The following is a 72,089-nucleotide window of genomic DNA, read 5'->3' as shown; positions in this document are numbered from 1 at the left end:
AGGACATGCACTTTCCTTTACATTGGCAAGCTTATTCTTTTTTTTTTTTTTTTTTTTTAAGACAGGGTCTCACTCTGTGGCCCAGGCTGGAGTGCAAAGGCGTGATCATGGCTCACTGCAGCCTTGAGCTCTTGGGCTCAAAGGATCCTCCCAACTCCACCTCCTAAAGTGCTGGGATTACAGGTGTGAACCACCACACCTGGCAACAAGTGTCTTTACATAGTCGTTGTGTAAACGCAACCAAAAATTTCTGCTTTGATCTTAAATTGATGGCAAAAATGGGAAACAGAGTTTCCATATTATGATTATATAAATATTGTTCAACATAGAACCATATTCTAAGCTAGAATCATCTATTATTTCTGGGCTACTAGAACAATGTTCTTAGCACCAAAATCAATGGCTTCTCTCATCATACACTTCATAATTTCCTGAAAGCATGGACTCTATCTTTGTCTGTTTACAAGATCCAAAACAAAGAGAGGTAGTCTGAAGTCTGGAGTGGAGACATATGCTGGTACTGTAAACAGGAAGAACCAGTGCATTGATACAGGCAGCTCGGAAGCCCCTGGGCCAGAGCAGCGTGGTGTGAATGAAGATGGTGACGTTAACCCTAGTTCTCAGGGGAAATTTGAAATGCATATAAAATGTCCAGAGCGGAGTGTAGCTTCTGTGAGGACCCAGTTAATATTAATATTTCTAAAGTAGATAATTTCTCAGTTTTACCGATGAGAAACTTAACATTTAGAAAGCGTAGGAAATTGTTTCAGCTAGAAAGGGCCAGAAGTGAAATTTGAATCCGTCAAGACTGATTTCCCAGCTTCAAGTACATTTCTTGTTGCCTCCCACCAGCTCTCAGGTAAACATGAAAACTTCTGGCACAAATTTTACTGCTGGGAATTATTCTCATGAGAACATAAGGACTGGAAAAAGTTACTCTTTCTTTACGCTCTCTCTTTCTTTCTTCCTCCCTTCCTTCCCTCTTTCCTTTTAGTAAATAAATATTGATCTTTTCTAAATAAATATTTTTTAAATAAATATTGATCTTTAAAAAAAATCTTGTGGTGGAATAAATGTTATTGGCTTCATAGTCCAAAGCTGTTGGCCTAATATTTTTAGGAGTTTCAGGAATGGGTCTCAGTAATGCTGATCCATAGTCCCAATCTTTGATACAATTTGCACAGGAACATCAAATACCTGTTAGGAAATGCAAGTGGAAAATATACCTGTATTTTCTGAAGTGAGGCTTCACCATGTGGACATAAGCAAGAAACTGCAGTTAATGGAAAAAGATCCGCATTAGCCGAGCTGCCAGCCAGTAGCTCTGGTGGGTGTCCCAGTGCATCACTGCTGACCAGCGCTTCCCCTGACCAAGCTGCAGTCCTGACAAAATGGGATGATTTGGGTTGCGCTTTCCAAACTCAACACAGCAAGGGCAAGCGATTCTACAGAAAAGATTTATTTATTTATTTATTTTATACAGTCTCGCTTTGCCGCCAGGCTGAAGTGCAGTGATGCTATTTCGGCTCACTGAAACCTCTGCCTCCCGGGTTCAAGCGATTCTCCTGCCTCAACCTCTGAAGCAGCTAGGACTACAGGCGCCTGCCACTATGCCCGGCTAATTTTTGTATTTTTAGTAGAGACGGGGTTTCACCATGTTGGCCAGGATGGACTCGATCTCTTGACCTCATGATCCCCCCGCCTCAGCCTCCCAAAGTGCTGGGATTACAGGCGTGAGCCACCACACCTGGCTGAGAAATGATTTTAAATAAAGAAAAGAGAAGAGAAATAAGCAAACATGCAAAACTTATTATTTTAAAGCAGTTTTTTTAGGTGTGCTCCACAGTCTACACTTTCCTACAGTACAGTACAAATGAATGCTTGTGAGGATAGCTGTCATTCACTCTGGACAGCATAGCCAACACTTTCCCTGGACCTATCTTTAGCGATTTAACCAAGTTCACCACTTACAAGTTCTGTTTCCTACATAGTGGAAATTTCACCAATCTTTCTGTCATGAGGCATAACATGGGTTCCCTTTCCTTCAGTTTCCAATAATGCCCTCTTCACTGCCTTCAGAGCCCTCCCAGCAGAGTTCTTGAAGCCCAGATTTCTAACAGCAGTCTTTGCAAAGCAAAGATTCCTACCATCAGTCTTTGATTCAGTGAATGAAGGGATCTGGGAGTGTGAGGCTCTGGAGGAGGCTGGCATGGTGGGGACTGATGCTGGGGAACCCGAAGACACTGTAGAAATGGAGGAGGTTGTCTCAGTTACTGAAGATAGGCGACTTACAGAACGAAAAAGTCTCACAGAAGTGAAAGAACACAAATGAAGGAAGGGAGCATTTGTTAAAGAAACTTTATTCACTAGAGTAGCAAAAGATGATGGTGTAAGAGACTGAGAAGCCGTGTCAGCCTCTCATTTGCTCAGTGACTACTTTCTACTGCAGGTCTAGGAAACACCAACATACATCATCAGACAGAACCCATACCAAGTTTCTAGAGTAAGGTATGGAGAAAATGAAAATCAAAAACTTCTCTGGAGATGAGACAAACAAATGTAAACGCAACAGCAAAAACAAGCCATGAGACAAAAGAAATTGATAATGACACACTTCAAAATGAGTTAAATATCATTTAAAAATTAATTAGAGCTATAAAAAAGCATCTCAAATCAAAATTCAAAAAATTTAACATAGAAATGGACAAATAATAGAAACACTTAAGTAGGAACTGACCCAACTGAGGGAAACACAAGTGAAGAAAAGGCAAAATGGTTGTGGAAGTGAATAAATAGGAAGTGGGCAAAGGAGTACAGGTAAGAATCAAGAGACTGGGTACAGAGGATGGAAATGAAAATGAAACTGAAGAAGGGGGTCAAATGATAACAGGAGGAAGGGGAAGCTATGGAAGACTGGCAACTATGATCCACCATATTGCTAATTGGAAGCCCTACAGTAAAAACGAAACAATAAAATAGCACTAATCCTTAAAATTATAACTCAACAAAGTTTTTTAATAGGAGAAAAAGCAAAACATGACATCAAAAAGCGTCATTGTACTTGTGAAATTTGTCCAAGAAAAGCAAATTCAGAATTCTGTCAAAGTAAAAATCATACCAATAAAAAATAGAAAAAAAGGGGGAAGGAGAAAGAGATAGTATGATAAAAACATTGATTGCACATAAATGTTAAGCAGGAGACAGAGGGCATAATTTAGAGATGACAGTGGCAAAAGCCTGAGTAATAAAATAGGTGATGAGACATAAATAGAAAACTAATGTAAATATAACATCTGAAACAAAAATATAAATCATTTTATACACAGAAATAAATATTAAAACAGAACAAATGGAACTTCAAGACCAGCCTGGCCAACATGGTGAAATCTTGTCTCTACTAAAAATACAAAAATTAGCTGGGCATGGTGGTGTGCACCTGTAACCCCAGCTACTCGGGAGGCTGAGGCAGGAGAATTACTTGAACCCAGGAGGCAGAGGTTGCAGTGAGCCGAGATCACTCCACTGCACTCCAGCCTGGGTGACAGAGCAAGACTCCGTCTTAAAAACTAAAACAAACAAACAACAAAAAAAAAATGGAAAAAGGAAAGCGAAAAGACAACATAATAAAACACACAGTAAATATAGCATAATACATAATAAAAGATAAAAATAATATGTCCATATTAATATATCATTTGATTAATACATGTAAATGGATCTATCTCACATAATTCAGTAAACAACAAAAAACTTTTTCATATTATTTCACAAAGCAAAGCAAACTTCCATGTTGTATATAAAAGATGTGCTTAGAAGAAAGGAATTATAAGTTATAAAAATAAAAGGATAGGCCTAAAGGTATAGCAGGCAGAAGGCAGAGGCTATAACACAGATATATAAAACAATACAAAATTCGTATTTTATCATATTATATAATAATAAAAGCTATCAAAAATTTGAAGAGAAAAATATAGAAGTCAAATAATTAGATATTTTTTCACACTGTTGTTACTCTAAGACTAACCAAATGAATTAAAAAATATAAACCAGGCCGGGCGCGGTGGCTCACGCCTGTAATTCCAGCACTTTGGGAGGCCGAGGTGGGTGGATCACAAGGTCAGGAGATCGAGACCATCCTGGCTAACATGGTGAAACCCCGTATCTCCTAAAAATACAAGAAATTATCTGGGTGTGGTGGCACGCGCCTGTAGTCCCAGCTACTTGGGAGGCTGAGGCAGGAGAATTGCTTGAACCCGGGAGGCAGAGGTTGCAGTGAGCCGAGATCGTGCCACTGCACTCCAGCCTGGGCGACAGAACGAGACTCAGCCTCAAAAAAACACATACATATACATATATATATAATATTAATATATATAATATATATTAATATATATATTATATATACCTAAATATGTTTAAATAGGACACCAAACTACATGATTAATGTTGTAAATATTATGAATATAAACTTTCACTGAAAAAATAGCAAATACAAACATTCCTTTCAAATAAACATGGAGTATTCATAAAAACTAACCAAGGATATGAAGAAAATCTCTTAAAGTAGAAATAATGAAAAAAATTCTTATCACACTGCAATGACAAGTAAAAATGAATATTAAAAATTCTGTCTTGATAGTTTAAAATCTTATGTCAAAGAATTGGTTATAAAATATAAACACAGGAATCTATGGGATACCTTTAATATAGTGATAAGTAAAAAAAATGTAGCCTCAAATACTAACTAGAAAAAAAATTGGTGCATTGAACTTCTAACTAAAAAATGGGAAAAAAAGTAAACTAGAAGAAAGAAGGAACAGAAAATAATGAATTACATAACAGAAAAAGAGAATTGTGAAATCCATTTTTAAAAGAGACTTTTAAAGATCAACAAAATACTCATTTCTATATATCCCACAGTAGACAGAAAGAGAAAAGCAAAATACCAAAACTGAGATATAACTACAAGGAAATACACATTAAAACATAAGAAATTTAAAAAATTATGAGACTATTTTTGCTCAGTACTAGTCAATATGAAAAGGAATTTTATAGCTTTCTTTTCTAAAGGAATACTTTCCTAAAACTATTGTTTTCTAAAGCAATACTTTCCTAAAAATAAATTATCAAAATTGAATTTTTTTACATAATGATTTTAATTTGCTACTTTACATTTTCCTCTCATTTTTGTAGAAATATTAGAATTATCAAAGTTCAATTTTGAATAATTTCAATAATTGAACTTTGACAATAATTGAAATTTCAATAAATTGACAACACAATTTTGATGGACTGAATTTACCAAGATAGAGATTTTGCTATTTTTTTAAAGTCCTGCTGAGTCAAAAGGCGGTGCCTGGAAAGTTATAAATGTCCCAACATAAATTATAATTTATCAAAACTAAACCCAATTAGAAAGCTGGGTTTTTTTGTTTTGTGTTTTTTTTTTTTTTGTGAGACAGAGTTTCGCTCTTGTTGCCCAGGCTGGAGCGCAATGGTGCAATCTCAGCTTACTGCAACCTCTGCCTCCTGGGTTCAAGCAATTTTCCTGCCTCAGCCTCCCAAGTAGCTGGGATTACAGCATGCGCCACCACATCCGGCTAACTTTTGTATATTTAGTAGAGATGGGGTTTCATCATGTTGGCCAGGCTGGTCTCGAACTCCTGACCTCAGGCGATCTGCCCGCCTCGGCCTCCCAATGTACTGGGATTACAGGTGTGGGCCACTGCACCCAGCCCAGATAGGAAGTTTAATAGGCTAATTTTCATTGAGGAAACAGAGTAAGCATCCAAAAAGCTGCATGCTCCCCTGCACTGGGAAAGAAAAGGAAAAGGAAAAGGAAAACAAAAGGAAAAGAAAAGAAAAGAAAGGTTCCAAGTCAGGATGATGAATCAAAGGAATTCTATCGAATCTTTAACAATAAGATCTTAAGGTGTTTTAATTATTTGTGATCACAGAAAAGGAAAACTACATTGATCTATAACATGAATTCCAATCCTGTCAAATATTGAACCACAAGAAAAATACAGTCTAATCTCACTTATAATGCAAATGTAAACATTTTATATAAAATATTAACAAGAAAAATCCCACAGCACATTTTTAAAAGTATGCATTATGAAGAAGGAATTCTAGAAATATATAGAATTCCAGAATTTTAGGATGGTTCAATATGAGAAAATGTATTAATGCATTTCACCATATTAATAGATCTAAGAATAGAACTCATAATCAGATACTGCCATAGATATTAAAATGTTATTCTAAAATATTTGCTACTCAGTCACAATTTTAAAAAATGCTTAGTATTTTACCATGGTAATAGATCATATTCAGATACTTCTATAGATAGTAAAATGGTATTAGAAACAATTTGACACTTAGCCCTACTTTTTTAAAAAAGCTTAATAGGTCATCCAAAATTGGGCAGAATCCCTATGCAATCCTGAAACACAAAGTGGAACACATGGCAAGACGTCATATATTCTGGAGCAAATGATTCAGGAGCATACGCTTGTCAACTCTCCCTTAAGTTAATATAAAACTTTAATGTGATTCCAATAAAAATAACATTTTTTCCTCTGGCCCAGACTAATTGATTTTAACTTTTATGTAGAAAATTAAGCAATCAAGAATAGCAAGGACAACTGTGAAAAGGAATAATGATGAATAAGGTTAGTTCTACCAGATATTAAGACATATTATAAAGTGCTATAATTAAATCATATTAATAATGCATTAAAAGACACACAGGCCAGTAGAAATAAAGTCCAGAAATAATCCATAGCACATTTGGAATTTGGGGCTGACTAAATATGTGTATTATTTATCTATTCTGTATAACAAATTGTGACAAACTTAGCAGATTAAAACAACACTCAAACCTGCAGCCCTGTGGTTCAGAAGCCTAAGGCATGATTTAGCTGGGCTCTCTGCCTCGTCTCAGTAGGATAGAAGCCATGTGTCATCCGGGCCGTGGCCTTCTCAGGGAGTTAACTGGGGAAAAACCAACTAACTCCTGGCTCCTTCAGGTTGTTGACCAAATTCATTTCCTTGGGTCTGCAGGACTGCAGGTTTCAGTTCCTACCTGAAGGCTGCCCTCAGCTCTCGGATACCACCTGCAGTTCCTTCTCATGTGGGCCTCTCAAACATGGCAGCTTGTTTCTTCAAAGCCAGCAATGGAGAGACTGATTAGAGCATGAGATACTGCCAGCCATATGGACTCGTACAATGTAACAGAAGCACGAGAATGGCACCCCACCACCGCTGCCATATAATGTCATGTAATGCAATCACATGAATGACATCCTATCACTCTTGCCGTGTTCTATTGCTTAGAAGCAAAGTCCTGTCCACACTCCAGGGAGGGATATATGAATTTGTGAATACCAGAAAGTGAGGATCGCCTTTCGGCATCTCAAATCATCTCAAATCACAGAGAAGAATAAATAGTTAATAAAGGGTGTTGGAAAAAAATGGATAGCCCTGTGGAAAACAAAACCTGTGCATCTCTATTGAACATAGTGCACCAACATAACATCCAAATGGATTAGAAATACAAGTGCAGAATGAAATCATTCTAGTACTAGAAGAAAATACGGATGCGTGTCTCAGTAATTTGGGAACGGAAAAGCCTTTTAAATATAACTCAAAGATTGGTAATTTCACTATATTTTAAAATGTTGCAAAAAAAGAAACATAAGCAAAGTCAAAAGACAAATAAGATTAGAGAAAATATTTACAATTCATACCATAGACAAAAGGATTATTTTTCTTAAAGTATAAAGAACTCTTAAACTTTTGGTATTAAGACCAAAAAATTAATAACACAATCTGTGCGCAAAGCACAGAAACAGACACAAAACATGTAATCACACAAAAATACTTATGGTAATTTACTTGTACTCATAGTAAAAAGAAAGGCATGTTAAAACTATGCTGAGAGACCCATTCATCACCCACCAGGTTGGCACAAATCTAAAACTTAAGAACCCACTCTCTGCTGGCAAGGCTAAGGAGAATCATGCATTAAACAGGAGGGAATTTGGCAATATTCTACAAAATTGCACATGCATTTACCTCTTTACCCAGCTACTTCACTTTTGGGAATCTCACTTCAAGATTCACATCAACAAATACAAAACAACATATTTCCATAGTTATTCACTAGGGCATTAAGATAAAAATAACGCGAAGTGGCTGGGTGTGGTGGCTCACGCCTATAATCTCAGCACTTCAGGAGGCCAAGGAGGGTGGATTACGAAGTCAAGAGATCGAGACCAGCCTGGCCAACATGGTGAAACCCCGTCTCTACTAAAAATATGAAAATTAGCTGGGCGTGGTGGCGCGCATGTAGTCCCAGCTACTGGGGAGGCTGAGGCAGGAGAATCGCTTGAACCCAGGGGGTGGAGGTTGTGGTGAGCCAAGATTGCACCACTGCACTCTAGCCTGGCTACAGAGCAAGACTCTGTCTCAAATAAATAAATAATCCTAAGTCCAATAACAGAGTTAAATAAACTATGCTAACAAACTGGCTAAATAAACTTTAAAATAAATTTTTTAAAAAATTTCTGGCACAGATTTTAAGTAACCTTCAGATTATACTACGTACAAAAAGCAAGGGCAGAATAGTGTGCATATAATGTACTTCCTTTAGGGTTCAGAAAAAGGCCATTTTTGCAGAAATTACCCATTGTGTAATAGTTTTGGTTTATATTCAAGTAAGGCTCTGTGAAGCAGAGGTTTTCTTTTTTGTTGTTGTTGTTAGATATAATTTTTATTTGACATGTGAACTAGACAAAGTTACTTCCCCTTGACACATTATTTTGTTTTTTTTTTTTATTATTATACTTTAAGTTCTAGGGTACATGTGCACAACGTGCAGGTTTGTTACATATGTATACACGTGCCATGTTGGTGTGCTGCACCCATTAACTCATCATTTACATTAGCTATATCTCCTAATGCTATCCTTCCCCCCTCCCCCCACCCCATGACAGGCCCCGGTGTGTGATGTTCCCCTTCCTGTGTCCAAGTGTTCTCATTGTTCAATTCCCACCTATGAGTGAGAACATGTGGTGTTTGGTTTTTTGCCCTTGCGATAGTTTGCTGAGAATGACGGTTTCCAGATTCATCCATGTCCCTATGAAGGACATGAACTCATCCTTTTTTATGGCTGCATAGTATTCCATGGTGTATATGTGCCACATTTTCTTAATCCAGTCTATCACTGATGGACATTTGGGTTGGTTCCAAGTCTTTGCTATTGTGAATAGTGCTGCAATAAACATACGTGTGCATGTGTCTTTATAGCAGCATGATTTATAATCCTTTGGGTATATACCCAGTAATGGGATGGCTGGGTCAAATGGTATTTCTAGTTCTAGATCCTTGAGGAATCGCCACACTGTCTTCCACAATGGTTGAACTAGTTTACAGTCCCAACAACAGTGTAAAAGTGTTCCTATTTCTCCACATCCTCTCCAGCACCTGTTGTTTCCTGACTTTTTAATGATCGCCATTCTAACTGGTGTGAGATGGTATCTCATTGTGGTTTTGATTTGCATTTCTCGAAGCAGAGGTTTTCTTATTTGTTTTTGGTTGGTTTGGTTTTGTCCCCAGGGCCCAGGGTACACTGAATTGTTGAGGTAGACATAAACAAGCTGTTACCTATCTGTCTCTTTCTCCTCTTTCACAAGTTTTACACCGACTTTTTAGGGCTCATTCTCTGATTGTCTTTTATAACAGAATTGTACTCCATATCTGATGATTCGGGCTCCAAGTATCCCAACTTAGTTACTTCTGGGTCTGCAACTCCTGGACACTGGTTGAAGGACCTCCTGTTTTCCTTGGGTTGCTTGGTAACAACAGTGAATGATCAGTGTTTTTGAAGTGAATTATGTATTACTGCTCTAATCAACACCTAAAAGAATGCCTAAACCTTCCAGGCACTCTGGAGAAATAGTCAATACTTTCTACTTATCCTTTGGAAGGAATTCCTCCTCTTGTCCTTGAATATTTATAATGATGGTTAGTATTTTATTACATATTCTACATGTAATAGTGAATATATCACAGCATTCAGAGAAATGTTGTTTCAATTTACCTCCAGCCTTGAAGGGTTTTGCTTTGTTTTGTTATTTTATTTTAGTTTTTGAGATGGAGTCTCACTCTGTCGCCCAGGCTGGAGTACAATGGCATGATCTTGGCTCACTGCAACCTCTGCCTCCCATGTTCAAGAAATTCTCCTGCCTCAGCCTCCCAAGTAGCTGGGACTACAGGCATGTGCCACCACATCCAGCTAATTTTTGTATTTTTTAGTAGAGACAGGGTTTCACCAAGTTGGCCAGGCTGGTCTCGAACTCCTGACCTCAAGTGATCCACCTGCCTCGGCCTCCCAAAGTGCTGGAATTACAGGCGTGAGCCACCACGCTAGGCCTGAAGGTTTTTTTTTCTCTACTTTTGCAAGAGATTAGATACAATTCAAAAGTAATGCAGCAGAAATTCGATAACTCGTTTGGGCCAAAACATTGCTTTATTTGTGGGTCTGCACCTTTATGGAAATTGTTGTAATGTAAAAAAGTATTCAACCCACCCATCTGTTGCTACCAAGTCAATTTTCATAACTGTGTACTAAAGGGTATTTATTGTCTTTGTGTATTTAATTTTCTTTATTATATTTGTACTTATTTTTCTTTATTACATTTTCTTCTGAACTATATATTTCCTTTATCTATGATGATCTGTTTAGTTTTATAATTATAATTTTATAATTGCCTAGGTGATTTGTAAGCATGTTCAAGGATGCAGAGATCTTCTTTCCCTAAGGTCAACTGCAAAGAAAGGAAACCAGGCAATAATAATAACAACAGAGGAAGGTATGAGAAGAATCAGTGAAGTAATTAGAAAACAAATTTGCTTATTATTGCAAAAAAAGAATTATTGCTAAGATACATGAGATCAATAACAATGGTTACAAAAGGGATTGAGATGGAAGCAAGATTTCTTTTTCTTGTGGTTGTGAGGTTGACAACTTATTTTCAAATGAGTCAAAACAAACATTGAGATGGATAGGTAGATGAGAGGTGACTGGCAGATAGGCAATAGATTCATAGAGTATAGATAACAGATAGATGGAGATAGATGTTTACTAAACAAACAGAAGAGTGATAGATGGTGGCTATATAAAGCCAGTGTGGCAACATTCATAACAGTGAGGTAACACTTGACATGAGAAAAAGGCAAAACATCAGATGAAATAGACTATCTTAAACCTCGTATCATAAATTTCTAAACCATAAACGTTTCTTCAGAGAGACTTCAAGTTTATGTGGTGTGTATAAAGTATTTCTAACACACTCTTTTCTTAAAAAAAAACAACAACAACAAAAAAAACACTGTAAATAACAGAAAGAATAACAACCAGCATAGAAACCATGACTTCATGTTCAATGAGCGGAGACAAATATTAGGTGAGAAAGGCTAAATTCCTAAGAGGGTGAAGGAGGAAGTCTTCAAAGTAGTGGTCACACAGAGGCTGGGGTCTACAGCGACTGTGCAAATCCCCCAGCGGGTAAGGGAGGAGGAAGGTGGCTGGCTGGTGGTACAATGCAGGGATGCAGTGCGGATGTGAAAGGTATGGTGTGTTTGGGGCTACGATCAGACATGGAGGGCTGTAAGTCATGATGGGTTAAGGTTGTACATTTTCTGTCAGTGATGAAAAACTGCTGTGTATTAGATGGTAAGGGCATGACTGCACTTATCTCTGGAGAGAGCTCACTGGCTGCAGGAGAAAGCTGAGTTAGAAGATGTTGAAAGAGGCCATCCACATGGTGTCCATCCACACGGTGGTCAACATGCAGGGCTCTGGGGGCCCTGACTCAGTGATGGTTTGGCCTCAGAGTCAGGCCTTGAGGACAGAAGCGGCTTGTCTTGCCAGCCACCAAATTCCCCATGCCCAGCACTCTGCCCGGCATGAATTTCCAAAATCTCTTGTTTCGGTGACTGGAATGACCGGAGTGCCCTTTTCCAAAGCAGGAAATAGATGAGAAAGTGCCCTGAGGTAGAAAATACAGAAGTGAGATTGATTTAGGGGTGAAAAACAGAGTCAGGTCTCGGAGAAAAGGCTCGTCATGCTTGGTAACGCTGGTGAGAACCTGGAATTGTTTGTTAGTGTTGTTGTGTGTGTGTTTTGGTCACGTAAATGTCTATAATCAGAATGTCTACACTGATATTGTGTCTTTTAAGATAAATAGTTCATACCCCCAATGGTAATGGTACCCAAAAGTTAATGCCCAATGGGGGTATTAACTTTTAATTTTGTACTGAACCTAATTGCTGTGCTTCAGAAGATCAAGGAGGAAAAGAAGAATCACTAGATCAGTGGTTCTCCATGTGAGCTGCTCCTTTGAATTATCTGAGGCTCTTCACAAATAATAATGGTGCCCAGCACACACCTCCAGGCCCCGGTTATAGCAGAATGTCTGGGGTTGGGGGGATCCTGGAGTCAAGCTCCCCAGGTGATTACAATTGCAACCAAGAGAATGAGCCTTTGTACAACAGTAAAAACAGGGGCTATTCAAAAGTAGAAACATTTTTTTAACTTTCATTAATGTAATCATTTCATTAATTCTTCTAGTAAAATATAGAGCCTTAATTTGGAGGCATTCCTGATAATTTAAAAATTATTGTTCTTCATACATTTATGTTAACTCAAAAATTAAATGAAATCCATTGCTTGAGTTTGACTCCTACGAGCCACATTGGGAAATGACTGAGTTGGAGTAAAAGCAATGAACCTTGGTTGAACTGAAGGGAGTCCACCTGTCTCTAGTAATCAACTGTATATAATATGAATAGGTGCTGCTACTAAGTTCTCTAAATACTTAGTGTTTTTTACAAATTCTCTAAGTACTTTTTGCTAGACCTCAGATTCACTGTCTGAAAAATAAGGTAGCTGGACATTAAGATTTCTAGATGAAATCTAGAAATAGATTTTATTTTATTTCTTTGTCATCTCTTAATTTTAAAGAAAACGTGTAATATATTTTTCATTCATTCTATTCATATTTGAATTTCTGAGTAAAGCTGCCATATATATGTATAACAAAAATAGTCATATTGAAATATTCATTTCAAAAGCTATCCTTAATTTAAGGCCTAGTGCCATTTTGATACCATTTTATACATCATTCTTAGAAAATACATTTCTGTATGACCTACATATGTATCTATATTGATATATTCATTATATTTTACATATGCACACACATACACACACACATATATATGTGCTTATCCAAGCATTGGATGTGCTTATCTTTGACAAAATCAATAATTCCTATTTGTTTACATGTCAAGCTTGGGGAATTATGAAGCACTGGAGCTTATACTTGGAACTCAACTTGTGTAGAACTAAGTTCTGCATATTCAGCTTTCTAAAGCCCTCATTTGGCACCTCCACCTCCTTTCAGGTCTCCACCCCCTTTCTAATGTTGTAACTTGTGCATTGATCTCCATCTGTCTTCATCTGAGAGACCTGCAGATATACGAGGGCTAGAGGAAAGGAGTCATCAATATCAGCTGTGGGTCAACATCTCCATCATCAACTTAAAACTGATTGGATGAATACATCAGGATAAGGCAGCGAGTTCTAGACACACCACAGACAGAAAAAGGTTGACCCAAGTCTTCTTGTATGAAGGGTTCTGCTCCTAAGTGTAAACCATGCCCTGGAGGACGTCAGGGCCAGCTGGTACCATCCACCTCTCCCTCCCACCAGACACTGCCCCTCCATCCTGCTGTGGGAGTCTGCAGAGGGACTCCCAAAGTGACAGTGCTTCAGCAGCCTCAAGCAGCAGGACCCTGAATTACAGCTTAGAGAAGACAGCCTTAGGGAGAACACTTCGGGCCCCATCAACGACGCCCTTGGGGAATCTGTGGGTGATTCCTCCACAGGCCCTGACCCGAAGGCTTCTGTGCTGACTTCCTTTCCTATACACATACGTCAACTTTCAACCTATTCCACACCCACTGCTTTTAAGAATAGACAACTAATGGAAGGTGAATTCCCATTGCAATCCATACGTGTATTGAATTTTCATGATTCAAATACACACTTTATCTTTGCAATTTCTCTTATTTCTCTACAATAATGTCATTAGTCCTAAAAACTACTAATGATACAATGCCTATAAATGAACTTAAAATTCAGAGTATAATTATGACTAGAAAGCAAACAATATAGAACACGATTGCAAGAATATTTCCAGCCCAGTGTAAGAGTTATTTTGATGTGCTGTTTCATTTTATTACATTAGCTATTTCCCTACTATCGAGCCTTTGTCTTTTCCCAACAATTGATGCTGAACCTTAATCCCACTGAAGTAAATGGAATAGTGTCCCCGCAAGTTCATGTTTTCCCAGAACCTCAAAATGTGACTTTATTGGAATAGAGCCTTGCAGATGTAATTATTTAAGATGTATTTATCTCAAGATGAAATCATCTTGGATTTAGAGTACATTCTAAATCCTGTGGTGTCTTTGTAAAAGGATACGGAGGTTTGAGAGACACACAGAGAAGGCTGTGTGAACACAGTAACAGAGACAGAGGTAAGAATGCCACGTCGACAGCCAGGGGTGTCCAAGGACTGCCAGCAGCCAGCGGATGCCAGCAAAGAGGCATGGAACTGATTGTCCTGCAGAGCCTCCAGAAGGAGCCAACCCTGACACCACCTTGATTTTGGACTTACGACCTCCTGAACTGTGAGAGAATAAATATGTGTTGTTTGAAGCCATCCAGTTGGTTATAATGTGTACAGCAGCCACAGGAAATTATGCACTTACCTTTCGGAATCAGTGTCATCAGACAGGCAGGGTGCTGGCATGCGGGTCCTGTCTGCCTTGCTGCACTGACTGCTAGGTGCCCCTCCCGCCACCCTTTGAGTGGCACGCTGACACTCAAAAATTCCCAGAGATGCCCTTTGAGATCGTCAAAGTTCAGATACTGGAAAGAGACAGACAGTTCTACAAGTGGCTGTAAACTGTTCATTCTTGTCTAGGACTTCCACTCTCCATAACCATCCTTCCGCTCCTCTGCTTAGCTGTGGGTCATGCTGAACCTAGAGGAGCTAGCACCAGCCCCAGAGTTCTCAGATTCCCCAGAGCCTGACTGATGTTTTCATCTCTGCACAGGCCCACTGTGTCTGCACCTCCCTCCTCGTGTGACATCTCACACCACCGTCCCCGCCAGCTCGGCATTCCTCTCATAGCCTGGATCTGTTATACTCATGGGTCATAGCAAAGCTCTCTTCTCAGATCTCCAAATTTGGCTCTGGACACATGAAGGCCAGGATTTTGCCATTATGGCCTCTGAAAAGGGTGATTGAAACTAAAAATTGAGCAATGGATTTTTTGTTTCTATAGGTGGTATCTGCCCTCTCTTAGAAGTGATAAATGCTGTTGATATGGTGGGTGGGAGGCTGCAGGGTGACCTGCTTTACTGTAAATTGAAAATACACTAGCTAATCATTTTTCAAGACATTATCTAACTACACAGCCTTCCATCATTCACTGATTCTGTTTTCAAGTAACTACTGTGTACCAGACCCTAGAGGTGATGGGAGCATTCTTGACTTCAGGAACCTCATGGTAAACAAATGTCATGAGCATGGCAATAGTGATTACAATGCACGGTAACAAGGTCTTCACAGGTATATGCACTGGCTCTGCTACAAGCTTTTTGGGGAGCAAAAGTCCTCCAGCTTTCTGCAGCCCCGCTGCCAGCCTGTCCCCATCACTTTTATAGCGCGAGCTTTTATAACCAGGGGTAGTATATAACAATTTAACCAGGGACATGAGCACGAGTATCCACAAAGCGATGACCAGTCAGCGTGGAAACGGCCGTAAACAACCCATGCTCGCCCTGCCCCACCCTGGCTGTTTTCTCACTTGGACTATTTGGAGACCTCTTTAGCAGTCATTGCAGGGCGGGGGTGGGGGTGCTGGTCATTACTCCCTGAAACCCCTCTTTCTCCGTAGGAGGTGAAGGACAGCGATGCTCTGCCCAACACAAGGCCTGTTGCGCTTCGTGACCTCCAGGGGGAGCCCAAGGCTCTTCCCCAGAGAAGAACTGCACTTGAAGACAGCTCTGGTGTTCAGGAGGAGGGGGTCCTCCTGGCCTTCTTATGGGAAGTTGCGTGTTTCAGGGAAGACAAATAGAGGCTCTCTCTGTGCCCACCACGTTTGGCAGCCAAGGAGGCCCCTTCTCTTTGGACCATTTCCCTTCCTGCAGCAGTTGGTCTCTGAGGCCACTGCCCTTGCTGCCCGTGGTGGAACGCATGCTCTCAGGCAGCTTTTCTGGACCTCACTTCTGCTGCTCCTGGGAAGTGCCCTCTCATAGGGTTGCCAGATAAAATATGGGATGCCCAATTGAATCTGAATTCAAGATAAGTAGCAATAACGCTTTGGTATCAGTGGGTCCCAGATGTTGCATGGGCGATACCACCTCTGGGTGCCTACACAGTGGGGCTGGGCCCCCCCATTGACTTCGCCCAACACTTGGGATCCTGCCTGGCGCTGGGAGCCAGAGCTTGTCTAGATGCACTGTCTATCATGACCAAGTCAGTACTAGGATGTTTCTGGACCCCAGCTTGGTCCTGGTGAAGCTCCATGATGACAACCTGCCTTCTGCTAACCACTCTGCTCACTTTGCAATCTCTAATCCGTTTTGTGGATCCAGTCTCAAGCCACGCCACTGGGCCTGAGGGAAAGAGTGGAGTGGTGGTCTCAAGATGAACACACAACAGACCCGAGACTTAGTTCCATCTTGTGAAAGCCTGTTCTAGAGGGGTTGAGAAATAGAGTTGTCGTGGTTGTTTTTAATGCCTGGAATGCATCAGGTTTAATTTAAAGATCAAAAATACAGTTATATTTTACATTCTTAAATCCTGAAGAAAAATGTGCTCTACCCAATTGCTTTCAGCTATGACTGCAAGTGGTGACATTCTGCTGGTGGCATTCAGAGTTCTATCTTTGAATGCCATGGTAATCACTTGCTTCCCTTCAAGTCTGTCGTGTCTGGCATGAAATTTAAGAATTTAAAATACCAGATCAGCAGGCTCACACCCAACAGACATGGCACATCTAAATATGCAGTTAATGACTACCCAAGGGGGCTATTTCAATGTAAAAAGTGAGGCAAGTAGTGACTGACAGTAAGACAAAAACAAAAACAAATTAAAAATCTAAACTAGATAAACTAGAAATAAGTACTTTAACAGAATGGTACTAGTGTTCAAGGTTATAGATCAGAAATTTGATCACCATTGTTCTACTCTTTGCTTCTAGGATATCAACTTTAAGAATTTTTTTTTTTTTAGATTCTACATATAAGTGAGATCCTGCAGTATTTGTCTTTCTGTGACTGGGAAGGGGGATGGGGAGGACAGAGAGAGGTTGACAAATGGATACAAAGTTACAGTTAGGAGGAAGAAGTTCTGGTATCTTATTGCATAGTTGGATGAGAATGATTAACAGTAAGATACCATAGATTACAAAATAGCTGAAGAGAGACTTTTGAATGTTCCCACCACCAAGAAATGACAAATGCAGGCCGGGCGCCGTGGCTCACGCCTGTAATCCCAGCACTTTGGGAGGCCAAGGTGGGTGGATCACGAGGTCAGGAGATCGAGACCATCCTGGCTAACACGGTGAAACCTCGTCTCTACTAAAAACACAAAAATTAGCTGGGTGTGGTGGCACATGCCTGTAATCCCAGCTACTCAGCAGGCTGAGGCAGGAGAATCGTTTGAACCAGGGAGTCAGAGGTTTCAGTGAGCTGAGATCACGCCACAGCACTCCAGCCTGGTGACGGAGTGAGACTCTGTCTCAAAAAAAAAAAAAAAAAAAAAAAAAGGACAAATGCATGAAGCGATGGACATGCTAAATACTCTGATTTAATCCTTATACAACGTATATATGTATTGGAACATCAAATTAGAGCCCATAAATATGTACAATAACAATGTATCAATTAAACAATTAATCAATTAATTAAGAAACAAATTTGAGATTCCCCTACTTATGATGTGCACAGGTTGGATAAATTCAGCTCTCTCTGGCTTGCTCAGGGAAGATGCCCAACCAGATCAAGAATCTTCAGGCAGCCCTCAGCTCCAAGGATGTGAAGCATCGGGCAAGCTCTGGGAGAAGGAGTTCTGCTGCCTTGATTGTTTTGCACCATCCCCAGTATGCACATGGCACAGAGTAGATGCTCAATTAGTGTTTGTTGAATTAATCCATTGACTTAAATTTAAAAGTGGAAGGCTGGGCATGGTGGCTCACGCCTGTACTCCCAGCACTTTGTGAGGCCGAGATGGGCGGATCATGAGGTCAGGAGATCGAGACCATCCTGGCTAACATGGTGAAACCCCATCTCTACTAAAAATACCAAAAATTAGCCAGGCGTGGTGGTGGGCGCCTGTAGTCCCAGCTACTCAGGAGGCTGAGGCAGGAGAATGGCATGAACCCAGGAGGCGGAGCTTGCAGTGAGCCGAGATCATACCACTGCACTCCAGCCTGGGTGACAGAGTGAGACTCCATCTCAAAAAAAAAAAAAAAGTGGAAGATTATACACACAAACACACACACACACATATATATATGGAAAAATCTTCCCCCCAGTGTTGATTACAAAATCAACTCTAATAAATAGGTGAATTTGGCATCTCTCCTTTCTGCAACTTCCTTCTATCCATTGACTTCATGCATATTGAGTAAAATATAATAATATGCCTCTAATGTAGACATGGCCAGAAATCCGTTCTGGAAAATTGCTGGTACTTTCAACATTTTGCACAATCATTATGAGCTTGAGAATCAGGGTACACCTGCATTCTAACGATGTTCCAACCCTCACTCATAGCTAAATGTACAAATATTAAGTCATTCTCTAATTTGGAAAGAGCAAAGTCTCATATTTAGCAGGTCTATTTCTGATACTGCACACATAGAGTAGTTTCAGGTATAGCCAGTGATTAAATAGAATCTGGGAAGTAATTTAGCAATGCTGCAGGAAAGTGGCAGATGAAAAATAATGTGAGCAAGAGCAAAATAACACATCTAGAAAAAGAAAAAGAAGCTTAAGCTATTTTCGTAAGATTCTGAGCTTTATGAACTTTCAGCTAGGATCCAAGAAATGGACCTATCATTCACTATAAACCATTTACTGAAGACATTATTTAAATGTGTTGCTGCTGCTACCAGAAAGGTCAGCCAAAATGTTCTAATTCAATAGGAAGGACTGGAAACAATCCAGAAAGGATTACTTCCCTATGTGCAAAATCATGGCATGTCTTACACCCCAGTTGTGCCGTTGCCTGAAGTTCTAGTTGCTGGAGAACAAGAATGTTCTAGCAGGACCAGAATCAGCTCGAATAAAGGAAGCTGAAATAATTTTTATGATGGAGACACTTGTTAGAGGACAGAAACAATCTCTTTTACATTGTGTGATAAATAATAATAAGAGGTTGGCCAGGTGCAGCGGCTCATGCTTGCAATCTCAACATATTGGGAGGCTCGGGTGGGAGGATAGCTTGAGGCCAGGAGTTTGAGAATAGCCTGGGCAACATAGTGAGACTTCTTCTCTACAAAAAAAAAAAAAAAAAAAAAATTAGCCAGGCTGCTAGCCTGTGCCTGTGGTCTTAGCTACTCAGGAGGCTGAGGCAGAAAGACTGCTTGAGCCAAGGAATTGGAGGCTGCAGTGAGCTATGATCATGCCACTGAATTCCACCCTGGGCAACTGAGCGAGATGCTGTCTTTAAAAAAAAAAAAGAAAGAAAGAAAGGAAAAAAGAAGAAATAAAACTGAAATTTAGAAAAGTAAAAATTGGACCTCAACCATGCCTTTGGAGTTCCATGTACATGTTTAGGAGAGATGAATAATGATATTAATTTACAAAACAAAAGAAAAATTATCTTATTAACTTAAGTAGTGGTAAAGTTGGAAAATCTAAAGTTCTAAAAGACTTGAGAGAAATACACCTCTTATAATTTGAGTTTATTGAAAACAAATACTATTTGGAAAGATATTTTGAATGAAACAACATTCCTGCAAAATGCTTCACCCCGGAGGCAATAAGCAAACCCAGTGCCCAGACACTGGTTCCTTACACCATACTTCAATACACGGAATCAGGGTGCCATGAAGAAATGGCTGATTCTAGGGTTGGGGCAGGGAATATACAATATGAGCCTAGAGCATCTTATAGTATCAGAAAGCAAACAAGTGCTCAAAAATCAAACGATGGGCTTATGAAGGGGACACAAGAGCCAACTGAAAGAGCTCCCAATGGCCAAAGCTGGAACAATTTGAGAAATAAAATAAGTAACATTGTACTGGATTATAACCTGGAGCATAAAATAAATATCCATGAGTGCATACTGGTATAAATACATGATTGCATACACAAATAAGTAGGGGAGAATAGGCAATTCTCCATGTAAAAGAATTCCAAATAATTTTATGTAGCTATTATTTCCTCCAAGAGGTGAAGCATAGCTCCACAGCCTTAAGTGTGGGCTTCTTTCCAAAGTGATTTCCAAAATAATTTCCTTCCAAAGAGCACAGCATAGGAAGAGGGAAAACAAAGTAATTTTACAGTGGAGAAATCTGATGTCTACTGCTTCAGCCAGATGATCAAAGTGAGCATCCGCAGTGATGTTGATTGTATGCACCTCTGATATGATATAATTAATATGGCACTTTCCCTCCATGGTCTTCTTCCCAAGAACCCATAAACTCAATGGGAAAAATACCTGACAAACTCAAACTAAGGAAAATTCTACAAAATAGCCAATACATCTCAAAACTGTCAAGCCCATCAAAAGCAAGACACTGTAGCCAAGAGGAGCCTGAGAAAACGACTAAATGCAATGTAGGATCCTGGATGGAATCCTGGAACAGAAAAAGATGTTAAGGAGAAACTAAAGAAATCTGAATAATGTATGGACTCAAATTAATTACAAAATGATTTATAGTGCCATGATAAGACCCAGATTTCTGGAGTGGGCATTATTGCAATTACTTTTAAAATGGGAGAAAATATGGCTGGGGGCAGTGGCTCATGCCTTGTAATCCCAGCACTTTGGGAGGCTGATGCAGGTAGATCACCTGAGGTCAGGATTTCGAGACCAGCCTGGCCAATATGGCAAAACCCTTCGTCTACTAAAAATACAAAAATTATGGGGGCATGATGGCGGTTGCCTATAATCCCAGCACTACGGAGGCTGAGGCATGAGAACTGCTTGAACCCGGGAGGCAGAGGTTGCAGTGAGCCAAGAGTGCACCATTGCCGTCAAGCATGGGCAACAAGAGTGCAACTCCATCTCAAAAAATAAAATAAATAAAATAAAATAAAGTAAGAGAAAATATGAAAATAAATATATAAGAAGAGGCAGGCTGAGGCAGGGGGAGCCCATAATCAACTGATGCACTTGAAAATACAGATCCTCTGTGTCCTGAAATTCCTTTTGGAGGTAAAATTAGAGAAATTGTTTGCTCTCAACATAGCAAATGAATCAGCATTTTGGACACACAGTATCAAGCAACCAGGAATATTTTTTATTTTTTTAGCTAGTAATCACATTTCATAAGAAGGCGAAGCATAGACATGAGCCCAGGGTAAATGCTGTGTTTATAAGCATGGCCTTATGTTAAACTATGCTTCTCAATGGGTAACTTTGAAGCCAGGAGGCTGTGCCCTTCCCTGGCCATTAGAGAGCATGGTTTTGTGAAAGTGCCTGTAGACATGGTTCCCAGACCCCTCCCATTCACACTGCAGAGTTGAAGAGGATATTTTTTTGAATGGATAAAATAAGAGCTGCTTCCTTTATTTTAAGGAGCGATAGCTAGTCCCTCCAACACAATACTTTGTTCACTTATTACAGTCAGTCGACAGTGTGCACTGAGTATCATCTCTGTGCCTGGCACTGTGTTTATACTTGGGGACATAAAGATGCATAAAGTGGGGAAGGATTCTGGGAAGATGGTGGAGCAGGAAGAACTGACTCTGTCTCCCACTGAGACAACTGCACTGACAGAATGTGTCTTATGTAACTATTTTGGAACTCTGGAGTCTACTGAAGACTCGCACCTTCCACATAAATGTGTTTAATTTTGGCCAATTTCAGCTTTTAGTACGGTAGCTACCCAAGCCCCCTACCATCCCCGTGGCAGTTGGCTGTATTGTGTTCCTGGAACAATGGCACATAGTGGTGGGAGCCAGGGTGAGCAAAATGTACCCTGTCCTCTAAATATCAGTAAATCTACGCTCTGGTTGCTGATTGCTGCCTCTCATCACAGAGGTGCAAAGAGGTGTGTGGCTGCTATTGTTGCACCTCCTTCAATCCATGCAAGCCCCTCCTCTTTCACAGCCATTGTTGCAGTCCCCTCCTCCTATGGCCAAAGTGACTGCCAAGAGAATTAAAGGGATTGCATACTTCCCTCTCCCCTTTAAAGGGCCCGTACTAATCCCCACCCCAGCACCCCCACCCTGCCTTTTTAGGAGCCAGACATTAAATGCTAGGTAATTCAAAAGCAATTGCATATATGGGGAAAGTAAGAAAGTGGCCATACATGCCCAAAGAAAGGCACAGGCTCAAAAAAGATCTAAGAAGACCTTAAGTTTACACCTCAGGCTGTTCTTTGGCACAAAGACTACAATGATCAAAAACAGTTTGAGGCTGTTTATGAAAACACCTGACCAACATGGTGAAACCCTGACTCTACTAAATACTAAAAATTAGCTGGGTGGGTGGTGCATGCCTGTAATCCCAGTTCTTTGGGAGGCTGAGGCAGGCGGATCATGAGGTCAGGAGATCGAGACCATCCTGGCTAACACGGTGAAACCCTGTCTCTACTAAAAATACAAAAAAATTAGCAGGGCGTGGTGGTGGGCACCTGTAGTCCCAGCTATTTGGGAGGCTGAGGCAGAAGAATGGCCTGAACCTGGGAGGTGGAGCTTGTAGTGAGCCAAGATCGCGCCACTGCACTCCAGCCTGGGCGACAGAGCGAGACTCTGTCTCAAAAAAAAAAAAAAAAAAAATTATGTGGTGCCAGGCACAGTGGCTCATGCCTGTAATCCCAGCACTTCGGGAGTCTGAGGTGGGGGTATCACTTGAGGTCAGGAGTTTGAGACCAACCTGGCCAACATGGTGAAATCCCCTCTCTATTAAAGATATAAAAAATTAGCCAGGCATGGCTAATTTAATGTAATCCCAGCTACTCAGGAGGCTGAGGCAGAAGAATCGCTTGAATCCGGGGGGTGGAGGTTGCAGTGAGCGGAGATTGCATCAGTGCCCTCCAGCCTGGGCCTGGTCAACAGAGTGAGACCCCGTCTCCAAAAAAAAAAAAAAAAAAACCTAATGGCAGATGTACTAGATAAAGACTTTAAAACAACTTAAAGATCCTTAAAAAACTAAAGGAAGATGTGTAGGAAGTAAAGAAAATGATGTATGAACAAAATAGAAATATCTGTATGGAGACAGAAATTCTAAAAAGAAACCCAAAAGAAATGCTGGCACTGAAAAGTACAAGAAATGCAGTGAAAAATTTACTAAAAGAATTCAAAGCCAGATTTGAGTAGGCAAAAGAAGGAATTAGTGAATTTGAAGATAGGACATTGGAAATTATTGAGTCTGAGAAGCAGAACAAAAAAGATCGCAAAAAAGTAAACGAATCTTCAGGGAGCTGCAGGACACTATCAAGCAGACCAACATATACATTGTGGGAGTTCCTGAAGGAGAAGAAACAGAGAAAGACGAGAGGGAAACTTGAAGAAATAATGGAATAATAATTTTTCCAAATTTGATGAAAGACAAAAGTATAAATATCCAGGAAGCTCAATAAAAACCAAATAAGATGAACTCAAAGAGTCCCACATTGAGAGACATTATAATCAAAATTTCAAAAGCCAAAGTAACAGAAAAAATTTTGAGAGCAGCAAGAAAGAAGTGACTTATCATATGCTGGGGATCTTGAATAAAACTATCAGCAGATTTCTCACCAGAAACTTGGAGGCAGTGGGCTGATACATGAAGGGCTAAAAGGAAGAAAGAAAAAAAAAAAACCTGTCAACCAAGAATTCTATATCTAGCAAAACTATCATTTAAAAGTGAGGGAGAAATTAAGATGTTCTCAGATAAACAAAAGCTAACAAAGTTAATTACCACTAAACCCACCCCATAAGAAATGCTCAAGGGAGGCATGCAGGGTAAAATGAAAGAATACTAGATAGTAACTCAAATACATATGAAGAAATAAAGATTTAAATAAAAATACATAGGCTATTATAAAATCAAGTATTGTTACAACAATGGTTTGTAACTCTACGTTTTTGTGTTCTACAGGATTTAAGAGACTATTCTTTTTAAAAATATTAGTGTAAAAGCACATATTATTGTAATTGGTTCATAACTCAAGATTTTATGTTTTACATAATTTAAGAAACTAATGCATTTTTTAAATTATCAGTTTGTGATTTGGGGCACACAATGTATACAGATATAATTTTGAGACATCAACAATTGAAAAGGGTAGGGATAGAAATGTTAAGAAGCTATTAAAGAGATTTTATATGTTAATGAAGTTAAGCTGATAGAAATTCAAATTAGAGTGTTATAACTTTAGGATGTGAAATGTAATCCCCATGGTAACCACAAAGAAAATAGCTATAGATTATATACAAAGAGAAATGAGAGACTTAAATGTTCCACTACAAAAAAAAAAAAATCAACTGAACACAAAAGAAGATAGTAATACAAGAAATCAGGGGCAAAAAAGCTATTAGTCATAAAGAAAACAAATAGCAAAATGAAAAAAGTAAGTCCCTCCTTATCAGTAATTAATTTAAATGTAAGTGGATTAAATCCTCTAATTGAAAGACAGAGATTGGCAGAATGGATATTTTTAAATCCATATTTAAAAAATATGGATTTTTAAAATCCATATTTAAACTATATGCTATCTACAAAAGACACATTTTAGATCCAAAGACACAAATAGATTGAAATGGAAAGGATGCAAAAAGATATTCTATTCAAATAGTAACCAAGGAAGAGCAGAAGTGGCTATATTAATATCAGGCAAAATAGATTTTCAATTAAAAAGGATGACAAGAGAGATTATATATTAATAGAAAGGGACATTATATATTAATAAAAGTTTTAATACTATAAGACTATATAAATATTACAAACATTAACACACCTAATAAAAGGCTGTCAAAAATACGAAGCAAAAAACTGACAGAATTGAAGGGAGAAATCGTTCTACAATAATACTTGGAAAGGGCTGGGGGCTGTGGCTTATGCCTGTAATCCCAGCACTTTGGGAGACTGAGGTGGGGGGATCACAAGGTCAGGAGATTGAGACCATCCTGGCCAACATGGTGAAACCCCATCTCTACTAAAAATACAAAAATTAGCTGGGTGTGGTGGCACATGACTGTAATCCCAGATACTCAGGAGGCTGAGGCAAGAGAATTGCTTGAACCCAGGAGGTGGTGGCTGCAGTGAGCCGAGATCACGCCACTGCACTCCAGCCTGGCAACAGAGTGAGACTTTGTCTCAAAAAATAATAATAATAAATAATAATAATAGTTGGAGACTGCAATACCCCACTCTCAATAATGGCTGGAATAATCAGACAGACAATAAGCAAGGAAATAGAGGACCTAAACAACACAATCAACAAACTAGATCTAACAGACACGTAAAGAACACTCTACCCAGCAACAATAGCACACACAATTATTATTATTATTATTTGAGGTGGAGTCTCACTCTGTCACCCAGCTGGAGTGCGGCGGTGCAATCTTGGCTCACCGCAACCTCTGCCTCCCAGGTTCAAGTGATTCTCCTGCCTCAGCCTCCCAAGTAGCTAGGATTATAGGTGTGTGCCACCACATCTGGTTTTTTTTTTTTTTTGTACTTTTAGTAGAGATGGGGTTTCACCATGTTAGCCAGGATGGTCTCGATCTCCTGACCTTGTGATCCACCTGCCTCAGCCTCCCAAAGTGCTGGGATTAAAGGCATGAGCCACAGCACCTAGCCCGCACACAAATTTTTAATTGCACACAAGATATTTTCCAGGATAGGACATGTTTTAGGCCACAAATTAACTCTCAACAGATTTAAGAGGCTAGGTGTTATATAGAGTATCTTCTGTGACCACAATGGGATGAAGTTAGACCAACAGCAAAAGTAAAATGAGAAGATTCACAAATTTGTGGAAATTACACAACACACTCTTAAACAACCAATGAATCAAAGAAGAAATCACAAGGGAAATTTGAAAATAATTAGAGATGAATAAAAATAAAAACACGGTGGGGCACAGGGGCTCATCCCTGTAATCCCAGAACTTTGGGAGGCCGAGGCTCGTGGATCACGTCAAGAGATTGAGACCATCCCGGCCAACGTGGTGAAACCCTGTCTCTACTAAAAATACAAAAATTAGCTGGGTGTGGTGGCACACGCCTATAGTCCCAGCTACTCGGGAGGCTGAGGCTGAGGAGAATTGCTTGAACCCGGGAGGCAGAGGTTGCAGTGAGCCAAGATCACACCACTGCACTCCAGGCTGGCCAAAGAGCAAGACTCCATATCAAAAAAAAAAAAAAAAAAAAGAAGGAAGGAAAGAAAAAGAAAAACACAATGTACCAAAATTTCAGGGAAACAGTGAAAGCAGTACTAAGAGCAAAATCTACGGCCATGAACACTTACATTCAAAATAAGAAAGATCTCAAATCAACTACCTAACTTTACAACACAAGGAACTAGAAAAAGAACAAACTAAACCCACAGCTAGCAGATGGACGACAACAATAAAAATGAGAGCAAAATGAGGTAGATAAAAAAAAAAGAATAGAGAAACAATAGAGTTAAACAACAGTTGTTTCTTTGATAAGTTCAACAAAATTGACAAATCTTTAGCTAGATGGACTAAAACAAAAAAAAGAGAATACTCAAATTACTAAAGTCATGAATGAAAGTGAGGACATTACTACTGATTCTACAGAAATAAAAAAAAAGTTTGTAAGAGAATACTATGAACAGTTGTATGTCAAAAAATTGGGTAAGCTAGATAAAATGGGCAAATTCCGAGAAACAGAAAACCTACGAAGATTAAATCACAATTGAAGAGAAAATCTGAATAGACCTATAGCTGGTAAAAAGATTGCTTATTAATCAGAACTCTCCTGACAAAGAAAATCCTCGGACCTGACAGCTTCACTGATGAATTCTATCATTTTTTTTTTTTTTTTCTGAGACGGATTCTCGCTCTGTCTCCCAGGCCGGAGTGCAGTGGTGCGATCTCCGCTCACTGCAAGCTCTGCCTCCCAGGTTCACGCCATTCTCCTGCTTCAGCCTCCGGAGTAGCTGGGACTGCAGTCGCCTGCCACAGCCGGCTAATTATTTGCATTTTTAGTAGAGACGGGGTTTCACCGTGTTAGCCAGGATGGTCTCCATCTCCTGATCTCGGGATCTGCCTACCTCAGCTTCCCAAAGTGCTGGGATTATAGGCATGAGCCACCGCGCCCGGCCGAATTCTATCATAATTTAAAGAACAAACACCAATCCTTCTCAAATTTTTCTAAACAGATGAAAAAGAGGGAATACTTCCTAACTTATTCTATCAGGCCAGGTTACCGTGATAACAAAGCCAGACAAAGACACTGCAAAAGAAAACCACAGACCAATATCCCTTATGCAGAAAACCCATGACAAAATATGAGCAAACCAAATTCAACAGCACATTAAAAAGTCAATTTACCATTATCAAGTGGGATTTATTACTGGAATCCAAAGATAATTCAACATACCAAAATTGAACAAGAAAGAAAATACAACACATTAAAAGAAAGAAGAAAAAAAATCATTATCTCAATCAATGCGGAAAAACCGTTTGACAAAATTCAACATCATTTTATGAGAAAAACATTCAGCAAACTAGAAGTAGAACAAAACTACCTCAACATAATAAAAGCCACATGTGAAAAACCCATAGTGAACATCATACTCAATAGTGAAAGACTGAAACTTTTCCTCTAAGATTGAGAATAAGATAATCATGTCTGCCTTCATGATTTCTATTTAACATAGTACTAGAAGTTCTAGCTAGAGCAATTAGGTGGAATAAATAAATAAAATCCAGATTAGAAAAAAATAAGTTAAAGTGTCTTTGTTCACAGACGATATATTCTTACATGCAGAAAATCCTAAGGATTGAAAAAAAAAAACTGCTGGAACTAATGAATGAATTTGGCAAATTATCAGAATAGAAAGTCAAAATACAAAAATCAGTTGCATTTATATATATCTATAATAAACAACCCAAAAAGAATATTATGGAAACATTTCCATTTATAACAGCATTAAAAAGAAAATATACACTCAGGAATTAAATTAACCAAGGAAATCAAAGATTTGTTCAGCGAAAACTATGGAACATTATGGAAAAAAGTTAAGGAAGACATAGATAAATAGAAACATATTCCATGGTCATGGATGGGAAAACAATATTGTTAAGATGTCAATACTACCCAAAATGATCTACAGATGAAATACAATTTCTATTAAAATGCCAAAGACATTTTTTACAGAAAAATTTTAAAAACCATCTTAAAATTCATATGGAATTTCAAAGGACCCAAAATAGCCAAAACAATTTTGAAAAAGAACAAAGCTGGAGGACTCACACTTTCTGATTTCAAAACTTACTACAAAGCTACTTAAAATGGTGTGGAACTGGGATAAAAATAGACATATAGGTTAATGGAATAGAACACAAAGCCCAGAAGTAAACCCTCACATGTATGATCAAATGATATTTGACAAGTGCGTAGACTATTCAATGGAGAAAGCGCAGTCTTTGCAACAAATGATACTGGGAATACTGGATGTTCACCTGTAAAGGAATGAAGGTGGACCCCTACCTAACACTATGTACAAAAATAAACTTAAAATGGATCAAAGATCTAAATATGAAAACTAAAAGTAAAAACTTAGAAGAAAACATAGGGTGAAAACCACTACATTGAAGATGGCAGTGATTTCTTGGATAAGACATCAAGATAAAGAACAGACAACCAAAGAAAAAATAAACAAATGAGACTTCATGAATTTTTTTTAACTTGTGCATTAACGTATAACATCAAGAGAATAATCAGGCAACCCACAGAATGGGGGAAGATATTTGCAAAGCATATATCTAGTAAGAAATCAATATCCAGAATGTATACAGAACTCCTAAAATTCAACCACAAAAAACCAACCAACCAACCAACTCAATTTAAAAATTAACAAAGGAGGCTGGGTGTGGTGGCTCACGCCTGTAATCCCAGCGCTTTGGAAGGGTGAGGCGGGTGGATCACGAGGTCAGGAGATCGAGACCATCCTGGCTAACACGGTGAAACCCTGTCTCTATTAAAAATACAAAAAAATTAGCCAGGCGTGGTGGCGGGTGCCTGTAGTCCCAGCTACTCGGGAGGCTGAGGCAGGAGAATTGCGTGAACCCGGGAGGTGGAGCTTACAGTGAGCTGAGATCGTACCACTGTACTCCAGCCTGGGCAACAGAGCGAGACTCCGTCTCAAAAAAAAAAAAAAAAAAAATTGACAAAGGACTTGAATAGACATTTCTCCCAAGAAGAGATACAAATGGCCAATAAACACATGAGAAGATGTTCAACATCACTAATAATTAAAGATATGCAAATCAAAACTACAACTAGATACCACCACACACCACTTGGGATGGCTCCTATCAAGAAACAGAAAATAAATGATGATGAAGATGTGGAGAAATTGCAACCTTTGTGCACTGTTGGTGGGAATGTAAAATGATACAGCCACCATGGAAAACAGTATGTCAGTGCATCAAAAATTTGAAGAACTACTATATGATCCAGTAATTCCACTATCATATATATACACAAAAGAATTGAAAGCAGAATCTTAAAGACATTTGTATACCAATATTCATAGAAGTATTATTCATAGTAGCCATAACACGGAAGCAACCCAAGTGATTATGACAGATGAATGGATAGGCAATGTGGTATATATGTATAATGAAATATTATTCAGCCTTAATATGTAAAGAATTTCTGGTATACACTACAGCATGGATGAAGCTTGAAGACATTTTGCAAAGTGAAATAAGCTAGTCACAAAAAGACAAACATTATATGATTCCACTTATATGAGGTACCTAAGCAAAATCATAGAGACAAAAAGTAGAATGCACTTTGATAGGGGATGTGGGGAGGGAGGAAATGAGGAGTTACTGTCCATTGGGTATAGAATGTCAGTTTTACAAGATGAAGAGTAATGGAGATGGATGGTAGTAATGGTTGCACAACATTTTGAATGTACTTAATGCCACTGAACTGGTTAAATACACTTAAAATGGGTAAGAATACATTTTACATTGTGTGTATTTTACCACAATAAACAAAATTGGGGTGAAAAGTTTGTGTGGAGGGATGCTCTTGCCCTCAGGCTATCAGGGAAGCAAGCTAGCAAATGAATCCCTCCAAGGCAGTGGTTAAATGTCCCCAGAAGTGTAGGGGCACAGGAAAGGGTCTCTGAGCAGGCTTTGAGGACTGGTGATGTCATTGTGGAGAAGATGATGCCTGAAGACATAGGAAAGGGTAACCAATGTGAGACCAAAGCTGAGAACTTGGAGTGTGCACCGCGACCCACTGTTGCCTGAACACAGGGTGCAAAAGAACACCCAGACAGGACAGTAGCCAAACATCCTTTGCTATGCCAAAGAGTGGTTTTTTATTATCAAAAAATTTTATCAGAGGAATGACAATCATTTTTGTACTTTGGATCAATGGAACTGTGTGAAAAATGGTCTGGATGATGGAATGATCGAAGATATAAAACCAGATCTATCTGCCTGATGCAAAAACCAGAAAGGCCTGACCCAAAGGCCTGAAACAGTGGTATGCTGGCAACAGGTTAGCACCAGTTCTGGGAAAAAAGAGAAGATTAAAGACCCCAAATTGTAGCATTTGCCAATTCTCATAGTGTAAATACTCCCACCTCAGCCAATTTCAAACTGCCAATGTGACATACAATGGCAAGCAAAATTACTGAATATGTAATCATTGAGTCTCCAGAGCTGGAAAGAGACTGAACCTGCCTTGGTGCACTGTGACCTCAAGGAGATGAGGACGAGGAGAAAAACCAAGAGAGAATGGTCCCTTGGGAAGTGAGAGAGGAGAGGATCTTAAAAAAGAGACAGTGTTGAAAGGCCACAATGCTGCAGAGAAGTTAAGTAACGAGTAAGGACTAAACAGAACTTTTGGATTTTGCGATTTAGGATGTCACTTCCTGCCCCTCGTGTGGAGTACCGGGGGCTGAAGTCTGTCGACAAGCAGTAAAGTGCTGGCAGAGGAAGAAAGAAACTGTGTGAGCCTTCCAGGAAGAGCCGACAGATAGTCACACTGTGTCTTGCTTATAAAACCCCTGATTCGAAGGAAAGCCAAGGAGGTAACAGTCTGAAGGTCTACACTGAAAGAAACCCTTCGTCTTCTGCTTTTATAATATTTACAGTTCTTAGAAATATTCCACCTACCTTCCTGTTGAGACGTGAAGCCAGCTGAACTTCCTGGGTCGAGTGGGGACTTGGGAAACTTTCCTGTTTCACAAGAGGTTTGTAAAACGCACCCATCAGGAACTTTCCTGCCTTACAAGAGGTTTGTAAAACGCACCAATCAGTACTCTGTAAAATGCACCAATCAGTGCTCTGTAAAATGCACCAGTCAGCACTCTGTAAAATGCACCAATCAGCAGGATTCTAAAAGTAGCCAATCGCAGGAGGATTGAAAAAAGGGCACTCTGATACGACGGAAATCGAACATGGGGGAGAGGATAAATAAAGGAGTAAAAGCTGGCCATGGCAGCCAGCAGCGGCAACCCGCTCAGGTCCCCTTCCACGCTGTGGAAGCTTTGTTCTTTCCCTCTTCACAATAAACCTTGCCACCGCTCACTCTTTGAGAGCTGTTAAACTCACCACGAAGGTCCGCGGCTTCATTCTTGAAGTCAGCCAAGACCGCTAACCCACCGGCAGGAACCAACTCCGGAAGCAATGTGATGCATGACAAGGTACGTTAAAAAAAAAAAAAAAGTACGTGAAACAAACCAAAAGCCTTTAGCTCAGGAGTCATGCAGCCTTTACCAGCAGTTCTTTCCTTAACATGTCATGACCTCAGAGAAGTTTCCTTAGCTCCGCTGGATGGGCAGGGAGAAACCGCCTGAGATGCGCGGGAAGCAGCCTCTGGGGATCAGAGTTGCTCTCGTGTGTGTGTTGCCCTCGTGTGGACGGGTGGGCTTCACCCCACCCTGAGGACAGAGGGAACCAGAGCTTGAAGAGGGTGAGGGATTCCTGCAAGTCACACGTAAAAAGCAAAAAAGGCTCCGAGGCGGGTGGGTTCTCTGAGCTCAGGAGTTCAAGACCAGCCTGACCAATATGGTGAAACCCTGTCTCTACTAAAAATACAAAGATTAGCTGGGTGTGGTGGCTCATGCCTGTAATCCCAGCACTTCAGGAGGCCGAGGTGGGTGGATCATCTGAGGTCAGGAGTCCGAGACCAGCCAGACCAACATAGTGAAACCCCGTCTCTACTACAAATACAACAAATAGCTGGGCGTGGTGGCATGTGGCTGTAGTCCCAACTACTCAGGAGGCTGAGACAGGAGAATCGCTTGAACCTGGGAGGCGGAGGTTGCAGAGCTGAGATCATGCCACTGCACTCCCGCCTGGATGACAGAGTGAGATTCCATCCCCACCCCCCACCCCCCACCCCCCGCAAAAAAAAATCAAAAGGCAGCACGGAGGCTTCGTTCCAAGATTTTTGACCCATGCCCAGGGTGCCTCCACTTTACTGCCATCAAAACAATGAAAATCAAGTGAGACAAAAGGATAGCGATTTGGAGGAAAATGCTTTAAAATTTTACAAAGCAATGTTACATTATTTGGTACCCAGTTTTTTAAAGATGAATAACCTAATGCTAAAAGAGTTAAAGCCACAACCTGCTCAGATCTGAATGGTTGTGTTCCCTCAGAATTCCTGTGTTGAAACCTAACCCCCAAGGTAATGGAATCAGGAGGTGAGGCCTTTGGGAGGTGCTTAGGTCCTGAGGGTGGAGCCCTGTGAATGGGACTAGTGTCCTTACAAGGAGGCTTCAGAGAGCTCCCTCCCTCTGTGAGGACACAATGAGAAGCTGCTGTGTTATCAACCAAGAAGTGGGCCCTCACCAGGCACCAAATCTTCCCACACCTCAAAGTTAGACTTCCCAGCTTTCAGAGCTGTGAGAAATAAATTTCTGCTGTTTATACGCCTCTAGGTTTATGGCATTTTGTTACAGCAGCTGGAACAGACTGAAACATTCCAGGCAGTACTGCGAGTGAACGATGGGGAACCATGTTATTCACATTACCACCGAAGAGGACTGAACTAGTTCATTTCCACTGGTGCCTCTTCAACCCAGCAACACTTATTTTATGGGAGGGAAAGTATAGCCACATAAAAATCGACAGATGGGCTTTGATTTTAGCAGTAGGAAGGTGGGTCTCCTAAGTTTTCACTTTTGTTTCACGCAGCTTTATTTTCACATCTGAGAGCCATTTAATTTGATTGCAGTTAAGCTAATTTCAAATTACAGACATGAGCAGGGTCTCACTTATTTTCGACTAAATAGGAGACTCGATTACAAGAAGCATTGTGGGCATCTGGTCGTGTGGCTGGTTTTCCTCAGCAAATGCGGAAAAACCATAGCAACCATCAGCACACAGTGAAACAGCGTCACCAAGTAGCTCGGCCAGTTGGTGGAAAGGCACTGTGTTGGGGTCAGGGCCCTGGAAGGGTGCATGGGGGAGGCCGGAGGGAGTAGCCATTGCCCTCCAGGCTTTGTCAGGTGGGGCAATGTATTAGTTCTCCATGGCTGCATAACAAATGCCACCAAATTAGCAACTGAAAACAACAGCCAATCACCATGTCCCAGTTTGCAAATCAGAAGCTCAAGCAGGCTCTGGATCTCACAAACCTCAATCTAGGCATCCCCGGGACTGGGCTCTGACCTGGAAGCTCTGAGCAGAATCTGCTTCTGAGCTCATTCAAGTCGGTGACAGAACTTCATTCCTTGAGTTTGCAGAACAGAGACCTGTGCTTCCTTATGGGCTGCCAGAGGTGGCCTAGAGGCCACCCTCATTCCTTGATATGTCCCACCCTCTCCTCAACCCCCTCTGAATCCCTCCTATACTTGGATTCTTACTTCCTCTTCTGCTACCAGCTGGAGAAAACTTTCTGTTTGCAAAGGGCTTACCTGATTGGGTCAGGACCACCCACATATATCCCACATCACATTGTTAAGTTCAACTGATGTGGGATAATAATTACAACCAGGAAATCCTTCGTGGCAGCCCCAAATTAGTGCCCGATTGAATAACCAGGGATGGAATCCTAGGGGTCATCTTTAGAATTATGCTGATTAGAAAGAGTTCAGACAGCCCCTGGGAGACTATGATGAACACAAAAGGGTATAAGACTGGGAGCTACAATCTACATGCTAATCATTTCTCTTCCAGGAAACCAAGGAAGCCATCCTGGGGGAGGAGGCTCTGATGTGGGCCTGCAAGAACCAGGGCACTTGAGGTACAGGTGAGGAACATGGCAGGTGTATCAGGTGAGAGGAGGAAAAGGAGGTATCGAGGCCAGGGAGCACTGTACGTGGTGGCCGGTGGACAAGAAAGTTATGATAGGCCTGTGAGGGAGCAAACTCACACTAGTCAAGCCAATTGAGGGAAGAGGTGACCACGTAAGTAACAGTTAAGTAATAATGAGTAATGCTTCCTCTACTACTTGTCATGTAAAAGGTCCATGCACCCTTGCTCCTCACACTGAACTTCTAATTAACAAAACGAGGCAGGAAGCTTCCAGATCTCATTTTCATGGGCGAATTTTGTGATAGTGTTATAGCGTTAAAATGCATTATCCTGGCCGGGCATGATGGCTGACGCCTGTAATCCCAGCATTTTGGGAGGCCAAAGCGGATGGAACAAGAAGTCAGGAGTTCAAGACCAGCCTGGCCAAGATGGTGAAACCCTGTCTCTACTAAAAATACAAAAAAATTAGCTGGGTGTGGTGGTGGGCGCCTGTAATCCCAGCTACTCCAGAGGCCAAGACACAGAATTGCTTGAACCCAGGAGGCAGAGGTTGCAGTGAGCTAAGATCACACCACTGCACTCCAGCCTGAGTGACAGAGGGAGAGTCTGTCTCAAAAAAAAAAATGCATTATCCTTGTGTTAGTCTGCTTGGCTGCCATAAGAAAGGAACACAGACTGGGGGCTTACACAATAGATGTGTATTCTGTCAGGATTCTGGAGGCTGGAAGGCTGAGATCAAGGGTGGTTCCTTCTGAGGCTGTGAGGGAGAAGCTGCTCCAGGGCTCTGCCTGGCTTCTGGATTTTGCTGGTATCTTTGGTGTTCTTGGCTGGTAGAGGTGTCACGCTGATCTCTGCCATCATCTTCACATCGCATTCTCCCTGTGTGTGTGTCTGTCCCCATATCTTTCCTCTTTTTTTTTTTTTTTTTGATACGGAGTCTCGCTGTGTCGCCCAGGCTGGAATGCAGTGGCACAATCTTGGCTCACTGCAACCTCCGCCTCCTGGGTTCAAGCGATTCTCCTGCCTCAGCCTCCCAAGTAGCTGGGACCACAGGCGCCCGCCACCATGCCCAGCTAATTTTGGTATTTTTAGAAGGGATGGGGTTTCACCATCTTGGCCAGGATCGTCTCTAACTCCTGACTTCATGATCCACCCGCCTTGGCCTCCGAAAGTGCTGGGATTACAGGCGTGAGCCACCGCGCCCAGCCAAATCTTTCCTTTTTATAAGGACATCAGTCACACTGTATTAGGGGCCACCCTGCCCCAGTATGACCTCATCTTAACAAGTTACATTTGCGACGGCCCTGTTTCCAAATAAGGCCACATTCTGAGGTCCTGGAGTTTAAGCCTTCAATGTATGACTTTGTGGAGGACACAATTCCCCCCATGACAGTCTTCTGTGCTCTACTCTAGAGACAGCCCTCATCTTTTGAGGGTAAGGATGAGATAACTTATACTTTATTTGTATAAATAACGTGAGGCAAATTCTAGGTAGAGCCTGACCTCTTTCTTCTCAAAGCGTGGTCCTCAGACAAGCGGCATCGGATCACCTAGCAGCTTGTTGGAAATGCAGAGTCTCAGGCCCCACACCAGGCCCACGGAGTCAGAATCTTCATTTTAACAAAATTCCCAGAAAATTTTTTTTGTGCATACAAATTTGAAAGGCAGTATTTAGTACACTTTCTCAGAAATGGTTGGAAAATTCTTCAGGGCAAAACCATAATGTCAACCTCACACCACCATTTAAAGAATTTAAAATAAGTTTTTGAACTAGTACAGCCACTCTAGAGAACAGTATGGAGGTTCCTCAAAAAACTACAAATAGAACTACCATATGATCCACCAATCCCACTGCTGGGCGTTTATCCAGAGGAAAGGAAATCACGATATCGAAGATACATCTGCACCCCATGTCTATCTCAGCACTGTTCACCACAGCCAAGGTATGTAATCAACCCAGGTGTCCAACCCCAGATGAATGGGGAAAGAAAATGGGGCATATGCATTATGAAATACTATTCAGCCATAAAAAAGAATAAAATCCTGTCATTTGCAGCAATATGGATAGGACTAGAGGACATTATGTTAAGCGAAATAAGCCAGGAACAGAAAGTAAAACATTGCATGTTCTCACTCATCTGTGGAAGCTAAAAAAAGTTGATCTCATAGAAGTAAAAAGTAGAACAGAAGATGCTAGAGGCTGAGAAGGGTAGGGAAAAAGGAGGAAAGGAAAAGATTTGTTAAAGGATAAACATTTACAGCTAGTTGGAAGGAATCAGTTCTAGTGTCCTACAGCACTAAGGGTTGACTGGAGTTAACAATAATATATTACAGAGTTTCCAATAGCTAGAAGGAGGGTGTTGAATGTTCCCAATACAAATGGTAAATGTTTGAGACAATGGAAGTGCTAATTATCCTGATCTGATCACCATATATTATATGTATTGAAACATCACCATGTACCCCTTAAATATGTATAATTATTATATGTCAATAATCTTTTTGTTTTAAATAACTGTTTTTATAAGTAAAAAATGAAAAGAAAAAATTTTAATACATTCTTGAGAGAGGTGGCTCAAAAACTTCTACTTAGTATACTTCTGTAAAAGAGATAGGTGGGACTCTGAAATAAACTAAAATCGTTGGTTATTTTTTTAAAGATAACAACCAATTGAAGATAGAAGAGAGTTTTTGTTTCATTTTGTTTTTTGAGACGGAGTTTCCCTCTTGTTGACCAGGTTGGAATGCAGTAGTGTGATCTCGGCTCACTGCAACCTCCGCCTCCCAGGTTCAAGCGATTCTCCTGCCTCAGCCTCCCTAGTAGCTGGGATTACAGGCAGGCACCACCACCATGCCCGGCTAATTTTGTATTTTTAGTAGAGACAGGATTTCTCCATGTTGGTCAGTCTGGTCTCGAACTCCTGACCTCAGGTGATCCGCCCACCTCGGCCTCCCAAAGTGTTGGGATTGGCGTGAGCCACCGCGCCTGGCCCCAAGAAGAGAGTTTTGCAAGTTTATTTAAGTTGTGTAGATTGGAAGCTAGACAACATTCATTCACTTGACAAACCTTCATGGAGCCGCACGGTGTACCAGGTTCTCCAGTGAGCAGAACACCCACTGGAATCCTGACCAGACTACTTCCTGGGGTTATTAACCTCTTCAAGCCTCAGCTTTCTTTTCCGTAAAATGGCTGCAGTAATTGAGCTGCCCTCAGAGGTTTCAGGGATTCAACAAGGTCATTGGGGGGGCTTATCATAGTGCCTGGTGCAGGTCGAGTGCCAAATAAATGCTATCCTCATGCTGTTCCTGCAGGTTGCTCTTTGAGTCCCTCTGTCTCGACTTGGAGGTGGGGGGGTAGGGAATAAGTGACATGCACACAGAAGTGGACATCAGGTGGGATCCGTCCAGGGAAGGTGGGCTCTTCCTGAGTCAGTGTGAGCATCTGGGCAGGTCCCTGACTTTACTGCACAATCCCAGGGAATGGCAGCCCTGCCCTAGGCCACCAGTGAGGAGTGCCATACATCCTGCAAACCTGCAGTCTTATGCTGAAACCTGCAGCAGGCTGGGCTCCACCCCTCCTTCCTGGCCTCGCTGTGGGAAGTTGGAGTTCGGGAGGCAATGTAAGGAGATAGAGGCATGGTGCGCTTTTTTCTTTGCCTCCTCTATTTGGTTTTTGATGATTGGTCTTTTTCATTTAATTTTGAGCCCAAATTGCGGTTTTAAATTAGTGTGTTTCTTTGTATAAGAGAGGATTGTGAGAAGGAAAAGGCCAGCCTAGGCCAGGCCATCTGCCCTCCTGGCTAGCCAACCAGCTAGAAACACGGCCGTCTTGCCTACCTGAGGACCTACAGATGATGGAAGCTAACTCCTAACTTCCAGGACCTTTTGTGGGTTCTTAGATTCCAATCCCTGGGGACTTCTTTCATTGCAATTCACGATTGTGTTCCACAGGTATCCCCATGGTGACCCCTCCCAGTGGTTCCCAGAGCTGCTCCTGCTCCCACCTCAGGTCCAGGAGACATGTCAGCATTGTCAACATCCTGCTTGTCCCCAGTAACTGGAGGGTAGGGCTGGGCCAGGTGCCACTCACCTCCTGCTTCTGCCACCACAGCCTTTAGCCATTCTTGCTGCCTCTAGGATTCTCAGGCAGAGGTGTCTCCAGCCCCAACCTTCCAGAGAGGACTTGGAAGGCCTCTTCCTAGCTCTACAACAGGAGGTAGGCAGGCACAGACACCTTCCAGGTGAGTGTATGGGAAGAGGTGGGATTGAGCCACTCCACAGCCTCAAGGTTACCCCTCCAGTCCTCTTGGTTGGCTTCTCTCTCCCTTCCTTTCTCATTCTCCTGTGTTTTGTTCTCCAAGTGATGAGAGTGGAAAATGTGTAAGGATAATTTTCTTTTGTAAATTCTTCATGAAATGATCCGTCACATCCCTTTGCACTCACACCTTGACTGTATTTGGTGCTTAGAGGAAAATTCCATTTCAGCACCCTATTCCAAGCATTTTTGTGTAAGCAAACCCAACCAAGACAACTTTGAACAGAGGGAAGGCAGACACTGAGCCACATAGAGGGAAACTGAGGTTGCAGGTTAGCCTGCACTGGACAGTATCCAAAGGGCTACAGCAAACTGACACACTAGGACCCGAGTGGGAGAACACAGCTCACAGTGGTGGGCAGGACTCTGCAAGTCCAGGAACCAGGGAGGCAGGGCATCAGGCCCCACCTGCAAGATCAAGTTAAAGGGAGAACATGCACCTCAACAGGTGAGGAGGAAGACCCCAGTCATGGTGACATGGAACTGCCAGGGCTTTGTTAAAGGCTGTTCCTGGAAGACACGCACCTCTGAAGACCCATCCACACATCTCATTCCAGGCCCGGGGTGTGTGCAGCCCATCCTAAACTTTTTGCAGCCACTTGAGTTGCCTTTGGGCAGCAGTTCTCCATCCTGGCTGAGTCATGGAATCCCCTGGGCAGCTTTTTAAAAATGCTACCACTTCCCTTTCCCCACACCTAAGGATTTTTATTTTATTGGTTTGTGTCTTAATCAGTTCCAGCTGATATAGCAAAATATCTGAGACTGGGTAACTTATAAACAATAGAAATTTATTTCTCACAGTTCTGGACTCTGGGAAGTCCAGGATTTAAGGCAGCTGCAGTTTCAATTGTTTGGTGAAGGCCCACTTTCTGGTTCATAGACAGCACCTTCTTTCCATCATCTCACATAGTAGAAAGGGCAAGAGAACTCTCTGGGTGCTCTTTTATAAGGGCAGTAATCCCATTCCTGAGGGCCTAATTTATGAGATGACATAATCATCTCCCAAAGGCACCATCTCCTAATGCAGGTTGAGTATCCCTTATCTGAAATGCTTGGGACCAAAAGTGTTTTGAATTTCAGATTTTTGAATAATTGCATTGTATATACTTACTTGTCAAGCAGCCCAAATTTGAAAATCCAAAATCCGAAATTCTCCAATGACTTCCAGTTCCATCCATGTTGCTGCACTTGAGAGAATTTCATTCTTCTTTTTTTTTAATGGCTGAGTACTTTTTCATTGTATATGTGTACCACATTAAAAAAATTCCTTCCTCTGTTGATTGACACTTAGGTTGCTTCCACATCTTGGCTGTTGTGAATGGAACATTCCATTCCAGTGGAACCATGGAAGTGCAGAGATCTTTTTGATATATGGATTTCTTTTCCTTTGGATATACACCTAGCCTTGGGAGTGCTGGATCATATGGTATTCCAGTGAGCATTTCCTATGAGTTTCATGTCAGTGCTCATAAAGTTTCAGACTTTAGAGCATTTTAGATTTCAGATTTTCAGATTTGGGATGCTCAACCTATACCATCACCTTGGGGATTCAATTTCAACATAAGAATTTGGGAGGTGGGGACACAAGCATTGAAACCACAGCAGTCTGGATGCAGGTTTTGCTTCTGTCTCTAAGGCACCTGGGGTGACTGTGTGAGCATGCCGCAGGTGAAAGTGCTGATTAGGGGAACCTGAGCCACGACATGTCTCTCAGTGGGAAGGACTGTGGAAGTCAGGGGCTGACAAGAGGCCAGGAATCCGGGCTTGAGTCCCTTTAGAGAAAGCCTGCAGGGCCAGGTGGAGGGGGTCTGGACTATAGTTTACATGCTGCATGGGGATCATGCTGACAAATTTGGGGTAAGAAAATTATGTGATTGGAACTGTGTTTTAAGGAGATGAATTTGGCTGTTTTGTGCAAGATGGGTTGGCTGGAAATCAGAGACCAGTGAGGAAGCTATTGTGGAAGGAGATGTGTAATGAAGGCATCAAATGCAAGGTTAGTGCCGGGGGGAAATTCCAGATCCTAAAAATCCTTCAGCTCAGAAGCGCAGGTGCTGCAGCCTGAGTTCCAGTGTGCAGGAGGCAGCAGGGTTGTAATTAGTCTGCACCGGCTCCCTGGTCGCCTGAGATCAGGGTGGCTGCTGGCTAATTAGTGCTTCCTGGAGGACGAAAGCAGCTGGTATTTCCCTTTCTAATTCAAGTAATGACGTCCTATTTTAACATAATAAAAGGATTCTCTGGTAGAGAAATGGGGCTGATGGGATGGAAAGCAGAGGTGACCCAGAGGCCCCTGCCAGTTGCTCAGGGAGTGTGCAGGGCCAGTGTAAGCACTGCGGGAATCAGGGACCCCTCCCCCCATCCCTGGCTGCTGTAGTGCCTGTATCTCAGGCTATATTTCCGTGGCTGGAAGCGCACAGGGATCATCGGAAATGGCCCTCTTACCTTTGCTCTTTGGCATCCTAAATATTGCTGTTTATATGTAAGAAGCATAGAAACACATGTGCCCAGCCGCTGGGCTGGGACAAATTGTGTGGTTCCTTTATATAATGCTGTTGAAATGACACAATTTTAGAAATGGTGAACAGATTAGTGACTGTCAGGCGTAAGGGCAGGATAGAGGGGGCAGTGGTGGGAGGGAGGCGGGGTGGCAATGAAAGGGCAGCAGGAGGAATCCCCGTGGGGATGGAAATGTCTGCATCTTGAGTGTGGTGGTGGAGATACGAACTTATGCATGGGATAAAATGTGTGGAAATAAATATACATACACACGGAGATATCTGAGTGAGATTGGTGGGTTGTTGCAATGTCAATATCCTGGCTGTGACATCATACCATACCTTTGCAAGTGTTACCATTTGGGGAAACTGGATAAGGGGCACAGAGGATCTCCCTATATTCTTTCTCACAACTGCATGTGAATCTACAATTATCTCAATAAAATGTTTCTATTTGAAAATGTATCAGAGATGGGGGAAAGAGCATCAGGAGGGTGCTATAGGCAGGTTACACAGTCAGTGCAAAGGCCCTCAGGGGAGAGAAGAATGATGTGTCCATTGTGAGAACTGTGTCTTTAATCCTAAAGGAGATAGGAAGCTATTGGAGGGTGTGGCAGAAATATTTAATGCTGACCAAATGTACTCACCTATATTTCCAGCCCCCTTGAGTGGGCAGGCCCCAGAGATTCGCTGTGGCCAGTAGACCGGATGAAACACAGCAGGGCAGAGGATGCGTGAGTTCCCTGTGCTCTGTCTTCCACTGACATTGCCCAATGAAAGACATGGCTACAGGAGAAAAGCAGCCTGCATCTTTGAGTTGCCACTGGTTGGGAACTTTGCTGGAGTCTCGAGTCCCAGAGGGCTACACGTGAGTGGCAAGTTAAACTTCTTGTGTTAATCACCTGAGATCTCAGGGTTTGCTCGTTAGTTCAGCATACCTAAGTTAAGCTGACTGCTTACTATGGGAGGTTTTGAGAAGAGAAGTTAAACTTACCTGATTTCCATTTCAGCAGGATCTCCTGGGCTCCCATGTTGAAAATAGGCTGAATGAGGAAGCAGAGAGTCCAGTAAGGAAGCTGTTGCAATAGCCCAGATGAGATGATAAAGCTGGTACCATTACAGTAGGATTGGAGCTGGTGCTTTCTGAACATATTTTGAAGGCATATTTGACAGGATTTTCTGATGGATTAGATGTGTGAGCATAAAAGATGAGCCAAAAAATCACTCCAAGAATTTTTTCCTGAGCAATAGTAAAAATGAAGTTTCCATTAACTGAATAGAGTGAGACCATGGAAAGTGCTGGTTTGGGAAGGTGGAAGGAGAGGATTTAGGAGACACAAGTTCTGTTTTCGAGCTGTTAAGTTTGAAATGCCTATGGGACGTCCAGGTTCTCTGATCTATGTTGGAATCATTGGGTGGGTTGAGGATGGAAGCTATACCCTTCAATCACTGATTTTCCAATAATAGACAAATGGATAAAGAAATATGGTATATATGCACCATGAAATGCTGTTCAGCCATATCAAAGAATAAAACTCTGTTGGCTGGGCCCTGTGGCTCATGCATGTAATCCTAACACTTTGGGAGGATGAAGCAGGCAGGTCACTCGAGCCCAGAAGTTAGAGGTCAGCCTGAGCAACATGGCAAAACCCCATCTCTACAAAAAATACCAAAAAAATTAGCTGGACTTGGTGGCACACGCCTCTAGTCCCAGCTACTCAGGAGGCTGAAGTGGGAGGATCACTTGAACTCAGAAGGCTGAGGTTACGATGAGCCCTGATTGGACCACTGCACTCCAGCCTGGATGACAGAGTGGGACTCCTTCTCAAAAAAATAATAAATACATAAATAACCTCTGTCATTTGCAGCAATATGGATATAACTGGAGGACATTATGTTAAGTGAAATAAGCCAGGAACAAGAAGTTAAATGCCCCATGTATTCCCACTTATAGGTGGACGCTATAAAAAAAAAAAATTGGTCTCATAGAGGCAAAAAGTAGAACACATGCACCGGTAGTCCCAGCTAGTCGGGAGGCTGAGGTGGGAGGATGGTTTGAGTCTTGGAGATGGAGGTTGTAGTGAGCCGAGATCATGCTGCTGCACTCCAGCCTGTTGAAAAAAAAAAAGTAAAACATAGGATACTAGAGGCTGGGAAGGGCAGTGGGAAGTGAGGAGAGAGATAAATTTATTAAAGGATACAGATTTACAGCTAGATGGGAGGAATAATTTCTAGTGTTCTATAGCACTGTAGGATGAATACAGTTAACAATTACACAGAGTTTCCAGTAGCTAGAAAAAGGATTCTGAATGTTCCCAACACAAAGAAGTAACAAATATTTGAGATGCTAATTATGTGGCAGGCCAGGTCTCACTAAAGTAGGCTTCCATAGCAACTGTTTCAGTACTGACTGAGTGCTTAAGTTAAACATTAAAAGCCAATGCCCTTATACAAAGGCTGGGATGTAACAAAAACCCACCAACAGTTTTGCCTAGGCCTTTCCTGGGCATTAAAGCATGACAAAATAATGAAGGAATTCTTAACCAGACCCATTTAGGATTAAACAAGTTTTATTGGGGATCTGAAGAAACTCCCCAAGGCCTCTACAAACAAGTTTGTTGGGGGTCTGAAGGAGCTCCCCAAACCTCCATGATTTGGCAGGAGACAAGATAAGGGTAATCACCCCAGCACCTGGACCCACTTACATTAAGTAAATTTACTGAGGATCCAGAGGAAGATCTTCAGGACTCAGATCTTAGTTATAGATTAAAATAAGTTAATCACTTGTCTTTAGATGAATGCACACTTAACACATAGACATATAGCTTAGAAGGTATATAAGCTCTGGAAAACACTGTAATTTTGAGTTGGTCTGGTGATAATTTCCAGGCCTTCTCCCTGTAGCCAGTTACAGAAATAAAAACTCTTCTTCCTCCCCAGTTCATCTGCATCTCATTATTGGGCCATGAGAAATAGCAGCCCAATCCTCAGTTTGGTCCGGGAACAATTACACTGCTAATTACCCTGATCTGATCACTATACATTATATGTATCAAAACATCACTATGTATCCCATGAATATTTACAATTATTGTTTGTCAGTTAAAATTTTTTTAATAAATGAAGAGTTTGTTACTGAAGGATCAGGAAGATTCCGAAGCTTGTCCCCTACTTTCACCTTCAGAAGATTTCTAGAAGGAAGAGATTTTTCCCCCAACTTAATAGTCTTGTTCTTGAAAATTTGAACCCCTTGGGCTGTAGCTGTAGGGCCACAAATGATTTCCCTGTGCCACCACGTGGTGCCTTGACTGCCTGTAGATCTCCCGGCGTGGGAACTGCAGCTGTTGAAAACTAAGCATAAACTGAAAAGCCAGCACATATCACCAAGATGTGCTTTATCACAGAAACAAAGAATATTCTCATAAGAGAGACTATTGCTTCTGTGAGGGCAACCTTGACTTTCCTCTGTAATGAAAGTGTATACCCCAACCTTTTGTGGCAATTCACGTTTTGCTGCCTCCTGAGTTGCAAGAGGCACTGGATGTCAGTGGGTTTCCCTTTGCCATGCAGAAGAGAAATACATTCAGATCCAATTAAATAATTTTGTGGTTCAAATTTTCCTCTTTGGTTGAAGGTTGGTGGGGGCCGGGGTAGGGGGAGTATTCCTGATGCCTCCTACTGTGGATATATGGATACGGAATTCAGAAGAGTGGTCTGAGCCACAAATGTGCATATTGGGACTTTTGGGCCTTTCCTGGGGGGAAAATGTTATTTTTCCTCTTGGCAGCTCCTCTCCACCTTCTTTTCTATAGCATCCACCTCTCCACTGCCAGAAAAAAGGGGTCTTTAATCCGATTGGGTCATCAGTGACACGTCTGATTGTTAGAAAGTTCACACTGAGCTTACTATTCTTTTCCTCTTCTTTTATCCAGGTAGCTGATCAGCAAACTGGCCTCGGGCTTTTCACCCACCCGAGCACTTGTCCAGCCATCTGCCTGTCTTGCTCTCCGGTGCTTCCTGACGTTTTCTTTTTGTGCCTAAATTAGGATTACAATAAGGTGGGAGGAAGCACAGCCATTTAGCTTTCTTTTTCTTTAATGTTTCTCACAAGCATATGTGAGCATCTCATCTTCTCAAACTAGGGCAGCAGCTGCCAGCAGAATTTTGAGTTTGGGCTTTGTACTGAAAGGGTTCTAGCTGGACCTAGTGCCTCTCTCTTGTGCTTCAATCCAGTTTGCCAGTATTAAGCACTGGAATTTTGAGGATAAACTCAATTAAAATGTAGTAGAGGTTTGATTTTCTATCTGCCCTGGCCTTTGCCCGCATCTCTCCCTGAGGGAACTTTGAGGGAGTGGGATGTTTGAAGCAGGTTTGAGGTATTGCCTGCTCCCTTTGTCTTAATGGTGTCGGACTACCATGAAATCTTACATTGTCCCTTAACAAAGGAAATGTCAGCAGTGATGTGTGTGTGTGTGTGTGTGTGTGTGTGTGTGTGTGTGTGCGCGCGCGCGCGCGCATATTGTGTGCATGTGTGTGTGTTGAGGGAAATAGAGTGGTGGGTTTGTGGAACCAGACTCAACCCAATAGCCTCAGTTTCTTCATTTGTAAGATGGAAATAATAAGAGTTTATAAACTTGTATGAGTTAAATGTGTTAAGAAATGTAAACTACTTAGGTAAATATAACCCTATCTGAAGGACCTTTAATACCCTTTCTAACTTTGAGCGTTTTTAATGCCTTGATACTTTTTTAGGGCTGAGATGCATTTCTCTACCCACATTTTACAGCTGTCACACATGGTGGTGGGGCAAAGCGCTACTCTATGGGTCCGGGTTTCTCAGGACCACAAGTGGCACAGAAATCAGGGCCAGTGAGCAGGGCTGAAGAACCTGCATCCTTAGATGGAAGAACACACCCGGAGCTCAGGGACTGAGAGGAAGACACCTCCCATGCAGAAGCAGAAGCAGAAGTGCTTAGGTAATAGCAAAAGCAGAGTCATGAGATGAGGAATATTGAGCATGATTTTTTTTTAAATGCAGGGGGATGGGGGCTTATGCATTGCCTGAACAACGTGCTGGACAAAACAGAAAAGAAAAGTACCACTAAATCACCTGAATGTTATTCCAGTGACATAAGAGCAAGGCAGGCCAGTGAACTGGGTATGTGTGTGAGAGAGGGGTGACCACTGAGTTTTGGATTTCTAATGGAGATTCCTGACTCTCAACACATCTTAGGCATAAATATAAGGGATAATCTCTGATATGGTTTGGCTGTATCCCCACCCAAATCTCATCTTGAGTTGTTGCTCCCATAATTCTCACTTGTCATGGGAGGGACCCAGTGAGAGATAATTGAATCATGGGGGTGGGTCTTTCCTGTGCTGTTCTCATGATAGTGAATAAGTCTCATGAAATCTGATGGTTTTATAAATGGGAGTTCCCCTGCACACGCTCTCTTGCCTACCGCCATGTAAGACGTGACTTTACTCCTTCTTTGCCTCCTGCCATGATTGTGAGGCCTCCCCAGCCATGTGGAACCATGAGTTCATTAAGCCTCTTTCCTTTATAAATTACCAGTCTGAAGTATGTCTTTATTGGCAGTCAGAGAACAGACTAATACAATCTGCTTGAAGACCAAAGCTAGAGGTGAGTAGTCCTGCCCATGCCTGGCCTCGGTAGTGTCTTGCTTCTGAATGGAGCCCTATCTTTCAGCACACTCATCCCACAGAACTAGTCACTCATTCTGATTCTGACAGGACAAAGGTAGAAAGGAACAAAAAGGTAGGAGGAAGGATTGGGCATCTTGTCATAACATATTTATTTTCTTTCTTCTGATTATGTTGGATCAAACTTGCTTTTCTGTTTCTAGCTTTATAAAGTAGACACTAAAGTCATTGATTTGAGATGTTTCTTCTTCTTTTTTTAAATACATATGTTGAGTGCTATAAATTTCCCTCAAGTCATTACATGAACTACATCTTGCAATGTATAATATTCTACATTTTAAATTTTATTCAACTCAAAATGCATTCTAATTTCACTTTTGATTTCTTCCTTGATCCATGGGTTATTTAGAAATGTGTTAGTGTTTTAGTATTGGAGGATTTTTTTGGATATCTATTTTAGTTCCATTGTAGTCAGAGAATATTCTTTGAGTGGCTTGAAAACTTCTAAATTCACTAAGAGTGCTTTTATAGTCCATCATGGTAAATACTATCAATACACTTGAAAAGTATATATTGTGCTCTTGCTTGTCTACTTGTTCTACAAATTGTTGAAAGGACAGTTGAAAATTCTAATTACAATTAAAGATTTGTCTGTTTCTTCTTAAAAATCTATTGGATTTTGCTTCATGTACTTGGAAGTTTTGTTATTGAGCATATTGAAACTTTTAAGCTTGTTATCTTCTGATGAATAGACCACTTTGTCATCATAAAATGATCCACTTTATCCCTGGTGGTATTCTTTTCACTGAAATCTACTTTGCCTGATATTGAAATATGCACTCATGGCAGTAATGATGTATCTTTTCTCATTTTTAAAATTTTTAACCTCTTTGTATCTATATATTTAAAGAAATTTTAAAAATTTGTCATAGGTAACAAATATCTGGGTCTTGCTTTTGATAGTGGCAGGAGGCAGTCAAATGCCTAGGCAGATAGGGGCAGGCACCCCACTGAAACCCCACCTTTAAGCCAAGGACAGTTTAAAGCTTGAAAGCCAAGCTACAAGTCAAATCTATGGACCAGATTGAGAACGTCTCTTCCCATTTGGTGCACTTTCCTCTGACTGATCCTCATCCTTCACCTATTTTACATATACCTACCCTTCCCTAATTGGTTTTTTACACTGTTGTGCCCACCTTTGAGTTGTGTCTTTGTTTCAGCTTATTTGCATATTCACAAACCAATCAGCACACACTCCCCCATTCTGAGCCCATAAAAGCCCCAGACCCAGCCACACCAAGAGAGAAACCACCCAACTTCAGATGGGGGACCACACTCATGTCCCCTCTGCACTGAGAGCCATTCCACCATTTAATAAAATTATTCTCTGCCCTCCTCACCCTTCAGTTGTCAGCGTAACCTCATTCTTCTTGAATGCTGGCAAGAACTCAGGACCCACTGAACGTGAACGCCGGTACCAGCTGTAACACAGGTGGACTAGGGCATGCTCAGCCCAGTCACAGGCTGAATGTGGATCCTACAGCAAGTGTGGGGTCCACACTGGCACACAAGTCAGGCTGCAGAAGTCCCTGGCTGACAAAGTGACCGAGAAAAATCCTGCATCATTTTTATATACAACCTGAGAAATATTCCTTTTCAGCCAGGTTGTTTAGAATCATGTTTAATGTGATTCTTGATGTGGTTGGGTTTAAGTGTACGATTTTGCTATTTTCTATTTGTTCTGTCTGTTCTTCGTTTCTTTTTTCTTATTTTTCTACATTCCTTTGGATTGAGTTAGATTGTTGGTTGTTTTTATCCATGATTCTGTTTCCTTCTTTTGTTAGCTTTTTAGGTGTAACTTTTTAAAAGTAGTTGCCTTAGGACTAATAGCATATGCCTAGCTTGCTGTGGTCCATCTTCTTGTAATATTGCACTTCACACTTCCTTTGCCCCTGCTAAGCCTTTGTGCTATTGTTGTCCTTACTTCCATAATACACTATTATTTTAGCTTCAAACAGCCAATTATCTTTTAAAAAGGTGAAAACCAGGAAAAATCCGTCTTCCATATTTACCATTTCTGTTACTCTTCTGTCCTTTTATGGATGCAGAGTTCTGTCTGGGATCCTTTTCCTTCTGCTTTAGCATCTTTTGTAGTGAAGGTCTGCTGGTGATCAATTATTGCAGCGTTTGTAAGTCAGAAGTAGTGATTGCTTCCTCTGCTCCACAGCATTGGTTCTGTCCTTGGTCTCACAGCTTCCTCATAGACCTGTGCTGACTAGCACTCGGCTGAAGCCTTGTGGGATGCACTTCAGACCTTCAGAGCTCCTTTCTGTGCTCTTTCTCTCTTCTTCTCTCTTTCTCTCTCCTGAGAACTCTGACTGCCTTGGCCGCCTTGCGCTCCCAATTCCATCATCTCAACTCAGGGAGACCACAGGATGTGGTCTGGGCTTCCCTGCCCTGCACTGCCACCTGCAAGCATTCTCCAGGCAGCATGCTGAGTGCCACGATGAGGATCACTTTTAGGGGCCACTGCATGGCACTTCCTGATGTCTGATATCTGGAAACCATACATTTTATGTATTTTTTTTGGTTAATTGTTTCTAGTAGGAAGTTAAATCCACTCCAGTTACTCCACCTTGATCAGAAATGGAAGCCAATAATTCATTTAATGTAGAAAATAATGTGTGTATTTTAATAATACATTTAACATTGATAATTAACTGGGATTTAAAATAGGCCAAATGTCCAGAAATAATAACCAGTTAGTGCCATCCTATACCGAGATTTTATTCCTAGGCATCTAAGATAATTTCTAGGTGATTTTTCCCCCCAGATTATCCTATGAGTCTTCTTTTACTCTTGTGTTCTCACATTTCCCCCCTGAAGATCAAAACAAGGTGATTCACCACCATGGGTTTTGTTCTTCATCAGTAAAATGAGATAATGATATCAATTTTTCAAAGCTGTTGTAAATATCAGTGAGCTAATACTGATACAATGTTTAGTGGCTAACACAACAATAAACCTTAGTAAATAAGAACCCTTAGAAGGGAATCTTTTCCTGTAATCCTAGCACTTTGAGAGGCCAAGGTGGGCGGATCACGAGGTCAGGAGTTCAAGACCATCCTGGCCAACATGGTGAAACCCTGTCTCTACTAAAAATACAAAAAAATTAGCCAGGCGTGGTGGCACGTGCCTGTAGTCCCAGCTACTCAGGAGGCTGAGGCAGGAGAATTGCTTGAACCTGGGAGGTGGAGGCTGCAGAGAGCCGAGATTGTGCCACTGCACTCCAGCCTGGGCAACAGAGCGAGACTCCATCTAAAAAAAAAAAGAAAAAAGAAAAAGAAAAAACGGAATCTTTTGTCTCTTGATGGAAAGTATCTGTGAAGAAAAAAAAAACTAGTTGTTGGTCTTAACTTTGTGGAGTGAAGACACTGGGAGAAACTCTCCTGGTTTATAGGTGTTACAAGGTAGTGCTGCCGACTGGGAGGAAGCTCGAAGTGTGGAAACAGCATGGTCTTCCTGCTTTCCTCTGGGCTCCCATGTGCAATTGAGCTGGGCCTGTATCCCAGAAGATGAGCTCTAATTTTTGAGCCAACTTTCTTAAATTCCCTGTACTGTACCACTATTTTTTATTACCAATCTATAGCTTTTATAAACATCTTTCAAAATTTTCCAGCGTATTTTAGCATTCAGCATTGCTAAACTAAAATGCTTGTGGACTGGTCATGAGAAAGATACCATCAGAATAAGTTCAGGTGGGCAGAGATGGAGACCACTCATCTTCAGCCACCCAGAGGACCCTGTGCATATGTTCTGGCCACTATGGTATTATGATTAACAGCTTGACATTGTGTCGGGAGCCTGACACGGTAAAATCCTGGATCAGCCACATACTAGCTGAGTGTCCTTGGACAAGTTATTTAACTGCTGTGTTCCTGTATTTGGGGTAAATAATAGCACCTGTTGTGGACGCAATGTGTGTGTCCCCTCCCCTGACAAAGTCATGTGGAAGCTTGCTGCCCACTGTGATGGCATTTGGAGGTGGGGCCTTTGGCAGGTGATGAGAAGTAGAATGCCCTTTAGAGTCATGAGAGAGCTTGCTTCCCTGCTCACTCTGCGCTCTGCTATGTGTGAAGACAATGAGAGGCCCACAGTTTGCAACCCAGAAGAGAGCCCTCACCAGGACATAACCATGTTGGCACCAAATCTCAGACGTCCAGCCTTCAGAATTGCAGGAAATAAATTCCTGTTCTTTAAAAGTCACCCCGGTCTATGGTAATTCCTTATAGCCTCTAGAACCAACCAAGGCAGCACCTAACTCATAGAGCTGCGAAAGGTTAAATGAATGTAATACATGTAAAGTACTTGAAACTGTGCATCATACATAATGACCAAATTCATGTCTATTAGTATTACTTTCTTAAGGAAAATAGCATTTTCTTACAAGAGACATTACATATACCCGCCTCTGATTCTTCAGAATGAAGGAATAACATCAAGCACCTTCCTTGCATGAGGGACAGGGCTACCAGTAGCCCAGAAGTCAAATCTACCAGTAATGTCTTCAGGTGGACCTAACCCACCCGAGGGCTATGCTGGCAGCACCTGACTCTCCTCTGAGATGAGCCATGCTCAGGTCTGCATGTGGTGGGCTGTGACTCGGGGCTCTGGAGTTTGCCTCTCCATTTCTTCCTATTGCTAACAGGGATAACCTGTTTCTGAAGGGTAAGAAGTCTTCCAGAGGGTGGAGAAAGGGTCAGCAGGCAGTGTGGCTGGTGGTGGTGGTTTGGTTGCAGTACACTGGGGATAAGGCCACTCAACCGAAAGAAGAGAAATCCTACAAATATAATCCAAGTTCCAAGTTGTAGGGCAATACATGTTCCAAGTAGCCATCTTATGAGAAATCATGAGAGCCCAGTTTAATTGGGGGTGGTCCGCATATGGCGATGACATCCATGACAGGAATGTGGTCCATGGGCATCTGTTGGCTGCGTGCTGGGTGGCAGGGGGATGGAGGCTTTCACAGTCTCTCCACTTCTGTTGCTGGCCTCCCATGACCTCCATATCCCAGTCAGGGCTAGAGTATTTATCTTGATTGTTAAAAATGCAAGTTCTTTCCTGGCAGTTCCTGGTCACAGGCTGGAAATATTCCCGCTTGGTCACTTGACCCCTGTCAATGCCAGCCCAAGCCCCTTCCCACACAGATCCCTCATCATGAACTTCCCTTTGCCTAGGCACTCAGCCAATGGGGCCAACTCTCTTAGCAGCTCTTACCTTTAAAGATTTGTGTCAGTTGCATGTGAAAACCCAGGGGTCTACATGCTTCATCTTTTCCAAGGGATTGTTTTCAGTGCCTGGATTTCTACCAAATGCTGAGTCTAACCCTAAGCACCATAGTTTTGGGCTTCCAACATCTTGGTCAGGGTTCCCAGGTGGGTCTTCTTCTGGCCCTCTGTTGTGTTCAGTCCAGTATCAGCAGAGGGTATTAGTATGACTACAACTCAATTGCACATTAATTTCATCCAAGGGTGGGATGGGCTCTGAAACCGCACTGTAATGGCAGGGATAAGAAACCACATTGTTGCTTCCAATCCACAGCCCTTAGTTCTGCTGCCTCCTGCTGCTGTGCCTCTGAGTTTATACCTCTTTCCTCACTCATTCTGAGGTTATTGCTGCTTACTCAACAGGGGAGAAGGGAAATACTGATATTTATGCTATAATACACTTTCAAGGCCGAAAACTGTAATTGTAGGCTTTACAGATGGTATTTTCTTAGTGAGCCTTTAAATAGAGAGGGTACCTGTGAGCTAGGAGGATTCTCTGTGAAATGGATGAAGGATATTGAAAGGGAAGGGATTCAATGGCTGTTGAAGAGATAAAATTCTTCATGGTTACTCTTCCTTCCTAAACACTTTCACATTCTATTGTATTTACTGTGTAGTAGAGTTTGCCAATTGTAGAAGAACAATGATCTAAAAAACAATGCACATTGTATATTCAGATGTCAAATTTTACATGAAAAAAATACATCAAGACCATATGGTCTAGCCAAGACTAGACCAAGTCAACTTCACCTCCAGTGAATTGCCATCTCAAGGTACTTGGACAGAAATCCTCTCTCTGCTAAGAGTTTGGGTGCTTCTATGGATTTCCAGAGTTAGTTGAAAGGTTCTGTTTATGAGAAACATGTAAAGCAATTCCTGCAGGGAATGCTGCGTTTCCTGAAGAATTAAAAAATTGTTTTAAATAGAGACAGAAATTGAGAGTAGGCTGCCAACATCTCAGGAGCCCAGCAGCTCAGCAGCCCACGGCCAGGGATTTGCAAGAAGAGAATTTTCATCTATGGGCAGCTTGGGAGATTCGCAGTTTGACTTTTCTGAAAGAATTACTGCCTGAAGCAAGCAGCTCTATTCTCATCTGTCTTCCTGTTTATGTTCTTCTTTACCCTTGGCCTTTCTGAGCCAGATCTGTGTCAGGGGCCTAGAGATTTCTCTTTACAGCTATTGATTTGGGTCTTGAAAAACCCACGTACAGCAGAAAAACCTACCTGTAATGATTTCAGGTGAACCCAATCCCCCTGAGGGCTGTGCTGGCAGCACGTGGCTCTCCTCTGAGGTGAGCCATGCTTGGGTCTGCATGTTGTGGGCTGTGACTCGGGGCTCTGGAGTTTGCCTCTCCCTTTCTTCCTGTTACTAACAGGGAAAACCTGTTTCTGAAGGGTAAGAAGTCCTTCCAGAGGGTGGCTCATGAGAGGACCTGAGGGAGTTTGAAGAGAAAGGGGTGGAGGGATTGTGCAGTGTTGCAAAGAAACCCAGGATGCAGACTTATTGATGGAAGGCCGTGTGAAGTCCGGGGACCAAATGCCCTATATTTATCATCAATTAGCTGGAATCTCAGACTAGACCTCTGAAACCCAGCAAGCCAATGGCATTCAAATCCCTTTAGACCCCTCCGTAGGTAAAAGGAAATTGCATTTTCTTACCACCTTTCCGACAAACAGGATCCAGAATGTGGGAAGATTAAGCAACGAAGGAGGCTACACTTTGTGGTGTCGAAATGCTTGCAACACGATGGGACACCCAGCTGTAGGAGAGTGTTTATGGAGCTTTAGGATATCAGAGCTTTCACTTTAAAGGAAACAAGGATCTCTGTCACTCCAAATTCTTACCTCAGGATTGCTTGAACAACACATTCACAGACACAGATGTGGCCATTACATTTGCTCCAGTTAAGACGGGCAGAACTGCCCAGCAAATGATACATCTCCAGCAGCCACTGCCAAGGTCCAGTGCTGCCATTGTGTGCACTTGGAATGGCAGCCACTCCATAGCTACTGCTTGTTATTACAGCACCGCAATACTTAGGAAATTCTCCTGAGTGTATAGACAAATGCCATACTTCTAGGTATGAGTGTCATATTATGGAGACCTGTATTAATAAATATGACTGTCCTAGTAAACATTCTCTCTAAAACATTGTCTTTTGATGACAAAAGAAATGCCTCACTTGGTGGTTCTTTGCATTCATGCACTTCCTGGTGGGTGTCCTTCATTAGAGGAAAGTAATCTTGGGTCTTCCAGGGTAATTAATGTCTCTGGTTCACATGCTCTGCTCTTCTTTCTACATGTGACTTACGGTAAGGGCATAACAAATGTTTATTGAACCAAGTATGAACATTGGAGGAGAATGTTGTTTCCCTTGACAGTCTTTGTTTTTAAAGCTTTTAATAGTTATTTTATAAATTAAACATATTTTTCTGGCCAGGTGTGGTGGTCCATGCCTGTAATCCCAGCACTTTGGGAGGCTGAGGTGGGCAGATCATGAGATCAGGAGATCGAGACCCTCCTGGCTAATACGGTGAAACCCTGTCTCTACTAAAAATACAAAAAATTAGCCAGGTGTGGTGGCAGGCACCTCTAGTCCCAGCTATTCAGGAGGCTGAGGCAGGGGAATTACTTGAACCCGGGAGGCAGAGGTTGCAGTGACCCAAGATCGTGAAGCATTTGTTGTGAATTGCCAGACAGACAAGTTTTCAGGACAGCCTTTGAGGCAATAGAAGGTCTGTTGTAATAGTCTGTGGATGGAGCCCACCCAGCCCACCAAATCAGAGAGCAATCAAGGAATCATTGGGAGTGGTGGATCCATCCTATCAGTGAGAGATGTATGCCATTTTCCATAGTTTAAAAAGTGTTGTTGTAGTTTTAGATATTTTATAGTAGGGTTTTAATATTAATTTCTACTTTTCTTATTGAAAGTAGTAGAAACAACAACAAAAAGTCTATTAACTAAGTGTAGTGTGGGAATCCTCTCTCCTGGAACTGGGTTTACCATCTTATCATTGGTTTCTGTGGATAGTCTCTGCCACCCCACACTGCTCATGTCTTCCAGAATACTCTTCAAACTGGGTGCAGCCAGTTGGTTGGTACTTTTCTATCTACAGGACTTGGTGGTGTAACATTTCTGGCTCTTTCCAGATGCTCTCTGCTGGAGGGGCTGAGCTTTAAGGTCCAGTTTCAGCTTATATGGCTTTGACACTTCAAGGATTTGGGGTTATCAATGGTTTGGCTATATTGGTGGCCTAGTCAAAAGGTCAGCACCCCTGAAAGAGATGAGTGCCCGTGAGACACCACGTCCCTAGGAACCACATTTTTTTCATAAGCACAGCAAGTCCAGTGAAGAATACAGTCACCTTTCCCTCGTCAGCAGTCCTTGACACCTGCTGCCACAAGACCCTTCTCTCTCAAGCTCTCCCGTGCTGCAAAGGATTCCTGAGCACAGATAAAGAAAACAAAATTCTCCAGAAATGCAACAACACCTCTTAACCATGGAGAAAGGAGGTTCTTGGGCAAAGACCTTGGCATCATACTCAAATTGCCAGACACTTTCAGCCTATGTTTTCCATGTAAAGGTGTATGAAAGGCCTGGGTCACTTTGTGAAGGTGCTGAGCAGTTGAGGAAGAGGACATCGCCTGAGTATTGCATGCACTCACTGGGGTTTTCCCTCCCTCACTTTTTCTTTTGTTCTCCCACTCTCTCCTTCCCACATGTAGGTTATTAGTAAATGACAGCATCTTTATGGGAGGCCAAGGTGGGCGGATCACGAGGTCAGGAGTTTGAGACCAGCCTGACCCACATGGTGAAACCCTGTTTACTAAAAATACAAAAATTAGCCAGGCGTGGTGGCATGCGCCTGTAATCCCAGCTACTCAGGAGGCTGAGGCAGGACAATTGCTTGAATCTGAGAGGCAGAGGTTGCAGTGAGCCGAGATTGCACCACAGCACTCCAGAGAGAGACTCTGTCTCAAAAAAAAAAAAAAGTTTGGGTCCATGTTCACATTTTGAGAGACTTTTAAGCTGTATTAGTCTATTCTCACGCTTCTAATAAAGACAAATCCAAGACTGGGTAATTTATAAAGGAAGAAGATTTTATTGACTCACAGTGCCGCAGAACTGGGAAGGCCTCAGGAAACTTGCAATCATGGTGGAAGGGGAAACAAACACATCCTTCTTCACATGGTGGCAGCAAGGAGAAGTGCAGAGTGACGGGGGTGAGAGCCCCTTATAAAACCATCAGATCTCATGAGAACTCACCATCATGAGAACAGCATGGAGGAAACCACCCCCATGATTCAATTACCTCCCACTGGGTCCCTCCCACAACATGTGGGGATTATAGGAACTACAGTTCAAGATGAGATTTGGGTGGGGACACACCCAAACCATATCAGGAGTAAAGTTCTGAAATGGTAAATTTAAGGAAAACACATAAAGTACTGGTTTTCACAATAAAGTGACACTGTTTTAAAGCCTAGGCTGGTGTGCCTGAAGGCCTTCCTGGGAGATGCAGTCAGGGATTCTAGCTCTACAGTAGTCTAGTATACAAAGACACTGCAGAAACAAATGCACAGGAATGTGCCATCAGCTAAATCAGCAATGTAGCTCAACCAGATTGTGGGAAACACCTAGTAATGCTAGAGGCACCAACTCCAATCCTGAACCAACAGGGTCTATTACCCAGAGTTCCTATGGAGTTCCATGGTGGAGAGACCTCTACAGACCCAGAAACTCTTCTCATTAGGCAACAGTGAAGAGCTAGGCTAAGCAAACCACCTTTACCCTTCATCAGCCTGCCCACCCCTTCATCAGCCTGCCCACCAGAGCAGTCATTTCGTGATGAACACCTTGGCAGGTTTCTTGACTTGCTGTTCTCTAACACTTTCCTGCTTGCTTCTTTGCCTTTTCAGTGGTCTGTTTGAGCTCCTTGAAGGAAGGGGTCAACACTTAAAATTCCTTTATTGCTCTCATTGTATGTAATATGGTGTCTTTTCTAATGCTCAATTATTATTTCTCAAATCTATAGAAAGAGAATTAAAACATGAGTGTGATCACCCAGTCCATATCCATATGCGAGACTCACCGTATGACCCGGTTCAACACCATTGCATTGCAGAAAACACAGTCACTGACTTTATACCATCTCATTGCATATCCACCTGTGACTTTACCTGATTCTGAGAAAGACATTTAAAAAGCATGTTTTAACATTAAGACCTGCTTTGGGAGAAAAATATATATATAACTTTTCTTTCTGGCATAATGCATGTGACAAATGGAGAATTTTATGGCCAAAGGAATATATTCAATGCAAATGTAACAAGTGAGAATGTCCTCTAATTGATTTATTTTTATTCAGTTTTTCCTTTTTATTCATATTCATAATCATTAACTCTGCTACCAAAGGCAATGCTACAGGTCAGTTGTCAAGTCTCGAGGATGCTGGAAGTCTTGGAAACTTTTCCAAACTCATCAACATTGTGATTTTTGCAGTTCTTACTCAGCAAGGAATTTATAGTCATTGCCTAAACAAGACCGAGGTCATAAAAAAATATATCTTTAACTGTATTCTTGGGGGCAAGCAGTCCTCTCACTGAGGCAGGGCTTCTTCAAACCTCAAGTTTATTACATGTTTGTCCTGCTCCCCTCCCTTGAAAAGCTCCCCAGCGTCAATCATGTCCTTTGCTCCTGGCAGCATGAATCAATCTTCTGGACACATGGGTGACCCAGTGTCCCTGATCCCCCATCCCAGTGCACAGATGCCATATGCATTCCTAGCTTCTTTCGTTGGAAATGCCCTGGAGGAAACACTGGAAATGGCCTGGAGGAAACACAAGTGTCCCAGGGAAGGATGGCCTTGGTGCTGAGTGGGTTTCAAGTACAGAGGTCAAATCTCTATTTTTCCCACAAAGTATCATGAAAGAAAACCTCCTGCAGCAAGTTTTTGTGTTCTTCCTTTGCCACAGTTATGTTTCAGAGTTAAGAAAGGCAAGGGTCAGAAATTGGGACAGAGGATCAGGCAGTGAGAACCACCGGTGACCAGGCTGAGGATTCCAGCCTGCCAGAGCCTCTGGCAGCTGCTGCTCCTGCCCCTCAAGGTTCACAAGACAACAAACACGAAAGCATCAGCCCGGGTCAGAGCCTGCCGTCAGCTCTGGGGTTATGCCAGTAAGATGATCCCTGGCTTCAAGATATTGGATGCAGGTGTCCTCAGTAACCCTTTTGCTAGAGGTGTTCAATGAAATAGGAACATGCAGTTCTACATTTTCTGTGATCCTTAGTTTATATAAAATTTCCCATGGAAAAACTTGTAATGGTTAAATAGAAAAGGTATGTATCATTGGCAAATGGACTAGAAATCATATGTATTGGATACAGTTGAAGTGGTTACAGCTATGTGAACTAAAGAACCTATGTCACAACTGCCTACAAGTATTTTAAATGCTGTGTGGAAAAATAATTAATTGATAGATATACAAACAGAACTTTTCAACACTTGGAAGTTTACAAGTCATATTCTTCTATATTAATTAATTTTATCCTCTGAATGATACTGTGGGTTTCTAATTATTATCCCCTCACTTTACAGAATAGAAAACCAAAATGCAGTCACTTGTCCAATTGCCCAGCCAATAGCTGCTGAAAATGAACTGTGTATAGTCCAACACATGCACAATCACTTCTATTTCATTTTATTTCATTTTACTTTAAGTTCAGGATACATGTGCAGAACGTGGAGGATTTTTACATAGGTGTACGTGGGCCATGGTGGTTTGCTGCATCTATCAACCCATCATCTAGGTATTAAGCCCCACATGTATTAGGTATTTGTCCTAATGCTCTCCCTCCCCTTGCCCCCCCACCCCCTGATAGGCCCTGGTGTGTGTTGTTCCCCTCCCTGTGTCTATGTGTTCTCATTGTTCAACTACGATTTATGAGTGAGAACATGTGGTGTTTGGTTTTCTGTTCCTGTGTTAGTTTGCTGAGGATGATGGCTTCCAGCTTCATCCATGTCCCTGTAAAGGACATGACCTCATTCTTTTTCATGGCTGCATAGTATTCCATGGTGTATATGCACCACATTTTCTTTATCCATTCTATCATTGATGGGCATTTGGGTTGGTTCCATGTCTTTGCTATTGTAAATACTGCTGCAATAAACATACGTGTGCATGTGTCTTTATAGTAGAATGATTTATATTCCTTTGGGTATATATCCAGTAATAAGATTGCTGGGTCAAATGGTATTTCTGGTTCTAGATCCTTGAGGAATTGTCACACTGTCTTCCACAATGGTTTAGCTAATTTACATTCCCACCAACTGTGTAAAAGCATTTCTATTTCTCCACAGCCTCTCCAGTATCTGTTGTTTCTTGACTTTTTAATAATCGCCATTCTGACTGGCATGAGATGTTTATCTCATTGTGGTTTTGATTTGCATTTCTCTAGTGATCAGTGATGATGAGCTTTTTTTCATATGTTTGTTGGCTGCATAAATGTCTTCTTTTGAGAAGTGTCTGTTCATATCCTTTGCCCACTGGGAAAACTGGCTAGCCATATGCAGAAAACTGAAACCAGACCCCTGCCTTACACCTTATATGAGAATTAACTCAAGATGGATTAAAGACTGAAATGTAAAACCCCAAACCATAAAAACCCTAGAAGAAAACTTAGGCAATACCATTTAGTACAAAGGCGTGGGCCAAGACTTTATGACGAAAACACCAAAAGCAACTGCAACAAAAGCCAAAATTGACAAATGAGATCTAATTAAACTAAAGAGCTTTGTACAACAAAAGAAACTATCATCAGAGTGAACAGGCAACCTACAGAATGGGAGAAAATTTTTGCAATCTACCTGTCTGACAAAGGTCTAATGTCTAGAATCTACAAGGAACTTAAACAAATTTACAAGAAATAAAACAAGCAACCCCATCAAGAAGTGGGCAGAGGATATGAACAATCACTTCTAATAAAAAACCAACAACCATCTTTTCACTGAGAAAAGAGAAATTATATTATTTTGGGTGATGCCGGAAAATATAACAGGTTTGGAAGGGTGGTGACAAGAGTTCCCTAAAGAAGGCTCCAACACTGGAAAGGACTCTCTGATAAAGAAACAAGCCCCTCCACCCAGCAGCCCACTCCAGTTCCCATGAATAATTGTACACCTGGGCAGAGTGATTGAGAGGTGGATGTATTAGTTTCCTATTGCTTCCATAACTAACTAATCACCACAAACAGTGGCTTAAAACAACACACATTTTTTATATTGCAGTTATGGAGGTCAATAGGCTGAAATGGGTTGGAATGGAATCAAATTGACATATCAGCAGGGTTACGTTCCTTTAGGAAGCTCCAGGAGAGAATCTGTTCTCTTGCCTCTTCAAGCCTCTCAAGGTGGCCCTCCATCTTCAAAGCCAAATTACACCATCTCTCTGACCCTTCTTCTGGTGTCTTCAGGCACTCTCTGACCAGCCAGGAAAGGTTTCCTGCTTTCAAGGACCGTTGTGATGACACTGGGCACACACAGATAATCCGGGATCATCTCCCCATCACCAGATCCTTAACTCAAACACATTTACAAAGTCCATTTGCCATGTAAAGTCACATAGTCACAGGCTTCAGGGATTAGGATGCAGATGCCTTGGGTCTGCAATCCCTTGCCACAGAAGGGATTTCCAAGCCTCATTTTAAAAGCATTAATTGTGGTTAACCAGTAAATTCTTTTCCTCTTTGGTGTTCTTGAAGAATTCTCTTGACTTGTGTTTCTTGTCTACCAGGTCATGTTTACTTCAGGGAGAAAGTTCCCCATGCTCCTGCAGCTCTGCCATGGTTCCGAGAGTCCCAGGGCATGAGACACAAAGGGCATTTCACTCAGGGGCACATGCTTTCTGCGTGAGGGCAGCTGCTGCCCTCCTGAGTAAGCACACATGGAGGATCTGCCCAATGCCCAAGCAAAACCTGCTCTTTGCTTGTCCTCCTGGGCCATCTCTATCTCTACAAAACCAAGGATGTCTCCCCCAAGAGAGACAGCCCCACTCTGAAAGCCCTCACAGACTCAGAGTTCCCTGTGCTCATGCCAGCTCTTTGTCCTTCCTCCCCATCGAAGCCGTTGCCCTCACTTGGTAGTTTGGAAGAGACAGCGGAGACAGGCATCCTCCTTCTGCTCCCTAGGTGGAAGATGTTTTCACATCTTTCCCAATTTTCCTGTCTCTAATAAGTTTATATATTTCTTCATACTTTGTCCTATTTCTAGGTCTGTTTTGAGTCCTACCTTTCTTTTTGACCATTTGACAAAGAAAAGGCTGAAATTTGTGAAATATAATGTAGAGTTAACCTTATCCATAGATCACGCTTGGGGAAGGAGTTCTTTTTATATTTCCAGTATCAGAGGATTTTATGGTACCACCTTTAACTCTCCCTAAAAGCGGTAAGCATTTATATAATTGGGGTTTCAGAGAGTGAATTAATTTTTCTCACATGGCAAAGCTTTTATGCCCAATATGAATTTTAATAACCAATATGATATTTATAGTATTTACTTAAAATACAACTGTCTGAACATTAGATCATTTGAATGTTACTTTATTCTTCAGAGACATTCATTGGAAATCATTCATTGTCTGAGGATGTACTTTATTTTAATTATTCTAATAATGGCATAAGTTGTCCACTTACTCATAGAATAGCCAACTGACTCCAAGGAGCAGTGAGAATATCACAAAAGGCACACTGGTCTAGCCAGAGACCTGTCCAGCTCTGCTGCCGCACTCAGGAACTGGCTGGTGATCTGTGATGGAGCAAAGCAGTCCCAGAGCTGGCCAGGCTCTCTGCTTGGCTCTGCCACCCCGTGTTGACCTGTGCGCTCTTGAATCCTGTGGTCAGAATTTTCACTAATCATTGTCTCTACATTCTCAACAGGTAATATACAAAAATCAAGTCCAAACCATTGTTAGGGCAATGGTATATTTAAAACACATCCCAAAACACTGTTGTCTAAGCAGTGAAATGGTTCTGTATGTTTTAGCTCAAAACGGAGTAGAATTATCTTCTAACCAATTATTGATTAATAATACTAGTTCACACTACTAGTACTTAACTGCAATTTTGAAATCCTTAAAGCTCTGAAAGCTCAAAGCTGTTTATAAATTCGGCACCAAAACTCATCAGCCAGCAAAGCCTGATATGAACAAATGGAAATCTATTTATAGGTTTTATTTATTCCACTTCTGGATATTGATGTATTTCACTGCAGAACTATTGATGTGTTGGATTGCATGGTGTTCTCTTAGATGTTGCTAGGTGTGATATACATGGTTATAGGTGCCATATTACTTTTTTAAGTCCAACATTTTCTAATTTCCAAATATATCTGGCTATAGGAGATTTGGACAAGGCATCGTGGGCTTATAGTTGATGTTAATACTTTATATTACAAGATCGAGTTACCTTCAAGGTTACATTTAACTGCTATCTACATGCTACCAAAAGAAACACTCAATATAATGAATATATCCATAAAATGTAAAAATAGCTGTTAGCAATTTTTAGACATGAATACTGCCCAACTACATTTTTTCATTTTCAAACAGTTGGGTGGAAACCACTTTAATATGCAGTACAGAAAATTCTCCTTGTTCAGTTGAATAAAATTCATTGAATATGTATTGTGTACATCCTTCTTTGCAATGCCCTGTGATAGCTACTGTTGGAAAAACAAAACCATCGACTATACACACACCGGAAAAATATTATTATTACCTTCCATGAAAACTTTTACATAAGTCTTAAAACTGTAACTTCCACATATTTCTGAATCTATTCAGTCTTCCTTGTCTCAGTTCTCAGTCATCCTTAATAGTGATATTATATTATTCCCTCATTAAACATGTTAATAAAGCTCATTAAGGTTTTGGAAACTTTTACAAAGGTTATTCCTGTTTCTGTTAAACTTATCTTTCATTCTGTTTCCTGAAGCTTTTGTTATAGTTATGTAAAAGCTTGAAAAAACTTCTTGAGAAGTTTAAATTAGGGATTTATTTTGAACTTGAAACTTATTGCCCCAATGTTTATCTGAATTTCTTTGATCTAACATCAGACTGAATTTGTAAGGAGAAGCAACAGACTTCTCTTTACAAATATTGCTTCTGGTAGGATCAGAAGTTCAATGAAAATAGAGTTTTCTCAAGGGATTTAGAAAAGATTTTTTTCCCAGGCTAGGTTGGAAAACTATATGAAATCAAAAGGAGGGAAAACATGTTGTTTGAACCTTTCAGAAACTCTAAGGAGAATGCATTTGGCTCAAAACCTAAGTCAAAGTTCTGGAAAACAAAATCAAATAATGAATTTTTTAAAAACGTGAATAGGTATATTTATCAGGAATGCCTGTTTTGTTTAACTTTTGATTAAAAATAAGTTTTCATGATTTCAAAAGCTGTATTATGCCTATGTAAAGTTAGAAAACAAAGATTAACAAGATTGAGAGAGTGGTGTATTCTACCACCCAGATGATGGCATGGCCCACCCCCAGCAGATGTGCCTCCAGACCCTCTTTTTTGCATATATACACACAACATTATGGCTTTACCAAAATGAATTCACACTGTAAATGATATTTTAAAGCTAACAATGTGTATCATTTTATGTCAAAAATTTATCTTATGCAACAAATTTCCTTCATTGTCTGAAGAGTTTTCTCCACTCCCTTTTGTCCAAATCAGGATCCAAATCCATGACAAATCAATGGATTTGGTGGTGGTGGCCTTTATGTTTCTCTTCACTTGGCACAATCCACCTCCTGCCCCTATTTCTTTATTCATATCACAAAATTATTAAAAAACAAAATTCACAAGCTGATTGTCCTGGGGAAAACATTCAACCTTCTGGATGTGTCTGGTTATGTCCCTGTAATCTTTCTCAGTTTAATCCTCTGGGTCCTGTAGTTCCTACAAATTGGCAGCTAGATTTGCAAGCTGGAAGTCACACAAAATATTTTTTGCCAGCATTCATTCTCTGTGATGTTGTGTAATTCATGTTGCATCTCATCAGGAAGCATGACATCTGGTTGACTGATGGTTAGTGATGGAAAATCAACAGCTGAATTAGGGTCATGATAATTTACCCCTCCACGTACAATTAGAATTTTCACCTCACTTATTGGAAATAGTCTATGTGGAATTACTTTAGCTCTATGCAAATACTCAGTTCCCCAAGAATGCAATGGAACAGTTTTAATATCACTTAATAACCTTTGTCCTAGGTGGTGAAAAAATGATTTTTCTAGTTCTATCTTATGATTAATTTTGACCATTATTAGCTGCTTTCTCACATAATAAAGAGCTTTCTTCACCACTCAAAGTTATTTGGTCACCTTCCCTATAGTTTCTACTGGAAGAGCCAAATAAAGACACCAATTTTAAACAAGATAGCGTGAGTTTTAGTTATTTTTTTCCTGGCATTCCCTTTTCTGAGTTCAATGAACCTGTGTATTTCATTGATTAAATGCATTCCCACTGCTAAAGCAGAATGCCTGTTTTCTTTTGGTGTGTTTTTGTTAGTCTTTACATTCTTTCTTGTTCTATAGCACCTTGTACCTTCTGGTATTCCTTATACCATCATTTCTCCAGGAAGCCGGTGATTTACTCATAAGTAACTGAAGGAGGTTAGAATTAGACTCCCAAGAGCTTTGATTAGATGGCTAAATCAATAGAAAGTTAAAAGCCATTTCTGTCGATTTCTGTTGATTAAGGAGACCTCAGGTGTAAAAGGTTAAACCACGATTTAAAATGTAAAGTACATCATTCAGAGTAATCTCTTCATATTTGTACATGGAAAACACGGACAAAAATTAATCAAATAATTTTAGGGTTTTCCCCCCAGAATTATAAAAATTTGCTTAAGTCAATTTTAGACATGCAGCCAGATCTGATTTAAGCTTAGTTCCTGACTTCCTCTCATTGGAAAACTGAATCTAGACTCCCACAACTAAATGAAGCCCATCTGCTACTAACAACATTCCTATAATATTTGAATTGATTTAATCAGAGTCAACTGGGTGATGGTACAGCCAGCTGGACGTGGGACACACAAGAAGAAGGGTACTCTCTGCGAGAAGGAATTGTCCATTAGGAAGGAATTAGCAGAACAGTTCCTCCTGTCCCACAAGCTTTCCAATCCTGGCAGCAGATCTCGTGCAATATTTGGGACACACACTAAAAAAAATTGTTTTTTATCTGGAATTAAAATTTAACTGGGCATCTTATATTTGATTTGGCAGCCTTGTTCTCAAAGCCAGTCCTTCCATGCAGGGGGGGAGAAAGGTCTTCTATCACTGTCCCTTGTGTTATCTGCCACAAGCTTGCTGCCTTTAGGAACCTTTGCCTGTCTGCTGCTGGAGGCTCCATTACTCACTTGCTATGACTCCTGCTGGGTTTCAGTTGGAATCAAGGTCTTACGTTGGCCTTCACGCCCTACCTTTTCTTCCTACCTTGAGCTGATAATCCAGTCTCAGATCTTATGTCCATAAATACCTGACCCAAACACAACCAAACCTTACTCATTTTTGTGTTCATACATCCTACTTTTTCATGATCCTGAGTTCTGCCTAGACTGTTCATGCTAGCCTTCCATATTCTGATGCACACTTCTAATGCCCACACCCACAATTTGATAACTTAGATGACCTTTACACAGGACAAGAACCCTGACTTGGCATTAAGAGGGCTTTACTTTATGTTATGGTTATTTCAGAAATGGTGATGGATTTTTTTTTTTTTTGATGGAGTCTCGCTCTGTCGCCAGGCTGGAGTGCAATGGCTTGATCTCAGCTCACTGCAATCTCCGCCTCCTGGGTTTAAGTGATTATCCTGCCTCAGCCTACTGAGTAGCTGGGACTACAGGTGCATGACACCACGCCCAGCTAATTTTTGTATTTTTAGCAGAGACAGGGTTTCACCATGTTGGCCAGGATGGTCTGGATCTCTTGACCTCATGATCTGCTGGCCTGGGCTTCCCAAAGTGCTGGGATTACAGGGTGATGGATTTTATTGTATGTATGTCTTGTGCCTTACGGCAAGGGATTCTCATTGTTGACAATATTGCAAGGATTTTTTTTTAAAGAAATAATCGGTTAAATCATCTTTATTCAAAGCGAAATGGACTATGTGGGTGTGACATTTGGCCTATTGACATTATAGCTGAGCTATCTTGATCCTGGACACACATTAGAATTACTCAGGGAGGTTTTGATTCTTGCCATTTCTCTTAAAGATCATTGCCTTGGCCTAACCTCTAGAGGATCTGATTCAGTTGATCTCGGGTTTGACCCAGGTAATCATATATTTCAAAGTTTCCCTTGTCATTTAAATGTGTGTCACAAAGAATCGAAAACATAAAACTAAACACAAATGGGATCAAAGTATCACAGTAAAAACTTACTAAATACCTACTTTGCCCCAGTGGAAGAAGCTAACTCTGAGGGGATGGAGAGTTCTTGGTAAGATTTTTGGATAATAGCACTCGAAGAGAAAAGAAGGGGATTCTAGGCAGATGAAAGGGCAAGCAAAGGGCCACTAGTGAAGGAATAGACAACATGTTCTAGAAATAAAAGGTTAAATTGGTCTTGCAAGAGGGACGCCTAGCAAGACAGACACCTGTGTTTGGGCATGAGATTCTTACATCATCCTACCAGACTTCCCCAAACAGTTTATGGAATCAACACTGAAGCATTAAATTCCATGAAATGCACCTAGAATATACAATGTGCATTGCTCAAAGGTATAATAAAATGACCAGGCTCTCTGTCTTTCAAAATAAAAAAAAAAAATACCAGAGAAGACGCGTATTAGGATATTGACAAGCATCCAGGAAACAGCAGCAATAGATATGGCTGAATCATTGAAGGATGAGAAGAGAACACCAGCCTGCATATAAAAATGATTCCAATTGGATTTTGTGCTCAAATTGGATAGTATATTTAGTTCCAGCCTCCTGGATAATGCAACTTTATAATAGAATTATTCCCATACAGCTGTGCTTGTATGCACGTGTAGACACAATAAAACTTCTCAACCTCATCCACATGTCCTAAAACTGTTATGTCTATTATGGTTCAAATGTGGCCCCCAAAATTCATGGGTGGAAACTTAATCTCCAACGCAACAGTGTTGAGAAGTGGGATCTTTAACAGGTGAGGTTGTGAGGATTCTGCCTTTATGAATGGATTAATGTCTTTATCGTGAGAGTGGGTTTGTTGTAAAAGTGAGTTTGGCCGTCTCTTGCTTGATTGTGCTTGCCCTCTCTTGGCTTTCTGTCTTTCACCATGGAATGATGCAGCACAAAGCTTCTAGCCAGATGCCAGTGCCATGCTCTTACGTCTCTCGGCCTCCAGAATCATAGGTCAAATAAATGTGTTGATTATAAATTACCTAGTATGTGGTACTGTGTAACAGCAGCATGAAATGAACGAAAACACTCTCTGTAGTTCACTCCAACCCTCTCTTACCTCTAGTTGAACAATTATGAGCATTTCTTTCTGAATATTTTAAAGAAACCTAAGAACATAATGATGGAAATTATTGTAATCATTGTTTTCATCTCGAATAAAGAGATGAAGACAAATCTCTCTGGAAATTTCTTCCTAGACAAAAATGACTTAAGATGAATGTAGATTTCTCCTCCTTTCTCTTTGTATCATTATGTCATCATCATGATCACCATCATCTTTAAGATTTTCAATAAACAAAGAAGAAACTCATCATTATTGCTTTCTGGAAGGTCCTAATGAAGAGCAATGTGCCTTCACCCTGTACACACTTAGAGGCCACATGGAGCTTCTCCTCACTTTTTTTTTTTTGAGACAAAGTCTTGCTCTGTCGCCCAGGCTGGAGTACAGTGGCGCAATCTCGGCTCACTGCAATCTCTGCCTCCAGGGTTCAAGCAATTCTCCTGCCAAGTAACTGGGATTACAGGTGCCTACCACCATGCCTGGCTAATTTTTGTATTTTTAATAAGACGGGGTTTCACCATGTTGGCCAGGCTGGTCTTGAACTCCGGACCTCAGGTGATCCACCCACCTCAGCCTCCCAAAGTGCTGGGATTACAGGTGTGAACCACCATGCCTGGCCCCTCCTCACTTTTTTAATGAAAGTTGATGATTCTTGGAAACAAAAAGATTCACAGTGCTCTCCGGGGAGAGGGCTCTGTAGAGGGAGATGGGACGGTAGGTGTGGCTAGGTTGAATTCATAGAGAATAAAGTGTGAGGAAATGGCAGGGATACAACTATTCACCTTGCCTCCTTCCCTATGGGCTCACTTCTAAAGGGACATAAAAGCTTAGGAAAAATCCTTTGTCCCAAGAATCTTAGAGCTCATCCATCTCATAGATAGAAAGATTGATAAAACACATAGTATAAAAAGAGGAAAATAAAGTGAACACCTTAGATGAATGTATTTCTCAGAAAAAAAAGACATAATCCGTTCTGTGAAGAGTAAGCACTCTTCCTGTAACCTGTTACTATTAATAAATTTAGCTAATTAATATTTTTTATTCCAATATTTTTTAATAAATGTCATTCACATATTACACTAAAATCAAAACCATTCATAGAAAGTTGAGGTGGAATCAGTATGAGTTGAAACTAGACTTCTGTTGCATTATACGTGAACAATTTGCCAAATTGCCAGTGAACTGTCTGGAGGCCCATTTTTTAATACATGGATGAGCTAATGTCGATGTGCAGATGTGGTAAAGGGAATGGTTCACCTTGCATTAGCCTTGACTCACCACAATAAATTTTAAATGTTACCAGAAATAGTTGTCCTCTTTTTGTAAGTGACCTACATGCCGTAACTTCAACATTTGCATGTCCAAATGCCTTGGTGGAGGGCATTCTGCTTGCCTATAAAGGTCTGTCTCTTGAGGGAAGGATGCCCTGCAAGGACAGGGAGGCAAAATTGGAACCTGATGATGTCATAAAGAGCCATCCTCAAGTGGTGATCTTGTACTTTCCCTGCAACAAGAGACCTCATAATGACAAAGTCAAATTGTGAGTGATGGATATTAATGGGAATATCTTTTGAGTTTATGTTACTCAAAGAGCCTCCTTCTTAAATCTTGACTGCATAGGAATTGTCTGCTGCCTTTCTCATGCTTCCCTATATATTAGCATATATTTTGTATCTATGTAAATCATTCATTCAATAATGTTGAATTAATCATAAATGAATAAAAGAAATGATGTAAGCTTGAAAGTGAGACATACCTGAGTGGGAATCTTGGCTGTATCTCTTTATTGTGGTAGAAATCGAAGCAAGTGGTCCAACCTCCAGAGCTTAGGTTTGTGTATTTGTAATGTGACGATAACAATTCCTGTCATACATCACAGAGTTGTGGTGTGGAGCACGTGAGCTAATACACGTGAGTTCACATTGCAGTATTGAGAGTCTGTGGTGAACACAGAATATGCTAGGACACACAGAAGAGAAAGCACTCTCCCACCCCTGGAAGAGCTCGAAGTCTTGTGAAGAAGTCACATGGGAAGCAATGCCTGTAGCATAACCCGTGTGTCCACTAACCTCCATGTGCACAAAATGAGCTACTGTGGAGGAATTTTCCACCTCTGCTCTGTCATTTACACATATTTGTTTCATTTCTGTCTCTATTTGATTGAAAGATCCTCTGTAGGAAAGTACTTATGATTTACTTGGAAATTTAATTCCCCTGACTCCTTTTTTTCTTACGAGGATGATGCTTGCATCTTTGTGGAGTGGAGTTTTTGCTAAGCACACTATAGAAAATCCTCTTAAGACACTTCTTCAGTAATTGACAGGATGGAGTATATAATGGAAAGTTCCACTAAAAATTAAAATTTTATGGAATCCTTACCAAATAAATGTCACAGAGCACTAAGCCCTACAGAAGTAAATATCTGCTGTTGACATTTCATATTTTAAGCTATTAATAGATTCCTATGGATTTAGTACCTGTATTGACAAGTTACTAAAATACTGCATCATATGAGTGATGTATTAGTCATAAGTGTGTGATCATGATGACACTGTAACCTATGAATGGCATGTTAATACCAGAAGCCCAAAATAATGATAACTGAAAGTAGTGCTGATGCCCTGCATTTTTGTCATGCTCTCACCTAGGTGAGAAGAAGGGCCAAAGGAAGAAATTGTTAAACAAAATTATGAAAGGCCATTGTTTTGCACTGAGCTCCTGCACTGGGCCCCAGTAGAAAAGACTAAACTAAAATGGAGTCACTCATGCTAAATGGCACATCATTAAATTGAAATGTTAAGGAGGCAGATAGATCCAAAACCAGACCAGTTTTTCCTGAAGAGAGGAGAGTCCAGTCTAACTGAGTCAGTCCCCTCTGCTTTAACCCTTACAGAAAAGTAACCTGGAGTAACCCAACATTAACCAACTAGCTTTTGTTCTATTGTTCTGTTTCTTTGTTCCCACCTTACAAACCCACTATTCTGCCATTGCCCAGTGGGAGCTCTCCTTCTATTTTGTAGAACATAGACTACTCCAATTCATGAATCACAAATAAAAGCCAATTAGATCTATAACTAAATTTGTTGTAATTTTGTCTTTTGGCAGTTCTGGCAACTGACAATGAGACCTAAGAGACACCGTTAGTAACTTCCAAGACCCACTGAAGAATTCAAAAGAGGCACCTTGGACCCCTTTTGAGGTTCTCTGCTTTTCTCATGGAGTTCTGAGGGGTGTAAGTTCCTCTCGGGTCAGACTCTGCTTTTCTTGCATTGAGGATTGCACCTCTAAAATCTTTTTGATGTTCAAATCCAGGGTTAGTTTGTGCTGTGAGAGAGCACATGACCTGCTAGGGTTGCAGGAGCTGAAGGTTCACTGGCAAAAGCTACAGTTTTTGTTTGTTTGTTTTTTGTTTGTTTGTTTGTTTTGACAGAGTCTTGCTCTGTCACCCACGCTGGAGTGCAGTGGCACAATCTCGGCTCACTGCAAACTCCACCTTCTGGGTTCAAGCGATTATCCTGCTTCAGCCTCCCGAGTAGCTAGGATTACAGGCACGCGCCACTATATCTGGCTAATTTTTCTGTGTTTAGTGGAGACGGGATTTCACCATGTTGGCCGGGCTGGTCTTGAACTCCTGACCTCAAGTGATCCACCCGCCTCGGCCTGCCAAAGTGCTGGGATTGCAGGCGTAAGCCAGCATGCCCAGTCCAAAAGCTACAGTTTTAGAGGTAACTGACAGCATTTGCAGTAAGTGATTACTACTGTAGGGAGTGTAAACTCAAGCTTTTGGAACATGCAGGAATTTGGGTTCTATTTGTTTTATTTCTTTTTCTTGTGTGCTTAAATGGGGGAAATGATTGGCTAAGTTGGTCAAGGGATGTCAGAGCCAAAGCCTGGTAGCTGGCTGGGTAGGCATAGGTTGGGCACATAAGAGGTATTAGAGTGCTCACCACCAAAAAAGACTTCCGTGTTAGAATAAGCTGCATATGGAATCAGGTAGCCCCAGCCTCAAGAAAATATCCATGTAATGAGGTATATACTC

At 41.3% G+C, this 72,089-nt stretch overlaps 1 long non-coding RNA gene across 1 annotated transcript, besides 5 other annotated features; it reads right to left on the bottom strand.

Moving 5' to 3' along the window:
- Window positions 1-10,901: 10,901 nt before the first annotated feature.
- On the bottom strand, window positions 10,902-15,148 carry LOC124903568 (uncharacterized). Its single transcript, XR_007064787.1, has 2 exons — window positions 14,845-15,148; window positions 10,902-12,056 (listed from the first exon to the last, which is right to left on the bottom strand). It is a non-coding gene; the product is annotated as an uncharacterized LOC124903568 (long non-coding RNA).
- Window positions 15,953-16,452: an enhancer, noted in NCBI's record as "H3K4me1 hESC enhancer chr15:26505515-26506014 (GRCh37/hg19 assembly coordinates)". NCBI's record gives its function as "activates a minimal SCP1, AML or CMV promoter by ChIP-STARR-seq in primed H9 embryonic stem cells {active_cell/tissue: H9 hESC(primed)}" and the evidence as "EXISTENCE:reporter gene assay evidence [ECO:0000049][PMID:30033119]".
- Window positions 32,982-33,766: an enhancer, noted in NCBI's record as "OCT4-NANOG-H3K27ac hESC enhancer chr15:26488201-26488985 (GRCh37/hg19 assembly coordinates)". NCBI's record gives its function as "activates a minimal SCP1, AML or CMV promoter by ChIP-STARR-seq in naive H9 embryonic stem cells {active_cell/tissue: H9 hESC(naive)}" and the evidence as "EXISTENCE:reporter gene assay evidence [ECO:0000049][PMID:30033119]".
- Window positions 35,521-36,461: an enhancer, noted in NCBI's record as "H3K27ac hESC enhancer chr15:26485506-26486446 (GRCh37/hg19 assembly coordinates)". NCBI's record gives its function as "activates a minimal SCP1, AML or CMV promoter by ChIP-STARR-seq in naive H9 embryonic stem cells {active_cell/tissue: H9 hESC(naive)}" and the evidence as "EXISTENCE:reporter gene assay evidence [ECO:0000049][PMID:30033119]".
- Window positions 40,256-40,894: an enhancer, noted in NCBI's record as "NANOG-H3K27ac-H3K4me1 hESC enhancer chr15:26481073-26481711 (GRCh37/hg19 assembly coordinates)". NCBI's record gives its function as "activates a minimal SCP1, AML or CMV promoter by ChIP-STARR-seq in primed H9 embryonic stem cells {active_cell/tissue: H9 hESC(primed)}" and the evidence as "EXISTENCE:reporter gene assay evidence [ECO:0000049][PMID:30033119]".
- Window positions 45,293-45,828: an enhancer, noted in NCBI's record as "NANOG hESC enhancer chr15:26476139-26476674 (GRCh37/hg19 assembly coordinates)". NCBI's record gives its function as "activates a minimal SCP1, AML or CMV promoter by ChIP-STARR-seq in naive H9 embryonic stem cells {active_cell/tissue: H9 hESC(naive)}" and the evidence as "EXISTENCE:reporter gene assay evidence [ECO:0000049][PMID:30033119]".

This window comes from Homo sapiens, chromosome 15 (assembly GCF_000001405.40).
Source record: "Homo sapiens chromosome 15, GRCh38.p14 Primary Assembly".
NCBI classification, from domain to species: domain Eukaryota; kingdom Metazoa; phylum Chordata; class Mammalia; order Primates; family Hominidae; genus Homo; species Homo sapiens.
Note: the sequence above shows the minus strand (reverse complement) of the source record. Positions and strands in the feature narration are given on the sequence as shown.